Below are 58,073 nucleotides of genomic sequence, written 5' to 3'. Positions count from 1 at the left end.
GAAGGAAGCTTCCGATCAGGAAGGAAAATTTGGGCGTAGGGTAGAGGTGGAAACGAATGGAAGTGAGCTGGTCAAGAGCAGCGGGGCTGCAATAGGACCACCGGAAGGAGCAGAGCGGCTAAGAGAGATGGAGGAAGGAGCTCTGGGGGGGGGGGCACGCAGGGTGGGGGGCGTTGGAGCCCAGACGGAGGTTCTAGGCCAAGGGGTCGGTGGAGGTTAGACGTGGGAGAGCGGTGGGGCCAGCAGTGAGGTGGGGGCCCGGAGAAGAGGAGGGGCAGGCACTCGGGAAAAGGCGGCTCAGGCGAGGCGGATGCGACCTCTCCGCACGGACCCACCCTGGCCTCACCCTAGGTGGGAAACATCGGTCAGGAGACTAGCAGGTGTCCAGTGACTGTCACATGGCGGACAGTACGACACGGACGAGCAGCAGGCTGGGAAACCTTCTGGGTGGGTACGGCGCGGAGGGAGACACGCGGACTGAGAGGTGAGAGCGGACACGAGGAGCGCGGGGCGCTTCGGGGACCCCAGGGAGGAAGGCGCGCGAGGCGGCCGAGCAGGGGACCGCGGGGCGCCCGTGAGCGGTGCGGCTGCCGGCAAGAAGCCTCCCTCGCTGGAGCAGCGGAGGGCCGTGGGTGGGCGGGCGCCGAAGGAAGGGCTCCAGCGCCCAGGGACACGGGGCCAAGTCACTGTCCGTCCCGCAGGTGGGCGAGCGACGGCGCGACCGAGCGGCCCCACATCGCCTGGGTGGGCGCGTGGAGGCCTATCGAGGGGCGGCAGGTGCGCGCCGGGAGCCGCGTGGCCCCACGCGGCCCCACGAGTCGGAGCCGGAGGGAGGTCACCACTGCCTGCAGGGCTGCGGAGACGCGGCTACCCCCACCCGCGCCACTCGGCCCCGTCGCCCCCGTCCCGGCGCCCTGTGCGCCAGCCAATCAGATGGCACCGCTGGTCGCCCGGCCCCGAGGCCCCGCCCCCGACCGGCGCGCCGCCAGCCAATGGGCGCCCGAGTGCGGGCTGCCAGTGCGCGCAGCCCGCGCGGAGCCGGCTCAGAGCGAGAAAAGCGAACCCAACCCGTCGGGGCCGCTGCTCCGGACCCGCAGCCGCCGCCGCCGCCGCCGCCGCCGCCTCCTCCCCCCGGATCGGGTGTACTGTCCCAACCCGAAAGTCCAGTTCTGCGGCCCGGCAGCGGCGAGCGAGCGCGATGACACAGGAGTACGACAAGTGAGTGAGTGCCGGCGCGCGAGTTCGGCCGGGCGGCCCCGGGAGGCCGCTGCCCACCGGGCCGGCCGCACCTGCCGCGAGGCCGGGCAGGCGCGGGCGGGCGGGGGGCGCGGGCGTGAGGCCGGGCGAGGCGAGGCGCGGGCGGGTCTGCCCCTCGGCACCCCCCGCCTTTGTTTCTCCCAAGCCCCCGTGGAGACCCTTGGCTTGGGGCTGCACTCCGTAGGGGAGCCCTCCGCCCGCCTCGGCGTCCCCGTCGGGAGGACCACGTCACGGGCGCGCTGCCTGCGGTGGGGTCCCGGGGGCCGCGGTGCGCGGGAGGAGATGCGGGGGCGCCTGGCGGCTCTAACGCGCGGCCGTGGCCCGCGGCCCCTGCCCGGGTCGCTTTCGCTCGGAGGAGCCCAGGGGGCTGTCGGGGACGCGCCCCGCGGCCGGGACGGGAGGGCTGTCCAGGTCCTCTGTCGTCGCTCAGCCGGGTCCTTGGGCCGGCCGGCCGGCCAGGGCTTCCGAAAGCAGAGATTCGGGGGAACGTGGGAGTGCCCCGGCGTCTGGCCGTTTCTCCCGCCGGCCGGCTGTGTGCGTGAGAAGATGGCTGTAGGCGTTGCTGTGCCGCTGGCCTCCTGGGTGGTGATGACGGATCCACCGTAACTTAAAGTGCTCGGGAAACGTCAAGGGGACGAACCTTGGGCGTTAGGACGGCCAGCTTGGAAGCGCTGCGCTTGTGGGATTCGTGCTTGGAGAAGTGTGTCGCCGGCTGCGAGGCGGTGACATGAGACGTGGACGTTGGAGGACCCCGCGCGAGGGATCGTTCTCTGTCTGCCGCGCAGCTTCTCCGTCAATGTAAAATTGTTCCCAAATAAACAAGAAGTTATTTCAAAAAAAAAAAAAAAAAGAGTGAATCGCACCGAGCCAGTCGGTACGTTTCAGGTCAGTCAACCCAAGGCGGAAGGTGTACCCCCCCGCTTTGTAATCGTTGCCTCAGGACGGTTTCTGCCAGTGCGCTCCTTCCCTGGGCGAGAGGGTTGCACGTTACGTATGGGCTGTCCTAAACAGATGAATCTTTGCACGGCGTGCGGGTCAGGACGGGGTTTGGGACGTCTGGGCGAGGCCACTGCCGAGGGGTGACGACCCCCAGGGCAGGGACGAGCCTTCGGGGCCGAGCACCAGCCCGCCAGGAGGAAGTAGTCTAAGAAGAGCAGCCGGTGGCCTGTTTATTTCTCTCGTTCAGTGTAGATAAGACAAGTTCCCAGAGCTCCCATTCTGGCTTCAGGCACGCTGTGGGAATGTGAGACACCTCCAGGGGCATCACAGGCAAAACCGTTTGCGAAAACTGCTTTCCTTTCTGTTGCTCCCGCACACCGGGGATAGGCGTGGGAGACGACGGGAAGCTGGAAACCTAGCGTTGTGGGACTTGAATACGCCACGGGCTGTCATGACCTCTTGGAAGTCGCTGTCCCACTATTAATAATACACCAGTAAGTCACCCCAAGGTAGCGCTGAGGCTCTGTTCCTGGTGACGGAGGGAATGCCCCTCTGTGTATTTATTTTTTTAAAACATTCGTGTAAACAGTCTTCATTTTTAAACAAACTGTCTGCTTTGGACAACCCATTGTGTCTGTTTTGTGTTAAAATAGTACACCACCTTGAGACTTTTTTCTCCCAGATATGAGCTCCTATGACTTTATGCCTAGACACGAGTAAAGACGTTGCCTTTGAAATAAGACTTAATTTTGACTGCGGTAAATTAAGTTGTTGGATTCTTCCCCACCCCCTTTTTCAAAGATGTTCTCCTTTTTCTAAATCTGTATCTGTTTTTAAAGGGCCTGGGTGACTGCCAAATCCTAACCTTTGTTGATTACTTGAAAAGATAATCGGTCTTTCTACATTCACTTTTAGAGTAGGTAGGTCACCTTTAGGCCATTTACATATTTCATTTGTGTGTTGCAATCAGAACTGATCCTTAAATTTGCTTGTTAGAGGAGTGATAATTCAGAGTGATTCTGAACATTAAAATTGTTTTTCCTTAAAAAAAACGAAACAAACCCATTTCATTTTGCCGTGGAGTTAGTGTTCCACTTTTTCTCTTGATTGACTTATCAAATAGTACCAACTGAACAGTTGTAGAGACTGTTCACATTTCAGGTTTTTGGAATCATAATGTTTGCTTTAATCTTTTAAATTAAATCTTCTATAAGAGTTTACTAAGATTTACATTGATTTTCTGGAGTTTTCCCACCAAACTACAGTGTTAAAATGAAACAGTTCTTGCCCAGTGTGGAAAACTGGTAAAGATTTTTAAAAACAGATTTCCCCACCTATTTTTTTAAAAATCTTTTTGTTCAGTGGCTTCATTTATTGTTGTAGATTCTTAAGTGTTTATCTCTAAGATAAACAGTTAACTCCCATGCCAGAAAATTATGCCTCCTTATTGATTTACAGTCCCCTTTGGCCACATTCCATGTTCAATCTGCTGGTAATCAGTAGAATATTCTAACTTTCTCATATACCCGGGAGGATTAAAGAAGTATCCCTTTTTCATTCCACCCCCTCGTCCTCTCCCCTTTGTTTGTAAGTAGGAAAGTTTTTAAGACATGGCATCAGCAGGAGAAAAAGAGAAATAACATGTAGCAGCATGATAATTGAACCATATATACTGTCTCGAAGAGGGTACAGTCCTGATTGCATATGTCTAAAAGAATAAATGTTCTGTTTTGTCTTAGTTTGTCCTTATGTTTATGTGCAGTGTTTGAATAGCCTGCATTTTTTTGGAGTGTTTGTTTTTGTTTTTTCCTCCCTAATAGTATATGCTGCATACCACGTGTAGGTTAACTGTAGGTTCCTTGGCTGCCTAAATCCCCTGTATCTTACTGGGTGACCCATTGGCTTGCATTTCAGTGGGTTGTCTTCTGGTTTTGTCTTAATTTGCTTTACTAGGATCATTGATGAAACAATGGACTATTTTATGGGAACATCAGTGAATTGGTTGTTTGCTTCTTTAAAAATTAGCTTATGATGCCTTGCAGTAGAAAAGTATGATATATATATATGTATATATATGTACATATATATACATATATATATATGTATTTTTTTAATTTTTTTTTTAATTTCTCCACAGCAAACGGCCAGTGTTGGTTCTTCAGAATGAAGCACTTTATCCACAACGGCGCTCCTATACTAGTGAGGATGAAGCCTGGAAATCCTTCCTGGAAAACCCTCTCACTGCAGCAACCAAAGCGATGATGAGCATCAATGGAGATGAAGATAGCGCAGCTGCACTGGGCTTGCTCTATGACTATTACAAGGTAGGTTGGCCTGCTCTTTAAAAACCCTTAACAACAGTCCACGATGCACTTGATTCAACGGCATATAAAACAGTAATTTGCTGGGAGAATAATGCAAGTTGCTTCTGTAGTGACTATAAATAGTTTAATGAGTACTTTGAATTACTATGGTTCAAAGCTGAAAGTCTGCGATCATAGAATCAAAGAGTTGTTTTTAAAACATGTGAAGTAGCCAGCTGTTCTGGCTCTGTCTGCCAGGTAAAGCTACCATAAAAGAAGATGGTAGATGTGTCTTACTGAGATTGAATATTTTCCCAAAGGTAGTTCTTAGTGCCATCAGAGTGGACAGTGGTTCATTCCTCTGTAGTCAAAGTGATTTCCTTTTCCCTTAATGATATTACAGAGCCTTTGATTTGAGTTGATTATAGGATTCATGAAAAACAAAACAAAACATTATTTTCTAGTCTTTGACTTTCTAGTTCTAAGATCAGAGCATATTTTGTTTCCTGTTTCTGGATGAGAATTAAATACAGTCTCTTCTCTGCCTGGAGATTTACGTGGTGTTCCTATCTGGACATGAAACCACTGATCTGTATCATCGTCATTGTCCTAATAATACTAGCTACCACCTACTGATTCCCTATGCTGTGCTAGCCATGGTAACAGTGTGGGTGTTATTTCTGATGCTTCCAGGATCCCTGCAAAATATGTGGTATTATCCCTGGTTTGCAGATGAGAACAATCAAGTTCTCAGGTCACACAACTAGTAAGTGTTGCAGCCGGATTTCAGACCTGGTCTGGTTTCTGCCAAAGCCATCCTCCAGTAATGCCATGCCGTCGCCTGTGGGATTAATGCCATGCCGTCGCCTGTGGGATTAATGCCATGCTGTCGCCTGTGGGATGTGCTTTGCTTGCTGGATTCTTTCAGACCAAGAGCAGAATGTGTGGAGGGCTACATATTATAGTTTCTTTTTGTCACCGTATGGTTTTTAAAACTTTCAAACCTATAGAAAACTTAAAATAACAGAATAATGAATAATTAAATCCCGAATATTTTCACCTAGCTTGACCAATTGTCCGCCTTTTGTGACATTCTGATACTATTCTTTTCTGAATATAAGAAATGCATGGGGGGAGGGGGTTCACAGTGTGAGGGATATAAATGATGAACGTCTAAGTATTACCTTGTCTTGTACACCTGAAACTAATAAATTTAAAAAATAAAATAAAAAAATAAAGAAGGAAAACAGGTCAATGGTAAAAGTTATACCTATGGAAAAGTTAAAAAAAAAAAAAAAGAAAAGAAAAAAAAAAGAAATGCAGAGGCCAAAAACAAAGAAGATAGTTTGATTACCAAAATTAAGGTGGGACCGAAACAAAAGATTTAATTGTTTTCTGGTATGAGTTCATGTGTCCAGCTTATTGTGTTTGAGAGACTGAGGTAAGGATATTTTTCTTTGAATCTGAATGGAAACTTGTATAGTAACTAATGATGCTGGAAGAAAGTCTTGCCTTTCCCGAGGATACACCTTAGGAAGTGTATCCACAAAGGGTTCCTTTATAGAATTTGTTATATATCTGTTCTTTTTATGGAATGTTTTATTGACTCAATCAGTGTAAAAACCGTACGTTCTTAAGTACTATGAAGTTTAAAATTACGTATTTTTAACTGAAACTTTGGGGAATGGGAGAAAACCACCAAGTTTAGTGTCAGAGAGACTGATATAATGACACGAATTGCAGTGGTCGTATGTGTGTGTTTTAAATAAAGGGTCCTTAGGGTATTATACATCTTAGGACGAGATAAATCCTCATGTTGGTCCATTAATGGTGACAATCTATGTCAAGCTTCTTTTGGTAGGTGTAGGGTTATTATTATTTTTCTTAATGAATTGTTTTATTTGTTTTAGTTCTTTGGATGTAACCATCAGTCAGTTTTACATAACTTTGTTAAAGCTTGAAGAGCACATTGTTAATACACGTTAGAATTTATTTTGTCTTTAAGGGTAAAACAATGTAGGAATAGAATTCCTACATTCACATTGAATACCACTTTCAGACATCTTAGAAATGTTGGAGTACGTGTTGGGAATAAGACTCAGTTGGGCTCATGTCAATAGTACACCCACTAATGTTTGCCTGCTTTCACCTTCAATGCAAGGAAGAGCAGACTCAAAAGAAATAGAGCAAACTGAATTCAGTTTGTCCTTTACATAATGGACAGTATGAATCCCAAAATAGCTAAAGAAATTTATCATTTGAAACCAGCATTTGGATCTTGGGAGTACACTGGTAACACGGCTGATGCTTTTCATTTTGCATTTGATCTACAAGAAAGGGTAGCAGAGAAGAGCAGCAAGAAAGTTTGAAGAGCCCACTTGTGTTCTCAGTAGTTTCTTCTCAGTAGTTTCTTCTCTATTATGTTATTTAGATAAATGGATAAAACCACTAGAGGTTTTTTTTTAAGAGATGAAACCCAAACTCAATGACAAAGTAAATTTGTGATGCCCTGAGTTTATTTGGTAGTTAAATACAGTAGTACCTCAGTTTTCGAATGTAATCCGGAAGACTGTTCGAGTTCTGAAACGTTTGAAAACAGCCCACAGCTAGGCCTCAGGATCTTCCACTCAGGGAAGCCACATGATATGTTCGACTTTTGAGGCGTGTTCGAAAACCGAAGCATTTACTTCCAGGTTTACGGTGTTCATAAACCGAAATGTTCGTCAGCGGAGATGTTCGAAAACCGAGGTACTACTGTAATTGCTTTTTACATATCAACCTGGTGACCAGATTGTAAGCTCCTTAGGCCAGACACTGTCGTAATCATTGTGTTCTCCCAGAGCCTGGTGTTTCGTAGGCATTCAGTAGACATATGAATGGTTGAACTTACTGAAAAATAAAAGGCTGTATCTGTACTTCACTAAGTAAGGACTAAATTGTCATCATGTGTGTTAATATCTAAGGTTCCAAGAGAGAGAAGGTCATCGACAGCAAAGGCAGATGTTGAGCATCCAGAGGCAGATCACAGCAAAAGGTAATGTCTAATACAGAGCATAAAACAGTGCTCTTAAAAAATGCCAGGTTTCTGTGAAAATAAGATGAGCGTTTATTTAAACGAACAAGCACTAGAGGAAGAGATAGATAAGTTGGAGTCTTAATTCACATTTCCTCTTACTAATTATGATTCTATTACTCTGAGAAGTTACCAGTTTTTTAGATGTAGTTGCCTTTTCTAGAAAACAAAGCATTAACTTTCTCCTCCTCCAAAGGGATGTTTTTAGTAACAACATAGTGTTTGCTGATTTGTCTTTGATGTTCTCTTAAGAAGGATGTAGCAGTGGTGGGTGTCTATTAAAAAACATTAAGTACCAATGATCTTGAATAACTGCCTAAGCAAAACTTAGTAAAGTACGTTTAACTATTCCAAACTCCTGTTGAAGTTATTTTTGAAATGCTTGACTTTAGAGCCATGAAAAAAATTAAATATACCTTTTAAATCACCCTGTGTTCTACTAGTAATAAAAGAATACAACATTTTAAAAGAAAGAATGTTTACTCACAATCCCACTATGCTGACGATGTAGTTCTTTACTCTTGGGGTGTGCAGGCACATTTTATGTGGTTGTGGTTGTGGTTGTATTCATGGATAGGATTTGGTAGTAAGGTTACTCCTGTTTAGTATGTTTGATGACTATTTTCCATGTTGCTGTTTTAATCTTCATAATTACCCTTTGGCAAAGCCTTATAGCCTTTATTTTCTATTTTTCATTATGGGCTTTTTCAAACATAACCAAAGTAGAGAAATAGTATAAGCCCACACCAGTCATTACTAGCTTCAACAGTTATCAACATGAATTCTTCCTGTTTGATTTACCCTTCTTCTTCTCTAACTTTTAAATTAATTAATTAAATTTTGAATTTATTTTTGCTGGAGTATTTTAAAGCAAAACGTAACTATCCTTAAGAGTAAGGCTGTGTCTAATTTTTTACTGTTATAAAGCCTTAATGAACAACTTTCTAGATAGTTTTTTACGTTTTTTCCTTACGACAAATTCCTGGGGGTGAATATATAGTTCAAGGTTTGGACACTTTATTGATCTTGAAATGTATAAAATTGTCAAGTTGCTTTTTTTCTTAAAGGTGTCAGCCTGTATGATTTGAAGGGGCTTTGGAAATTCATTAATTTTACCCTAGACTAGAAATCATCTTACACTGCCCAGGTATTCATTAAACCAAAAGTAATTTTATGCAAAGAGTATCTACTGGTACAATGTAATCATAGATTTTCTTTTGGTGAAAGAGAAAGCCACATAAGCTTAAGTACTAGGAAAAGTGGTGGCCAAATAATAATAGCTCATACTTCTTGAACTCTTGTGTGCCAGGCATTATTGCACACATTGCAGTGTATCATCTCATCTTATCTTCATCATAGCCTCGTGACAATAGATACCATTATTGTCCCCATTTTATGGATGAGCATGTAGTTACTAAGAGATGAAGTAACTTGCTCAAGATCACATAGAATTGGAGCTGAGAGTCTGACTTTAGAGTCTGTGCTTGAACTATCATCCTAGACTGCTCCAGCTAACCACGTTTGTAGCTTCTGGGTTCTAGTAAAATATGATAATTTTATTAGGATTATTGAAAATACAGTATAATAGAGGAGAGCTCTGAGTTCTCAGTATTCAAATGAAATTTTACTTACGGCTTTTGGACTTTACTTATCTATTAACTATGAAGTCTTTTCTTTCTCTAGTAATGGGTTGTGCCATTTTCTGTTTATTTGGTTTCTACCAAGTGTATTATTACTGCACAGGACCCAAGAGTCCAGTGCCATTAGGAAAATAAAAACTGTCAAAGAACTTTGTCAGCATTGAGTTTGAACACACAGTTTTGTTTTGTTTTTCTTAAAGAAACAGCATACCAAATGTGACTGAGCAGCCCCTCATTTCTGCTGGAGAGAACAGAGTGCAAGTTCTGAAAAATGTGCCATTTAACATCCTCCTGCCCCATGGCAACCAACTGGGCATTGATAAGAGAGGCCATCTAACAGTTCCTGATACAACAGTCACTGTCTCCATAGCAACGATGCCTACCCACTCCATCAAGACAGAAACCCAGCCCCACAGTTTTGCTGCAGGAATCCCCCCAGCAGTGTATCATCCTGAGCCCACTGAGCGGGTGGTGGTTTTCGACCGGAACCTTAATACTGACCAGTTCAGCTCTGGTGCTCAACCCCCAAATGCTCAAAGGCGAACTCCAGACTCTACCTTCTCAGAGACATTCAAGGAAGGCGTTCAGGAGGTACAGAAAACAAAAGCATCTTCCTAAGATTGCTGTGTGTTTGTATAAGTATTGGGTTCCACCTCTTCCTTGTTATGTAAGCCTGAAACTCAGCCTGAAATGAATGGATTAGGAACAAAAGTGATTTTTTTCCCCCCAGAGAAAAGGCCTATGGGTATAATTTGTAAACTAAACCTATAAAACCAGAAATTATTATCAAGAGCACATGGCTAATCTTACCAGCAGCTGAGTTAACAATTATGATTTCAGCTATGTGATTTGCTGGAGAAGGAGGAGAACCCCATACATAATTTTCCATCGACAACAGATATACCCTGTTTCTCCGAAAATAAGACCTAGCCAGACAATCAGCTCTAATGTGTCTTTTGGAGCAAAAATTAGTATAAGACCTAGTATTATAGTCTTATATAAGACACGATCTTATTTTATTATAAGGAGCAAAAATTTTTGTTCCAAAAGACAGATTAGAGCTGATTGTCTGGCTAGGTCTTATTTTCGGGGAAACACAGTATCCACAGTCTGTGTTTCAGCTTTTGTCCTACATAGACCAAAACAAGCTCCCTGCAACTGGTCTTATTATAAAATGATTATCATGTGTTTGCTTGGTATGTCTTAGTTGGTAGTTTGTTAGGGAAAAAGATGGGTCTTAACAAATGCATTGTGTGAAATTTACAAATGAACTGCAAATACTTCTGAGGGTTTTGTGGTGATGAGCACTTTAATCAGGTAATAGGTAGAGACTGAAGATGTTTGAAACTGTTTAATGATGGTTGGGGGCGGGGGAATCTCTGCTTAAGGAGTTAGGAACAGAGCAGTAACCTCTCTGGAGAAAGTGCACCAATCCATCCAGCTGAGTGCAAACTTGATACAGTGATAGCACCAACTCCTAAAATTCATGAGACTTTGGTTGCAGATTCTGGAATTTAAACAGAATTGGGATGTGTGGGAAAGATGGGAAAGGGAGTAATGAAGCACTTTGTGTTGAGTACCTATATAGATTGCTTTAATGCAACTGACAGACTTATAAAATGACTATGTTTCTTTTTAATTTTCTAAGTTTTCATAATTAAAATTTATATTTTCAAATGAATGTTGAAAAAGTAGGGATGGCTGTAAGCCACGAGCTTTCATGCTGTAATGGATGTCAGTCTTTAGTCAGCCTGATAACCAGTTAAATAGCTGTGGTTCATCACATTGATATTTCAGGTTTTCTTCTCCTCGGACCTCAGTCTGCGGATGCCTGGCATGAATTCAGAGGACTATGTTTTTGACAGTGTTTCTGGGTAACAGTTGTCTTTTAATTTGACTTTTAACTTTCAGCTTTTATGGCATTTCTTTTTAATTTGATACTGAAAAATCAGAGGTGGCTTTAGCGGGCTTTCACCTGTATCTTCCTACAGTTACTGTGGTAATAAAATCTTTCTCTGCTAGAGGCCATTTGCTTCAGTGCTGAATACTGAATAGTTTAAAACTGAATAGTTTTAAACTCTGAGCTGTGTTTCATGTTTGTTTCCTTAATTCTTGGTGTTGGTGCTTTTTCTTTTCTTTGGTTTCTCTATGTGATGGTAGTAGAATGGAATCTTAAAAAAAAGAGATGAGGGGATTAAATTGCTCTCTGAGATCTCTTGTGTTTCCAACAGTGTATAATAATTCTGTGTGAATTTAGGAATAACTTCAGGTACATAACCTTTTATTTTTTAATTAGCCTCACTAACGATAAAATAAATGAAGTCAACATTTTTCTGACCTGATAACCTCTTTTAAACTTCACAAAATGTTATCTCATTGTAGTAATATGAATATTTTCCAAGTTAATTATGAGCATATATAAACACCTTCAGATTTGTTTGAAAGAGTCTAGGATTTCATTTTATAATTTTGCTTTATGCATTTTTATGTGTCTACATTCTGAAATAAAAAATTTTTTATTTAAAAGTCTACGATTTTATGGGAATCAAGACTTCTCTTAAAGACCTGCCTCAGGGTGCACGAGTTACAAACTCAAATGCCTTTAGGATCTACGGTCTAGGGGTTGGCAAACTTTTTCTGTAAAGGATCAGATAGTAAATGTTTTAGGCTTTGTGGGCTGTACAGCCTCTGTTGCAACTACCCAGCTCTGCTGTTGTAGCACAAAAGCAGCTGTGGGTGATGCGTAAACAAAAGGCGTGGCTGGATTCCAATCAATTTTTTACAAAAATAAATGTACTTCATATACAAAAACAGGTGTGATTTGCCAACCCCTGGCCTAGGTACATTATTAAACAACTTCAGGGGGTATATGGATGGTACTATAAGATAATAGGAAATGTAGAGAATTGTGGAGTGCCCATCTAAAGACAGTTGAACAACAAGCAAAAACAACAAAAAAGTTCCGTGTAGACCAAATCGAATTTAATTAGAGAACTGCCAGCCACCTGTTTGCAACCTTTGCTAGGTAAATACCAGACTGGCAGCATGTTTCGTGAGATTTCCTTATAAAGTCCTTTTCACTTATTAGTATCTTTAGTATCCTTAGCCTTCAAACTTCTAATGGTTAACATTACTTCATGAAATTTCTAGTAGGCACTGTGTAGTCCATCTGACAGATTTGAGAATTTCTTAATTCTCAGGTTGCTTAAGATTATATTTATCATGGAAAAAGTAGCAAATGCTACTTCATATGACTTAGTCAGTTGGATGATTCCTGGTAGTCTGCTATTTCCACGCTGAAGCATTTCAAGATTGAGTTAAAACATATAGGGAGCTTCCGAGAGAGTGTATTAGAGATCTGTGACTTTTTTGTTCTTTAGGAACAACTTTGAATATACCCTAGAAGCCTCAAAATCGCTTCGACAGAAGCCGGGAGATAGCACTATGACATATCTGAACAAAGGCCAGTTCTATCCTGTCACCTTAAAGGAAGTGAGCAGCAATGAGGGAATCCACCACCCCATCAGCAAAGTGCGAGTAAGTTATGCTCTAAGTCCTGTTGTCTAGGAAAGCTACCAGAGCTTCATATTTCCAGGCCTGAAGCAGATTTAATAAATAAAATTCTAAAACTGCAGTTTTAAGTCTTAATTGTAAAATCTGACACTGAATGAGTTTTCCAAAGAAACTCACCCTTTAGTGTCCTTATGTTATAAGGCATTCTCTTTCCTAGAGTGTGATCATGGTGGTTTTTGCTGAAGACAAAAGCAGAGAAGATCAGTTAAGACATTGGAAATACTGGCACTCCCGGCAGCACACAGCCAAACAAAGGTGCATTGACATCGGTAAGTGGCTCCAGAACCTGCTTTTATTCCCAGAGGCGCAAGCATCCAGTTTTCTAAATCCAGTTATTTTTGGCAGTGGTCAACTTCCTGCCGAAAACATTTGCATTTTTATGCCAGCTACTGATCTGTTCCAAACACTGTCCTCAGCCTCCTGGAATCACTCTTAACATTACTTCCTTCGTAAGGACCTGTGCCCCATGCAGTGGCCTTCCATATGACACTGGGGCCAGAAGCTATGTAGCCAGCTCACATAAGAATGTCCTGCTTTGGGGCTGTCAGTTTTTTCAAGGGTAATGTCTTCTTTAAGAGATTTTGATTATTTGGAGATGACAGTTGGGGGAGGGGGGGACAGGCCAATTAACAAGTAAGGAAAGACAATTAACAAGTAAGGAAAGAAAGGAAATACTGCTGATGTGCAGTTACCTAACAATTTTCCCTAGTTACACGGTGAGTTGCAGTGCCAGGCTTTTGTATCTATCTCTAAATAGACCCAGAGATTCATCATCTGGGGGACAGCAGCAGACCTATGCAAATTTGTAGTGAAGTAGCTTTATGAAACACCCCTACTCTTGCTGTGTATATAATTTTTGCATAAAACTATTATCTGTGTCATAAGATGGCTCTTAATCTTAGTATTCTTTTCTTTGTCTCTTATAATATTCATGTTTTCTTTCCAAAAGAATTAAAAGAACTGAGTTCTAATTGTGGTTCTTGACCTTGGGACAATTATTTAAACTTTTCCAGACCTAATATCCTAATTTTGACATAATGGGATAAAATTATATCTAAGCTTGCCTCCGTTATAAAAATTATTTTTCTTCAATTTTTTGAATGTCTTTCAACCCAGCAGAATGTTAATTTAAGTTATCTAGTGGTGATAATATGAAAAACTGAATCTTACTGTGAACTGCTATAATCTCACGTTGGAACAAGAAATCATAAATTTCTTTTTCTTTTCATCACTCATATAGCTGACTATAAAGAAAGCTTCAATACCATCAGTAACATTGAGGAGATTGCTTATAATGCCATTTCTTTCACTTGGGATATTAATGATGAAGCAAAGGTAGGTAATGAAGTCCAGGGACTCCTAGACTTCCAGCTGTTTGAGGATGGTGGGAGGAGCTTAATGATTTGACAGCTGAAATTTTTTACAGTTCTGCATGTTTTCTTTGCTAAGGAATGGGGAGAATAAGCTCGGCTAAGAAGATAGGTTATAGTCATGAAGTGCATGAAAATGGGACAGAACTTTGGGAGGAAAAATAGCTATTATCTCATCAGTGCTATGCTTTCTTCCTGTATTTCAGAGCCGACTGGATTCTTTACGTTCTCTCTTTTCATTATTTCAGATTTTCTGAAAGTACAGCTTCTCCCCAGATATTAGGAAACTATCCTCCACTTTCTATCCTCTCCGTCCTCAAAAAAAGACAATTTTTGTCAACACACTTCAGCACATGTAGTGCAGTGTGTGAGCCATCAGAGTGGGGCCAGAAGCTATGGGTGGGAGCCTGCCACCACTCACTGTTTGGCCTCAAGTCTGATTCCTCATTTACTCTGCTTCCTTTCACGATTTGAAAAGTAAAGTTTAATACCTGTCTTCCCCTTCTTCAGGAATGTGGGAAGGATTGGAACAATATGCAGCTGTTGGAGTTTCTTCAGAAAGGCCCTTAAATACAAGTTATCATTAGCAATAGTCTGTTTCATATCGTTGCCTTTAAAGACAACTCACGTAAGATTCTTCTTAATCTTGGGCTTTTACAAGTGAAGAATTGCCTCCAATTCAGATGGTCATTTGGATAATTGGAATTTTTAGTATCTTTTAAGAAAAATTAGACATATTCTTAGGTCATTTCTGCTTTTCCCACAGCATTCTTCCCTTTTAGTAGAATTCCTCTCTTCACTAAATTGAGTTCTGGTATTTATTTCTTTTCATTAGTTTAAAAATCGGGAGCTCAGGCAGCACAATAGAAACATACATTATTTTTCAGACTGTTGTTAAAATAAGGTTGATCTTTAGTATTTGTTGTAATATTAGAAATACTTTTCTATATAAAGGACCAGGTACAAAGTTATGATCACTTTTCTGTCTTCTCTCAACCTTTTTTCTTTTATTTATTCAATAATGATTTTAGTAATCATGGAATGAGACACTGTATTAGGTGCTGAAATATTGCAGAATTTCATTTTTCACTACCTAGGATTGCTTTTAAAAAATCATATGACGGGATTCTTGAGAACCATGTTAAGCTTTGTTATAGTTGCTTTCCTTTTTTATTGTGGTCGTTGTGTCTAAAGCAAAAATGTGTCTTTAAGACTGCAGGATGTGGTAACGGGTCCTCCAGTCTGTAAGGAAACTTAAGTTATTGTAATTGCATTATTTTCCTGCTGACCACCTCGATCCTATAGACATATCCTCAGGTTGCTTTAGTCCATAGTTTGGTGCTTGATTAAACAATGAATTCATTACAGAGGCACTACTTTGAGGAAACGTAAACTTTTCATTCTATATAACTGTTGTTACAGTTATTTTGAAATTAAATATCATAATAAGACTCAGTGTACTGGCTGCTAACAGCCTTTAAGAAGAATTGGCCCTATGCCCTCCAGGTACTTCTGTTCTTAAAGCAAACTAGAGAAATACTTCCTGTTCGCCACTGAGGACTAATTGAGAAATTTTGGAGGAGCGGAGTAAGAACATGAAAACCCTGAATTCACTATTCTGACATATTTGTGACCTTGGGTTAGTCTCTTGGTTCACTAGTTCAATTTTCTCCCCTAGGAAAATAAAAAGGCTCTAGTGGCCAACTCTCTTCTTTGTTGGAGTGTCATCAGGATTAATAAACACTTGTCAGGGTACGTGGAGAGCTGGGCAGAAAGGCCCTGCAAATGGGCAGGGTGCTCTGTTTGTTTGATGTGTCACTCTTTGGGGTGGGAGTAATGAAAGCCAAGATGACGGGTAGGGATAACAGCTGGTTTTATTCTGAAAGCCTTCAACGTATTTGTTTTGAAGAGAAATATTGTTGGAGGCGTGTCCTAAGTAGCCTTAATAGCATCGTTAATTGATGTAGGTAAATTCATTTTCATTTCCCCTTCCAGACCCCCAGCGCTGACTTGATTTTTAAGCCTTTACCTGCTGCTGGAAGGGGGTTATGCCATTTCTTAATGAGGCTGCTACCTTTTGAAGCTGATATCAGGCATCAACGTTAAGTGTGTGTTGGAATTAAGGATCTGGATTTTTTGCTTTCCCCGGCCAAGTCGATGTTTTCTGTTTTCACACTTAAAGTAATTGATGCCTTAGGGCAACTGGAGTGAACACGTACATGCAGAATCCTGTAGAGACTGTTCTTTTACTTCTTTTTCCGAAAGTATCCACTTGCTTGTTCTAATTTAGGATACTTTTGTTGATTCTTCCAGTTCATTCTTCCCCACAAGCATAAGGGTTTATTGGAGATACATGACATTCCCTCCTCCCTTTCACACTCTTTTTTTTTGTTGTTGCTAAAAGATATCTAATATGCCTTTTGGCTGTTCCAGGATCAGTAAAACGAGATTTCTGGCCCATTGTTGACATCTGAATCTTCCCTGTAGCTTCTGCCCACTTGAGAGGTGACTGTATTTTGAGGACATACCAGGCTGAATCTTGAACACCTTGTCTGAGATTCCAGTTTTGGGGAAAACATTGTCAAAGCTGGACTCATCTTGTGCTGTCCCTGTACACACTCCATTCATCAGGGTAATCATATACCTACTATTACCATGGAAACTTGAAGTTACGGAACTTGTAAAAAAAAATCATTAGTTTTCAAAGTAGTGGTGGAGAAGGAAGTTGGTTTGCAAAGGAGAAAGATTTTAGAAACAGTCCTCTAGGCATCACTAATCTCGCCCCTGTGTAGACCTATTTCATTCATTTTTCTGTACTCCACACAAAGTTAGATTTGTTTGGGTAGTCGGGATCTTTTAAAGAGTTAGAAATCTCTGGACAAGTTAAAGTTCATCAGATATTGACATTTCATTGTGAAGTAACTTAATCAGATTTCTTCCCTCCTGATGTACAGGTGAGATTGGGCTGCTTAAGGTGATATTGGCAGGAAGAAGCAGCAGTTACCTGTGAGACATTAAAAGATGGTTCTCTGGTGAGGTGCTGAAGTTTAGAATCTGTAAGATAGGAGGGCACTAGTCACTTTGGGAAGAGAGTACTAGGAAATGAGGGGTTGCATAAAGATGGTGGGAGGAAGATAAACACACACTTGGACTGTGTAAAGACTACCTGGAGCCAGCTGGGCACCTGGCCCCTATTGCAGGAATTCGTAACTTGACCTAACAAATATCTGAGTGCCTGCTATGTCCAAGACATTCTGCTAGATCCAGGCTAAAACACTGAGATCTTAAATATAACATCGTGATTTCTAAGGAAAAGTGTGCTAATACCACTTTACAAATAACCTTTGGAGACACAATTTATAAATTGAGATGATCTGTTCTGCTCATTTCAATAGTTCCAAAACCTAGTGAGTCATTCTTGATAGGCTGCACATCTTGGCCGAGGGTTTAATTTCTTGCTTGGATTGTAAATCTGAGAGTTTACAACAGCATTGAGATTTGGTTAGTGATATGAAGTAAGGGCCTCTCGAGGCCTGAAGAGCTAAGATAAATAGAGGCAAAGCCACTTACGGAGAGAGAATTAACTTCTTTGAATGACTGTTTTATGCGAGGCGCTGTGGTAAGGAGCCTTACCTGTGTTCACACCTGCTTAGTACCCATAAAAAGTACTTGGTCCTCCAGATGAGAACGTGTTTGCTGCTTGGTTGTCAAAATGAGGCCACCCGAGGAGGCAAGAATCTAAACCTTGAAATGGACAGAAAGTGTTCTTGATGGGAGACTATTTAACAGTGTAAGAATTCTTACTAGCGGAGTAACATTGTGGATTCACTAGTATAAATTCCTACAGTAGAAAAGCAGTTTTGCTACCAGGAAATAATTTATCTTGATTTTTAGATGAGTGATGTTTAACTACAGAGGAGTAGAAATTATAAACCAAAAACAGCTGTATGGAAACAAGTGAAAATTGGGCAACCAACTCAGAATCCAGGTCAACAAACGGGAAAGGATGTCTCTTGATGGTATAGGGACATATTGGATTATGGTTAACTAGACGGTATGGCAAATAGGAAAACCAGCTACAGTTCAGAGCAGAACTCAAGATTTCTTTGATCATCTTTATGTAGCTGTGATCTCCATGAGTCGTAAGCAAACCTTTTAAAGATGTAATGAACCCCAGAAGTACAAAATAATCCCATGTTCTTTCCAGTAGTGACTTGCAAGTCTTTATGCTAGCACGGAGATTCTGCTGCAGCTGCCATTCACACTTTCATTTTTTAAACATTAGGAGCAGAGAACTTCACCATCAGACCTGTACCAGGCTCCTGCCAGAGTGAGCACTCAGAGAAGTTAGACAGACGTGGAGTCTCATTTTGTTTTATTGTACTGTGCATCCGGGGCTGAAAACAGAGTGTAGCCTGGGGCGGTGCCCCAGCATGCTGCTGTGGGGCCTGGTTGTTCTGTCACGTCCTCACGAGCGCTTCAGCAGGCAGCACTCGGTTTCAGTTTGTGACCAGATTTCTCACGGACAAATGCAACTGCATCTTTTCTTGGTGGTATGATCTTCTCTCTGGGGGTGATAGAGCCAATCTCAAGACACTTTTCGTCTCCGTGGTTCAGTTCCCTTTAGTTTTTTACCTCCAGTGTGGTGTCGTGGCCTGTGGAGAAGGGAACGGCAGTCAGGGGTAGGACAGAATCAGTGTCCCATTCCACAGAGAAAAACCCTGCCAGTGAGAGCACTTTGTGCTTCTACTTTGATTTCTATTCTATCAGCTCTAAGAAGGAATTGCCTAGCCAAATCTTTTATGTGCCATGTAAAGGCTTGTGTTAACAAAAGAAAGAGGATTAAAATAGAGTGCAAAGCCCAACTAGAGTGCCGAGAAGTTTTACCACGAGGGGCCTGTGTCTGGATGAAGTCTTGCTATCTTTTTCCCTTTTGTCCCCTTGTCTCAGCAAAAATGCATGGAGTTCCTGGTGAGGGATTATTGAGGCTGGCAGAGTTCATTCTGTCAGAGGGGTGTGACCATTCTGGTAACTTGAACTTAAGATTTTCTGTGTGTGCTTGTGGGATGCAGGTTTATGAGTTTAATAACAGTTTGTTGTTTTGTCTAAGCATAATATTTGGAATTCATTGTGAGAGTAATTTTTAATTTGTTTGCACTGAGCATATTGCCTGCATTTATAGGGATTCCATTCTAGTGAAGCATCAGTCAAGTGCTCCATTAAAATAAGGTGTTGCCATGTTTGGTTGCGTTAAGCTGAGACAGGTTTGGTTTGTTTCACAACTTGAAATTCCCAGTGTGACTAGGAGGGAGGAGGGAGAGAAGTGAGTCAAATGTCTTACTTGCAGTTGCAATTAAATGTAGGCAGGAGATTTAAAACAAAAGTGTCTACTCCCTGGCCTAAATGGAAAATGAAGTCAAGAAGCATTGTTACTTTTAAAACAAAGGATAAGAGACTTTTTTTGAAGTCTAGGCAGACAGACTGCAATGCTGACTTCATTGAACTAGATTATTCGTGTTCCATCCTCAGATCCCCAAGGAAACTCAACAGTGGCTCTGCAGGCTTCTGAAATGATATTTCTTCCGCTCCTGGGGTTTCCTTTTATGCAGTTTAAAAGTACACATTTATCAGAGTAAAAAGTAAAAAAATTTGGTGGCAGAAAGCCACATTCCTTTATAGAAATGAGTTTGATCAGTATTGGAAATGGCAACACATTTTTCTTCATTAGATATTTGTGGAAAATGCCTTTAATTAGCTGACATGAAATAATAAATTCTTTACTTGGCAATGGGAAAGTTTGCTTTGAAAAAACTGTTCCGGGTCTGATTATGAGGAAGGTTTCTCCTTGAAACTTCCTACGCATTTTTTTTTTAAAGTAAGGTTTGTTGGACTTCAGCTTGAAAGCGTATCACAGAGTGTACTCTAGTGTTTAAGCAAGAGGTTCCATCCTGATGTAAAAGAAAATGCACTGACTCCTGGGGGAACTTCAGAATCCGCAGGTAACAATAGTGCACATTTATTATAGCACACGCCTGAGGGTAGGTGAGGGCCAAGTGCATGATGTTTTTGATTGGACATGGGAGACACTTGGCAGCTGAAGAAAGCCTTAGTTTGATAGTGAAACCTGCATCTTGTGAAACAGGTTTGAAGTACCACGTCTGTTTAGCTACAATTTGTGCTGTCACTTGAATTAGTTTTTCTTTCTTTTTTTGGGGGGGAGAGTTCAAATTTTTCCCCTTCCTCCACCCTACCACTGTCAAGAAACAATAAGCTCCTCTGTAGAACTTTGCACTTTGACAGCTTGTCACTTTAACCCTCCTCCTAGGTCCTTCCTGGAAATTCCATCTAAAGCGGTTTTCTAAATCTGTCATTTCAACCAGTTTTGCTGCTTATAAGCTAAATCACAGAGCTTTGACTCTGACCTGACATTATAGTAGTAACTGAAGTTACCGGGACTAGAGATTTCAAGGCAGTATGGGGCCATGAGGTTCAGGTTTCTTTTATATGGTAGATCTTCTTCATGTAAGACTCCAAACTTTTAGTAAAAATATAAGTGAGGTCTACATTAATTACTCACTTAGGGACTTTTTCTTTAGCTTTTTTTTAAAGCGGAAAATGTAAGAAATTTTGAGTGGAAGTCATCTTGCCTGCCAAGTCTCCCCCATATGCTTCCCAGTTCTATGCTGTACCTAGAGATGCTGGAATGTGGTCTGTGTTTGCCTTGTGTAACACCTGCATCCAGTTCTGCATATTTCAGAACAGACATTCTACCTATTTGGGACAACAGGTGCCAAATCACTGTATCTGCCAAGTATCCTCAAGTTCAGCAGGTCTAGGATATGACAGAGGGAAGACAGTGTGCAGGTACCTCCAGAATCACTCAGTATCTATCTACATCTCTCTCTCTCCCTCCCTCCCTCCTCCTTCTCTTTCTCCTTCTCTTTCTCCTTCTCTCCTCTTCTCTCCTCTTCTCTCCTCCTCTCTCCTCTTCTCACCTCTTCTCTTCTCCTCCTGGCTCTCTGTGCAGAAACTAAAGGTGCTGTGTGGGTGGTGTGGGAAGGCCGCACTGTGGCAACAGTAAGGGTGATGACTACATCCTTGTTTTTTCTTCAGGGAAACGCCCCACATAGATGTGAGAAGATTTCAAATTAGTGCTTTGCTCTTCCCACATCCCTCTCCTCTCCACCCCCAGCCTTCCAGTTCTTTTTCTTTTCTCTTGATGGTCACTTGACAGTCTGAGAAATAATCCAAATACTAGTTGCACATTTGAAGGCTTTTAGTCCATGCTGATATTCTGTGGTGGGATTTTTTAATCACCTCACATCATCCAAGCACTGGGGAAGGAGGTATGACTTTCCTAGGATTAGCCAGTGAATTAGTAGTGGAACTGGGTTCTCCTTCTGAGTTTATGACTCGGTCTTTGCTACCTTCTTGGGCTTAATTAGACCTGCACACATGGAATAAGTAGGGGAACTACAAGGCTTATACAGAACTATGATAGTCGGTTTGGGGGTGGGGGAGTGAAAGGGGAAGCAATATTGATTAGGATTAAGTGTCTGCTTATAAAGCTGAATAAATGTTCATGTCTAAGTGGACTTCAGCCAAGAACTGGGTTTTGATTTTTCAGTTTAAATTGTTTCCCACTCCATTGGTTTCAGTTGACATTTTTAATTAATTAATTAATTAATTTTTAATTTATTGGGGTGACAATTGTTAGTGAAATTACATAGATTTCAGGTGTACAATTCTGTATTACATCATCTATAAATCCCATTGTGTGTTCACCACCCAGAGTCAGTTTCAGTTGACATTTATAACTTCATATAAACATGTTGGAAAATGATGATTTTTATTCTTTTTAATTAGTGATGTTGGATTTGGGAAGAGAATAAGCTACGTTATTGACATCACATTGTAATTTCATTTGTTGGGTTTTCTTTTTTTTTTTTTTTTTTTTTTTAATAAAGATTTTATTGGGGAAGAGGAACAGGACTTTATTGGGGAACAGTGTGTACTTCCAGGCTTTTTTTCCAAGTCAAGTTGTTGTCCTTTCAATCTTAATTGTGGAGGGTGCCGTTCAGCTTCAAGTTGTTGGTCCTTTCAGTCGGCAACCTTGTGGTTGAGAGGACGCGCTCCAACCAACTGAACCATCCGGGAGGCAACTCAGCTCAAGGTGCCGTGTTCAATCTTAGTTGCAGGGGGCAGAGCCCACCATTCCTTGCGGGACTCAAGGAGTTGAACTGGCAACCTTGTAGTTGAGAGCCCACTGGCCCATGTGGGAATCGAACCAGCAGCCTTTGGAGTTAGGAGCACGGAGCTCTAACCGCCTGAGCCACTGGGCCGGCCCCCATTTGTTGGGTTTTCTAACTAAGAAGAACTACTTAGAAATAGTTTAGAGCAATCTTTTTGACTGATATGGAAGACAGTTAAATTAAAATTTGTTTTAGAGTTTCTACTTTCAATTTAGTAGATCATTTACATTCTAGGAATGAAATTATGGGTATTAATTATATCAACCTTCTGCTCACAGCTCTTTGGGGGGCCACTTTTTTCCCTGTTTTTGTACCTCACCAAGCAGTTTTTCCATTAGATGCTTCTTCAGCTTTCTGTGCTTCATTGTGGCAGGGTGGTTTTGAGAGCATTCAATGTGGACCATGAGCGACATAGGGGCTTTGTCTTTGCCATCTGTTTACTGTGTCTTTTACCGCCTGTGTCTTCAGAGCCTGAGCCTCAACCACAGCTCGACACTGCCTCTCTTGAGTTAAAAGGTATTGAGTAGCCAAACTCTGAAGCATATGATGCTCCTGTTAAATAAAGTTAAATGTTTTTAGGGTACACAGCAAGGATAAGTGCATTTTTTTAATGTAAAACATTTTTCATTTACCAACTTTCTGAAGCATCTTGCATAGATAAATCAACCCACTTTTCTTTCTTCTTCCAACAGACCTCTTTTTCCTTTTCTTATATTTACCAGGCAGAACTCACTTGGATTATCTAATTGTGCATCATAATACACAAACAGCAGTATATTACTACTGACACTGCTAGTCAGACATGCTCTCAGCTCTGGAAAAGTCTGCTGCATATAATCTGATTTAGCCATTCTCCCTGGAAGTTTGTTTGTTTGGGTTTTTTTGTTTTTGTGTTTTGTCTTTATATAGCAATTTAAGTCATTTCTAACATCCTTACAGGAAATTCTATGCGAGGTAATTCATCTGTTACTACTGTGTGGAAGAACTGGCTGAAGTCATGTTGCAAAGAGTTGACTTTCTTAACCACATGTATCCATCCAGCAAATTGTTCACTGGTGTACTTCTCTGTGCAAGAACTGTGAGAGAATTAAAAAAAAAAAGATTCAAGCATAACACCTGTCCTCAGAAGAGATTACAGTTTCTATGTAATGATAGAGGTCATAAGTGAGGTTATAAAAAATACTCTTAAGATTTCTAAGGAAAAAGAGTACTTTCAGCTAAGGGAGCCAGAGAAGACTTTATGAGCAGCCAGGTAGCATTTGACATGATTCTTTGAAAGATGCACCTGCAGAATATTTTTGCAAAGTCTGTCTGATTGGACCGTTATTCTTTTTCCTTTTCTCTTCCTCCACAGAGTAGCTGTTGTAAATTTAAGTGGAAAAGAGGCAGCTGGAATAGCTTAGTCTACTGAGGTGCCTTGGCATATTGAGGCCCAGACATTGTGTAGGGCAGGAAACAATTGGGACTTGTCTGCTGCTACACCTGAGTCTAAGAAAGTTGTAGACATCACCACACCTGTCAACACGACACGACCCTCCAAGTGAAGGGATAACGTGCTTAATTATCAAATACAAAATTGTTAGGTGCCTGCAGTTTCTATAATGTAAAAACGCTCATTGTAGATAACGTTTTAAAGTATAAAAGGGAATAGATGCATTAGAAAATTACATCATAGCTCATTATGTGGATTTATCTCTGCCCTAGAACTTACTTCCTCTCTCTCTCTATACATGTCAGTGAGCTTCTAAGTATGATAATCTTTTCCAAATGTATTGAGAGAGTATGTATAGTTAATTATTCATTTAACAAGTAATTATTTAATATCCAGTATGTGTAAAAAGCTGCTTGGCTTTCTGGGTTCTATTAAGATGACTTAGGTGTTGAAGTTTGCTTGGAGGGAAGATGTGTACATAAATAACCTGTGAACTTGGGCAATAAGTTATCTAACTTCTACGCCCTGGCTTCCTCATCTGTGAAGTGGGGTCAGGATAGTACCAATTTCATAGGTTGTTATGAGGGCCAAAGAGTCAGGTACGTTGTAAGAATGCAGTAAATGTAGCTCAAATATAGTAACAGTACAGGGTGTTATTTGGCTGGAGTTGAGGAATTTGGGGATATTCCTTTAGTGAACATGTGTTTCTTATTGGACAGGCACTGCCAGGAATCTGGGAATGTAAAGACAAGTAAGACATGCCCCATTTCTCAGAAAACTCAAAATTTAGTGTGAGAAATTGCCACTCTAGTAAGTACAGTCATAGAAGTATACAAAAAGAAATAGAAGTTCCCCATAATAAAAGATCAGAGAAGTTTCCTTGAGGTGACACTTGAGTGAGTCTTCAAGTATAAGAAGAACTGGCTAAGTGTTCAGAGCCCAGCATGAGCTTGTAACCTGGATGAGTATGAGTGCAGAATTGAAACTCTTGGAGCTTGACATCTGAGGCAAGCAGTGGTGTGGGGACGCGAGGCGGGAGCTCTAGGGACCTGATCCTGGGGGCCTTGGAGTGCCCTCGGAAGGACGTTGGCTTCACCCTTTAAACAAGTTGTCTCAAACTGTTGGGTCTGTGGACCAAGTATGTGAATATTGGGATTGGAGTTCCTCTGAGATTTTTAATATTGTCTTTTCAATTCAGTGATAAGACTTATTAAAGTCAGAAGTATATTCTGGATGTCAGTTGCTGCTGAGAGATTTCAGTGCTAGTGTTTGTCTTAGGTAGTAGATTTGAGCCAGGCAAAGGCCAAATGAGTCCTTGGGATGCTGTGCGATCAAATGTTGTGTAGCAGTTTGAATAGAGGAGTATTTCTCAAACTCGGATCTGTACATATCGTTAGGGGTTAAGCACTTTTTTCTCTTTTAAAAGGGATACACATACTACTGGTATTTGAGAAATACTGCTGTAGGTGGTAGAAAATATGGCTGGAAGTGTAGATTGGAGTCACGTATAGCATCTTAAATGTTAAGGAATTTAGTAATAAAACGCGGACAGTGGTGAGCTATTGAAAAAGTTTGAGTAAGAATAAATTACTAAGATTCTGTAGTGATGTTAGTATTTGGCGATTGCCTAATGTCAGTGAAGCACTCTCTTTTTTTCATCTCATTACCTGCTTTGTAGCCATTTTATTGTTGAGACGGCTCTCTACTGGAGGTTGGAAGAAAGAAGGGTTAATTTGTGTAAATTGTATTAGCTTTTTTTCAGTCTAGTTTTTTGTTGTTGTTTCTTTTAGGGGACACTATTGTGTGTATGTCAAGTTTTGTGAAGATTTGAAACTTATTAAATTAAGAGTGGGAGATACGATGTTGATTTTTGTATACCCCTGGTTTTTCTCTCATTACCAGCATTTAATTCAGTACCATTTAGTAATAGGTATTGAAAGAAAAAAATGTGCCAAACACTGGAAGAAATTTAAAAAATGAATCACACATGATCCCTGCCTTCAAGGGACTTAGAGCCCTTACAATTGCAGTGTGACAAAGTGACAGAAGTGTTAAATAGAGGTGGCATGTTCAGGGTGTTCATGAATTCCATTCTCTGACCTAGATGACCAGGGCACAGAAACGTGGCTCTTCACCTGAAATAGAAGCTCATAGTCTGGCCACTTTTATGAGCGTAACACTTTGTTACTCTATTTTAGTTTAAAAGTCAGAGCCTTAGAAAATTATCCAAACTGTGATAAGGTGGTTCATATAGTTCTTAGCAAATCTAAACATTCACATTTTGAAATATTCTATTCTACTTTTTAAGAAAACCATTTATGAAAGTCAAAGGAAATTATTTTTGCTATTGTAGCAGCAATGTTATAAAAACATGCAAAATTCGGGGAAAGCAGCAGCACCAGATCCAAGATGGCGGCCAGCAGGAGGCTGATGAAGGAGCTTGAAGAAATCAGCAAATGTGGAATGAAAAACTTCGTAACATCCAGGTTGATGAAGCTAATTTATTGACTTGGAAAGGGCTTATTGTTCCTGATAACCCTCCATATGATAAGGGGGCCTTCAGAATCGAAATCAACTTGCCAGCAGAGTACCCATTCAAACCACCGAAGATCACATTTAAAACAAAGATCTATCCTCCCAACATTGATGAAAAGGGGCAGGTCTGTCTGCCAGTAATTAGTGCTGAAAACAAAGCCAGCAACCAAAACCGACCAAGTAATCCAGTCCCTCATAGCACTTGTGAACGACCCCCAGCCCGAGCACACCCTTCTGGCTGACCTAGCTAAAGAATACCCTAAGGACCGTAAAAAGTGCTGTAAGAATGCTGAAGAGTTTACAAAGAAATAGGGGGAAAAGCGACCTGGGGACTAAAATCTGCCGCAATTGATTACAGCAAGTGTGAGCAGAGGAGACCCAGAGCAGTGCAGACACCCCGCAAAGCAGGACTCTGTGGAAAATTGACACTTGCCACCGCCTGCCATTTGCTTGTGGAAGTTACTAACTTTCTATAGTTTTCTTAATCAAAAGTGGTATAGGTAACCTATAAAAGGATTAAAAACTTAAAAAAAAACACATGCAAAATTCTACCTGAATCTCTCAGTGGGAAAAAAAAAGTTAAGACTATATTATTTGGATGTTGGGATCATGAAGAATAATATAGAATGAGCATTACTGTTAAGGGGTAAATTTTTTAAAAGGAACAGCTTTTCCTTGGTTCATTAAAAAAATCCTAATATCATGTAGTTAAGTTAATCACTTTCATCATTTAGCTTCTGACTCAACTACTTACAGTTTTTGTAACTTTTGACTCATGAATTCCAAGAGCTTTATTAACACTTTCCCTCTGTGAATTAGGTCGGTAAAAAATATTTCTATGATTTCTCCCCACAAAGGAAATTCATTTGTGAAAGCTCACATATCTGACTGCTCTCTTTAGACAGCACATTTTATCGGAATTGTGGCTGGGTGTGTGGTGTTGATGATAAAGCCCCCAAAGAGTAGGTCAGTTGGGCGGGGGGCGGGGGGAGGTTTATCAAATTTGTTCTCAGTTGCCTTCACTTTATTGGCTGGGAAATGAACCTCTAATGGTGAACTGTGTTTTGGGCATACTGTTTTCTTATGTCTTTCTCGCCCCTTTTTTTCCCCACCTTGAGGAGTAAGAGTAGAGGAAGGAGCTTGCTGTGTGAACAGTATTGTGTGGCTGCCATAATGTTTCCTGGAAAAAGCATTATAAATTAGTCCAAGATCTGATTTCTTGTTGGTTCTGTGCTTGTAAGCATTGGGAATAAAAAAACCCATATAATGTAAATCTTTATTTTGTTGTTTTCCTCTGATTTTCAAGCTGAGGTTTGCAGGAAAAATTAAATCTTTTGAAAAGTTCTAAGTACGTGAATTCTCGGCCAAGAATGAGGAACTATCTCGGGAAAGTGGGCTGGACGTTGGAAAAGGAATCTTGCAGAGCATCTCTGACCTGTTTAGCAGTTTATTTTTGTGGTTAGTTTTTTTTTTCTCTTCTAGTGATTTTGGTTGGGAACATTAATTGCTCATCTTTTGAGATTTATGTTCCAATTATTTGAATAAAATCAAACTTTTCCTCCAAATCAATGGCAAGGAAGGATGAAAACAGAAAAGGTCATCATTTAAGGTCTTAAAGATCTTTGTACCATTCTAGAGAAGGAAGGTTGTGTATCATTCAGCCTACTCTCAGACTTCAGGAATAGGATGTTTTTAAGAGTATTTTCTAGAGGAGGAGTTGCATGTGTGATAATCCATCTTTTTACCTGTTTCCCACCCTCTGTAGGAGATACTGGGATTTTTCTGTAATCACATTATAGAAAGAATTTTTCTACACAGTGAGAGTGGTTTGAACATTTGTTTTATCCACACTGGGGTGACTTGGCCTATTGTCCTGCTCGTTCAGGGCGTTAGGTGGAACTTCCATAAATCTTAGTGCTGTGAGGAACAGAACACGCCTGTCTGTCGCTGCCCCAGGACCTGTAGGAGAGGTCTGTCTCATGTTCCTATATTTGCACTCTTGTCTGTTTTGGGTGCTCCTGATTAAAGATTGTCACCTTCCTAAATAAAAATTCCTAGATGCTGAGCTTCTCCCTCAAAACTTACTCTAGTTCCCTGCATGAAGCAGGTCCTACTGATAAAGAGTGTGGTTTCATGGGTCAGTGACACGTTAGCAAGAAGTAGGTAGGTCCACACTGGATGTCTTCTCAGGAAGTCACTTCTGTGGAAAGTGGAAATATTGAATTACAAACAGGGAAATAACACTTCCTCCCTGTTTACCACATTGTGATGATGTAAGGATAAATTACTGTCTGAGCAACTTAGAGAATGCTTTAGATCAGGGGTCAACAAACCGCAGTTCTTGTCCCTGGCCAGCCAGCTGCCTGTTTGTGTAAATAAAGTTTTATTGAAACGCCACCACACCCATTTGTTCACATATTGTCTGTGGCTGCTTTTGCACTGTTACTGGAGAGTTAAGTACTTGCCTGTGGCTCACAGAAACAAAAATACTTTTGGGCCCTTTCACAGAAAAAGTTAGACGACTCCTGGTTTAGATAAGTACATACATGAAAGCTGTTTTATGTGTCTCCATTGTATTTCCTTTTCGCCATATTTGTTCACTACTCCCTCTGCATTTTCCTTTTTTTATTAAAACACCTGTGTTGTGTGGCGCGCTGTACCAGGACCGGTTGAGTGTTATCTCCGTCATCAGGAGCTTGCAGCTCAGTGGGGACGACATAACAAGTCAGCCTCGCACTGTAGTTCAGAGAGACGCCTTACACCCTCACCTAAATACACAGTTCATCCATACGTCAGCCCGGGGAACATCAAATGTCACCTGAGAAATAAACATAAGAAATGAGTTTGATAGGTTTTTAATAGTTTTCAGTCTGGCCGCTATTTTATGAACTATGAGGTATTGAAGATGTGCCTGGCCTTATTAAACAGCAAGGTTGAGCATTTCCTTTACTATTAATAGATACGTGTCCATTGATTAAATGAATGGTTTTCTTATGTGATAGGGCTATGCCTCTGTAAAAATGTTTTATTATAGAAGTTAATGGGATACATACAAATACATATAAGAGTATCTGAACTTTTTGAAGAAAGGAAACCATGTACTGGGACTTGTTTTAATAATCTCTGGGTTTTGAAGCCAAAGGAGACCTTTTGTGGGTCAAAGTGTGTAAGTAGAGAAGATAATCACTCAACAGGCGTGGTTTTTACCCTGGCTGATCACTAGAATTCCCTGGGGATCAGCTGCAACCACCCTAGTGTCCGGAACCCGCCCCGGGCCAGTGAGAGCAGAGCCTCTGGCTGTGGCCGGGGTGGCAATGCGGGCTGACGGGTCCCCAGGTGGTTCTAATGGAGTTGCGTGCAGAGCATCAAGTTCCCAGGCGGTGCTGAGGCGCCTCGCACCACCCTTTGAGAACCACTGCTTTTAGACGATGCTTACTTTCACACGAGCAGTTATGATTACTTTAAATGGCAACCTTATGTATACTTTTTAAATACTATGATTTATAAGGAGCTGACAGATAAATATATGACACAAAGTGATTGTCACTAGTAAATACAGAGTAGGGATGAAGGATTCGTCATCTTTCAGTATAAATGCAGTCGCAGAACTCTAGCGTTGGTGGTCATCTACCGGTCACCTCATTCAACCTTGCATTTGACAGATGAGGACCCTTTCCCAAGGTCACAGCGCTAATTAGTGATGGAGCTGGGATCAAAACTCACATGTTTTTTCTGACCAAAGCCTTTCCTGTTGAGCACGTTACCTCTTGCTAGAACATACGTAAGGTATCTTGCCCCCTTGCCAGCCTTTGGTTGAGGCTTAAACATGGCATATATGTCCCCTTCAGTGCCAGTGTGTCCCCTGACTGTCCTGTGTGTTCTTGCCGTGGACACCACGGCAGGAGGCTCCATGAGCACTGCTCCCATTTTTCTCGTGCGGGTCTTCTGTGCTGGTATCTCATGGCCCTGGCCTAGCTTGCTTATATTGCACGTCTTGTTCACTGTTTACTAGTATGTGTGAGTAGTTATCTAGCAAGGCGGTGTTTTTAATGCTGACTTAGGAATGCTTGATACATTTAGGAAACAGCTGAGTTTGGAGAGAATTGACTTAAGAAATAGGAGGAAAAAAATACCTAAGCAAGAGATTGTGAGTGATGGTGGGGTGAAGCTCTCCGAGGGCTCCACGCTTGTACTTCTCATGAGACTTGGCTCCCGCTTCTTTCTGCATGGAATAGAAACTTGACAGTGGGAAGCAAGGGGAGGGGAGGTTTTAGGCTGGATCACCACGAGATCCTCCTGTGAAGGAAGTATCACTTTGGGTCAGAGACTTCCTGGAATTGTTGAGGGTAAAGTGTAACTTTCCCAGGTGGCTGTTTTTGCGTTAGGAATTGAGCCATGTGGCTGGCCTGGGATGATGGAGAAAAGTTTGGATTGTCCACTGGCTGTGAAATTAAATATACATAATGATTTGGTTACTTTATGTGCTCAGTTGTTTGCCTGGACTACTGCCTTTCTGTTTTTCTCTCTGCTTCTGTCTTTCATCCGTTCTATAGACTTATCTCCTTGACTTGGATTTATGGATTGTGTACAAAGTGTTCTTTAAAAATACGTAGGATACAGTCAAATCACTAAGTTTCTCTAATGCATTTGAAATTCATGTGTGCGCTTTTGCCTATATGTCTGATTTAAGTATCTAGAAATTAAATTAATTTGCTTATTTACTGAAAATGAGCTAAATGGAAAGGCAAATCAGAGCAGATAAGACAAGGCCATTCAGATCAGGCACTGTTCTGAGTACTGAGAAAGGAACAAAGCAGAAACTATGGACCTAGCCTGCAGTCTAGTCAGGGAAATATAAACACTCACACACAAAAATGGCAGACCATTTCAAGTGGTAAAAAAGCAAGGTGCTTAGGATAAAAAGATTTGAGAAAGAGAGGTAGCATGGTGTGAGGGGGGTGTCCTGGATACGAATTCCAGTCCTTTGCTTTGGAGTCCTTTGCTTTACCTTGGAGACAGTTTTAAAACTCCGTCTGCGCTTCCCCTGTAGAAGAAGGGTAGTCCTGGCTCTCAGGGGTGTGGGATGATGAAATGAGGTCTGTGGATGAAATGCCAGCCCAGGTCCCAAAACGTCAGGTGCTCTGTGGATGGTGTCAATGCTGCTGGCCCCATGACACAAGTTGGGGTGAACGCGAATGTTCTGTGCGGTGGGACTTAGAGAGGAACTGCGGAGGTGACCCAGACTGGGACGCCCAGGGGACAGGAGGAGGAAGAGTGACAAGGACAGAAGGCAGGCAGGAACAAACATTCGAGGGGCGTTCTAGGCATGGTGAGTAGACTAGTCTGAGTGGAGAGTTTGTGAAGGGCCAGGATGAGAGATGACTTTCAATCTGTTAGTTTGGACAGATGCTCAATCTTTTAGCATGTTTTGGGCTTTTCCTATATAGACTAGAGCAAGAATAAAAACTCTATTTCAGCATTTTGCATCCTTCTAGAGAGCATTCTTTGCCATTGTAGCTATACTTTTACTCCCTCCTCTTTTATCTTACATTCTTACAGGTTTGGGTTTTTCCCCCTTCCTAACTTAACTAAACTTACCCTGTGGGTAAGTTTACCCATGTGGGTCTTGGTTCAGCCAGTGGCGCTCGCACTTCTCTGGTGGACTTGTTCTTGGTTGTTAGGGCTGAGGCTTTGTGACCTATGTGACCTGGTTTCACTCAATCCAAATCAGAATTCGATTTTTAGAAGCCCAAAAATAAAGAGCCACATTGTCTCATAGTGGCAGTTTTTCTGAATATGACATCAGTGTGGCTTCTTTTAAGAAACTCAGGAGAAGTGTGAGTGGGGGCCGAGCGGGCTGTGTGTGTAGGTGCCTGTAACAGTGTCCTGTGTTCCCAGGGCCACCGGGGTGGACTGGAAGGAATCTAGCCTAAGGGTCTTAAGTCTTTGAAATGTGCCAACCTGCCTTTAAAAACTGTAATTTCAGTATCTTCCACTGTGTGGTGCTCACGCGTCAGAAATAAATTCCAAAACTAAATAGTTGAAAGGGAACTCCAAAAACGTTGTATGGTTAAACGTTGTAGAGGTTAAAATCTAGAATCACAAAATTTGGGGGGAGGGGAGGGATGGTGAACTGGAGCTGTACAAAGATTCACCTGGTTCTCTCTAGCACCTTCAGTACCACTTTAATAATGTGACTCACTGATTTCATAAATTCCAGAATATTCGGATGTCAGGTACTACAAGTCATTCTAAGTGGTGGTACAGACATGAGTCCAAGCAGATTCCCAGAGAGTTTGTACTAGGCTGTAAAACAGCTGCAAAGAGAACCTGTGCTATTGGTAACATTTAAAAATGAGGCAAGAAAGACAGCTAGACTGGTCCACTGTGTGATGCTAGATAACTCTTCTGGTCTTCTGGTTCAAAGCTGCTGGATGTTTTTTCCCTTTAAAGTCTGCCATTCCTATGAACAAGCGTAGTTTTAAAATAAATACTTTATTACTTTTTTAAAAATTTCTTTTAAATGGGAAGCTGAGCTCTCATTTAGAACACATTTGAGTGATTTCAATGATACTAGTATTTTCACAGGCTCTGTTAAGGTTGACCACCCGTGCCTATTGTTTATGGCACCTTTTCTTTCCTTTGCAGGTTTTCATCTCTGTGAACTGCCTAAGCACAGATTTCTCTTCTCAGAAGGGTGTGAAGGGGTTGCCTCTTAACATTCAAATCGACACCTATAGTTACAACAACCGCAGCAACAAGCCTGTGCATCGGGCGTACTGCCAGATAAAAGTCTTCTGTGACAAGGTAAGACCATCGGACTGGGTGGGGGATAAGGACTGAGCATGGAATAAAGCCTGTGAGGTAACTCTTCCTTGCAGAGAGAGAACAGGGGCTTTTTAATATTTAAGTTCAATATGAATGTACTGTTGCTAGTATAAAATAGATATTTAAAATAGCAATTATTGTTTTAGCTGTGCAAAGACACATTGTATAGGGAAGGAAAAAAATCTCATTTTCATGGGAAAATGACAGGGGTTGATAACTACAGTTTGTCGGGCGTGTCTGATAGAGTCAGGGCGGCGCACATGGGACGCAGGCCGGGCTGCGCTGCCCTTGGTGTCCCCTGGGCTTACTGGGGTTGTAGGCAGTGGCCGCAGTGGCTTTTCCTGAGCTCTGTGTCTGAGGGCTCCTTGTGGAAGATCGCAGAGGGCTGCTCTCCTCCCTCCTCCCTGCTCTCCCCCTCCCTGCAGGTGTCAGCCGGCTGCTAAGGCAGGAGAAGAGCAGATGCAGGTTAGAGTCTTCTCTAAGCCGCATGTAGGCCAGAAGAAAAAGTGCAGGCCCCAAGGATTTCAGTGTCCTTTCTTTTCTCTGGTGTGGCTCCTTTTTCCTGGAGAAGCAGTGCTCACTTTTGCCCGGTGCAGAGCTAGGGGTTCAGCTGGATTAAATCCAGAGAGCAGGTAGTAGGCCCTCTGGCCTTGATGTCTGGAGACAGCGGTTGCCTGGAGAGCCGGGCAGCCTCCTTACACGAGTGAGTGGCCATTTAAACTGAGATGAAAAACACTTTCACTTTTCCCACTCAAAAACATTGAACTGTATACTTTTGCCAGTTCTCTTTTCATCCTGTTAAAAAACCTCTCTGTTACTAAGATTTTTGGAAGGCACTAAATAACTGGAAGTGTTTCTGCCATCAGGCCTGGTGTCCTGACTTTTGTGTTGGGCACACAGGGTAGGCCTCTGGCCCCAGTGGATGGCCTGAGCCCTTGCAAGCTCAGACAGCTTTCTCAAACACCCAGATTCGGTAATATTTATGAGTACCTACTATGTGCCTGAGAACGTGCCAGGTTGTAGTAGTTCTCTGTTGTTGCTGTTAACAAATTACCACAAACTTAGTGGCTCAGAACAACACATATTTGTTGTGTTATGGTTCTGTAGGTCAGAAGTCTGACCCAGGTCTCATGGGGCTAATTTTGGAAAGCCACATTCCTTTCTGGAGGCTCTCAGGGCCAGCCTTTCTTCTTGCTACTGTGCCTTCCAGTGACTGCCCGTACTCCTTGGCTCATGGAGCCTTCCGTCTTCAAAGCCAGCAGTGGCTAGCTGAGTGTCATGTCTGCTTCCGCGGTCACCTATCCTCCTCTGACTCTTCTGCTTTTCAGTACCCTTGTGTGATGATGTAGGATACTGTCCCGTGTTAAGTCAGTGATTAGCAGCCCTGACTCTCCTTAGCCATGTACGCTGACATGTTTACAGTCTCTGGAGGTTAGGACATGTCATCTGCGAGGGCCCATTAGTTTGCTCACCACGATGCTGTCACATCATGTACAGATGACAAGTCACATCAGCATGGAGCAGAGATTTTTAAGTCAGATTTCTGTCCTTCAGGCCACATTCCTCTTTTTAGCCAAATGAAAACTTTTTTTTTTTTTTTTTTTTTTAGAAAAGCTATCTGGATGTCTATGTTCTTTTCTAAAAGTCTAGGGAGAAATTAGTTTTATTGGTTGAATTCAAAAATTTTTTCACATCTGTTGTTTCTTAAAAGATTTCATGTCTATTTAATAATTTTCCTCAACATTATTTAGAATTCATAAAAAGCTTCATTTTTTTTAATGCTATGAGGATGTTTATTTTTCTCAAGACCTCAAGTGACACACAGTGGGGGCTTGCTCTGATGCCATCCTTGAGGCCAGCTGTGAGACTGCAGCCGAGGCAGTCTGACCGCTGAGGCAGCGCTGTCCAAAGGCCAGCAGGAGGTGATTCCTGCATCGAGGACCTTCCTCGGTGTTCAGAATCATCTTGTAGAGCAGTGGCTCAGATTATCTACAGTGAAGGACCATTTCTTTATTTCTTATGACAGCATGAACTTCTGTAAAATATGATCAAAAGTCAAATGACTTGCTGGGAAAATGAAATGAAACAAAACAAAGTCATACAAACTACAAGCCTCAGTTTTAATTATTTGAACAGACATCAAATTATGTTATCTAATTGCTTTCTCAATTTCTGATACATTTTTCATCAGATCGGACCATAAGAGTTCATGGGCTGGTACTGGCCCATGGATCACACTTTGAATATCGCTGTATTTGGATGTCAGCACGAGTTAGTGCGAACTGGAGTTTTCCATATCAGATGGTGAAAACTGTACGGGCAGTTTTGAAGAGAATGAACAGGATTGATTCATGCTCTTAAACAAATTTAGTTTTAACATCAAGACTTTTTGAGGGAAGCTCCTTTATTGGTGGCTGTCTTAGAAAATGAAACACAGGAAAGTTTTCACGAATTGTCCAAAGTTATTTTATTGATCAGTGGTCGTACAAAATTTAGAAACCAGTTGTCTTTGCTCTGTGAATGCCTGCTAATGTATTCTGTGAAGAAGAACGCCTTCTCTTCAAGATTGCAAAATTGAGTGTGGTTTGGAACAACACACGGTTCCATCTTCTGGTGCTCCTGCCTGCCCATGTGCTCATTCCGATCACATGTAAGGAAACGTGTTGTCCAAGGTCTTGGAGAGCATGTCAGGTGTGCAGGCCAGAGTCAGAGGCTGTTTTCATGACTTGGGTGTAAGCTCTATCCCGTGGTAAAAGGAAATCACAGAGGCGTGGTGAGAAACAAAGCGTCTGTGTCTAGCAGTGCTTTTGGGCCTGTTAGCAGATGCCCAGACACACTCAGCCTTCATGGGTATGGCTTTCTTTGTAAGGCCCCTAAAAGTATTAGAGATCCTCATGGAGACGGAAGTTGATCTCCTCCCTTTTGGGGTTTTCAGCCCTAAGGCATATAGGAGTGGTAATAAGTGTTGTATAACAACAGCAAGGTACCCAAGGGACATAGAAGGTGAAATTATACACTGTTTTCACCCCCCGTTTTTAATCTCAGAGTTGTTACGGGTTGACAGAAAATCTTGCATGAGAAGAAAATAGTATGTATGTGCTGGGTATAATTAATTTTCAAAGTCCTTAACCTTTCAACCACACGCATCCCCCTCTGACCTCTCACCCACTCCTGATTCTTGTGCATCTGGTTAAAACTGTCATCCATATATATGGTTGTGGTTGCTTCTTCTATTGTAGGTTTGTCTTCTGCTGCCTCTCTCTCTGGAATAGCCCACCTGCCTTCTTGATGCTCTTTTTACTGATTCATGTGTTATTTGGTGCCTGTCAATTACTTTCCCTCTGTTGTCTCTTAAAACTCGCACATTTTACGAATCTAATCGATATTCACAGTAAGAAACTAGAATGAGACATCTCTTGGTGTCCTTCAGAGATATTTATGTCAATTTGTTTCTCCCAAGAAGACATTTTACCAGTACTTTATTGTGAGTTGCTTAACAACTGTAACAAGTTGAATTTTCTGTTATTTCAGAAGCAGCAGCAATTTAGCACTTTTTCAGAGAAAACAGGAACAGAAATTGGATCACTAACCAGTGCAGATTTGAGCTTGTATATATATATATATATGTGTGTGTGTGTGTGTATGTGGTCCATCCTAACACTTAGCTTCCACAGATAGTTTTCTTCTTCATCAAAGCAATACTCTCTGTGGATGTAACTGGGAACAAATGTGAGTTCCCAAGATCAGTCTCTAGTTGTTGACTGAGAGAAAGTGTCGAATCAGCCTGAATTTAGATGGGTCTCCAATGTCATGGGATGTCCTTCAACATTTCTTTCAGTGTGTGTCTACTGATGAAGAAATCTTTTAGCTTTTGTATGTCTGAGAAGTCTATTTCACCGTCAGTTTTGGAAGGTCGTTCTGCTTGGGTATAACATTCTGGTTGACTGGTTTTTTTCCCTTTAATGCTTCAAAGATGTAGCTGTGTCCTCTGGCTACGTAGTTCCTGATGAGACATGTGTTGTCATCATTACCTTTGTTCCCCGGTGCTTAACATGTCTTCTTTTCTGACTGTCTTTAAGATTTTCTCTTTTTACTGGTTTTGAGCACTTTGCTGTGTCTTTTTATGTTTCTTGCGCTTAGAGTTCCCTGAGCTTCTTGGATCTGTGGGTTTAACTTATAGTTTTCGTCAAATTTGGAAATTCTTCAGCCATTGTTTCTTCAAATATGTCTTCTCCTTCGTCCTCCTTTGGGAAAGCCAGTTCCACATGGATACAGCTGCTTGAGGTTATCCCACAGCTCACTGCAGCTCTTATTTTTTTGGATTACTTGTTCTCTCTGTGTTTAATTTTGGAGTGTTTCTATCGTTATGTCCTCAAGTTCACGGTCTCTTATTTTTGTTTCTTTTTGTCTTGTCTGAACTGCGGTTAATCCCATCTTGTGTATTTTTCATCTCAGACATTATAGTTTTCACCTCTAGAAGACCAACTTGACTCTATTTTATATCTTTCAAGTCTCTGCTTTAACATGTTCAGTTTTTTCAGTAGCTTTTGGAACATGTGGACTGCAGTTGTAGGAGCCACACAAATGTCCTCGAGTAACCTGTGTGTCAGTGCTGGGTTGGTTTCATGATTTGAGTGTCCCCCTCACAGTTTTCCTGCTTCTCTGCATGCCTGGTGATCTTTCTGGATAGCAGACATTGTGAGTTTTACCTTGTAGGGTGCTGATAATTTTGTAATCGATGAATCTTCTCGAACTTTGTCCTGAGAGCGAATGAAGTTCTTGGAAATAGTTTGGTCCTTTCAGGTCTTACTTTTACGATTTGATGGGTGGGTCTGGAGAAGTGTTCAGTGTCAGGCTAGTTATTCTCCACTGCTGAGGCGATGTTTTCCTGATTCTTCTACCCACTGCCCAGTGAACTGGAAGTTTTTCCAGTCGGGCTGGTGGCAACAGGCACTGTTTGGGGCCCTATGTGAGTTTCAGGGCTATTCTCTTCTTTGCAGAGCTTTCCCCCCAGCTGCTGGTCACTTCCTCACACGCATGTGCTGTCAGTGCTCTTCGGAGTACTTGGGGGCTCCTCTGAAGAGCTCTGGGCTTCTTTTCTCTGGTAACTCCTTCCCCATTGCTACTTTGGCCTGCTGCCTTGACCTCTGAATCTGGCTCGAGGAGACTACTAGGTATCACCCCCTGTACCGCAGCCTGAGAAGTGTGACAGTGTCAGCAGGCACACCTGAAGGCCTACCTCATTGCTCCTGTTTCTCAGGGGTCATTATTGTTTGTTGCTTGGTGGCCAGAGCCTTCAAAATCCTTTTCATGCATTTTGTGGGGTCTTTTTAGTTGTTTTGGGTGGAGGGTAAATCTGGTCTGTGTTACTCCATCTTGACTGGAAGCAGAAGTCCCTTATTGTTTAGGGATTTAACTGATAAATAAGGAGAGAAATGACTTATTTTATAAAAGTACCTTTTGGGGGGTGTAATTAATCATCAAAATGAAGTTAATAGACTGTTAGGAAGGACTGAGAAGGACAGAGGCCTGTTCTATTTAGTGGTAGCTGGGAGATTGGGCATATTTACCTGTTTCTACACGTCAGGCAGGTAATGTTTGTGTCAATATTAATAGCAATTTTTATAAGCAGGTTGTATGTTTACCATTATGTTAGTATATTAACACCTAGAAGAGGCAGAGTGGTTTTGTATTCTGTTTTTTTTTAATGTGGTTTTATTATAAAATAGTGCCAGAATCAGTGGGATGGTTTTTATTGCCTCTCTGCTATCAGAGAATTACAGAAAAATAAGCCACCAATTCATACTTAACTGGATAATATAGTAAAGAAATCTGTGCCATCCAAAAATAAATGCCAATAGGTCAAGTGAAATAATTAATTAATGGTTATGTTTTTAATTGCTCTCGTTTAATTTCAGGTCATGTTTAATTTTTGTGGGCTCAGTAGTGTGACGCTGCCACTGTTTGTAGAGGTGGCACATCTCGTGTGTAATATGTCCTCTCTGGAGGACTGGGAGTACATTTGGTCTCCTTTAAGTGATCGTGTTGTTTTCTGGTTAAATCTTTGCTCTTGTGAGTTACAGTTAGTCATATTTTTCACTTGTTTGATGCCAAGTCCTTGAAGAGAATCACAGCTTTCAGTGATAACATTGCCCATACAGGAGAGAACACTTAATAGAGGGTCAACTTCTATCTTTCCTTTTCATTTTCTTGTGATTGGGCAACAGGAAAAGCCACTCATGCCTTTGAAGGCAGTGCGGTATTCTAGCAGATCTCAGCTTGTCGTTTAGCCTGGCCAGATCCATTCTGGGGGGAGTTTTGTGCTGTTTTTCTGTTTTTAAAATAAATGTTTCCCTGTGATTTCATAGAGTTAAAAATCATTTTAAGAATAGGTGTTTTAGAAGAAAGTATTATAATAAGCTCACTGAAAATAATAGGTACTGGAGTTCATCTCCAAAGAGGAGGTATTTCCACCCTACCCCCACTGGTCAGGATAAGGGTTAAATATTTTAAAGAGAATCAGATAAACAGAATCATGTCTTGTCTTGTCTTGTCTTGACCTATAGGGAGCTGAACGGAAAATCAGGGATGAAGAACGAAAACAAAGCAAAAGAAAAGGCAAGTGTACTGACCCCAGCTCCCAGTTGAATGCCTGTAAGTAGAAATGTTCCCTCCAAGCATTTCAGACCTTTTCCATGGGGAATCATGACTTGCTTTTTCAAGCAGATGATATAAGAGAGGATATTTTTTACTACCGTGCAGTGGTAGCATTGCTCCCCTACCAGATGCAAACACCGAGGAATGACTAAGTCATTTTCTTGAGGAACTGCAAGAAGATTCTTGAGTTTTTCCGGAGTGTAGGCTATTGTGGCTGTTAGTTCTAGCTCAGGTTGCTGGTTCCGTTCCTAAAAATAATACACATTCCAAACACCTGAATAGCCGATGATAAAACAGGGACGTGTCTAGATTTAAAAGAATAATTAACATGCTTGAGAATTTAGGAGGTTTTTTTTTTCTTTCCCCTTCTGCCCCCAACCCCCACTCCGGTTCAAGCCGTTGTTTCTCAGTCTAGTTGTGTAGGACCCAGCTCCCTGGGCCGTGCTGGTATTATGAGCCTTGCGCTCCCCCAGCTGAGGTAGTCGGTCACCGGTCGTCAGTTGGGCACTCACAGCAGCTCACAGCAGCTCTTACCAGCTGCTTACACTGGCTGCTGGCTGCTCACGCTGGCCACCGGCAGCTCATGACAGCACACAGCAGCCCACGGCCGCTCACAATGGCTGCCGGCCACTCACGCTGGCCACCAGCCCACTCATGGCAGCCCACAGCAGCCTATGGCAGCCTGTGGCAGTACTCAGCAGGCTGCGGTAGCTCACAGCAGCCCATGGCAGCTCATGCTGACCTCCGGCTGCTCACGGCAGCCCAGCTCCAGGGAGAGCTATTGTTCACAATCTTAGCTGTAGAGGGCGCAGCTCATTGGCCCATGTGGGAATTGACCCGGCAACCTCAGTGTTAGGAGCTCAGGGCTCCAACCACCTGAGCCGCGGGACCAGCCTTGGAGAATTCAGGAGGTCTTAATTCCAAATGAGTGTGGTTTTTCTTCTGTATTGTATTCTAACATTTGTAGAATCTGTAAGGCCTCTGGACATTTCACCAGGAAATCTTTTTCCTTTTTCTTTTCTTTTTTTAAAGATTAATTTAACTTGTAGTTTCTTTTATTTTCAAGATCCAGTTTTTTTCTCATTTAAATTGACTGCATGCTCAAATACCATTCAAACTCTGTACTTACATTCAAATGTGATAAAGCTGCAGTCTCGACGTGGCTTCTTCTTTATATCCTTAGTTATAAAACCTCTGTGCAGCTGGACTTCAGATGGTTCTCCAGGTTGATTGGTCTATAATTTAGTTGTAATTTTGATGTGTTCACAGGATGAGGCAAGCACAGCATGTGTCTACTCCGCCATCTTGGATCTCTTCTTTTTAATGTGACCAATATTCAGTCACAATATTGGCCTCTCTGCTAAAATGAAAAAACCTGCTGCTCCATGCCAGCAGTGTTTCATCTGCAGTATGTGGGCTGCTGGCATCTGTTCTTTGAACTATCTGTCTGGCTCAGCAGACATTTGCCCTGAAGCATGTTAGTCAGGGTTCTCCTAGTGGCATCAAAGTGCAAACTCCCGGTGTCACTTCAGAGAACAGCTAACTAACCAGGAAAGTTCGTCACTTAGTACTTCAGGGCCAGATGAGGAGGGAAGACGGAGTCTGTAATTTCATAAATTAAAAATTAGACAGTCATTCTTACTCTTAACCTCCTTGAGGTTCAGTTCTGAAGTTGAAGGTATGGTGTATATTCCAAGGTAGAAAGAGTATGTTGTTATTAGAGTGTAAATTATTTCATGAGGCTAGCTAAGGTGAAATCACTTCTAAGTTATGTCTATGCAATCATAAGTGTTAGCCCTTCAGACAAAAACTAAATATGCTTAGCCTCTGTTTCCAATTTTCTGTGTATATGTGTGTGTTTAAAGATACCTTTTTCTCCTCTGTTTTTCAGTTGATTTTAATGTAGTAAATACAGACAACACATTCCTTCACATAAACTGATTTTCCTCTTAGTTCAAAGGACAGGACCTGTGTGTTACAGCGCTACGATTTAAGTTTCTTAACCACTAAGGAAAATACTCTGTGGCCTGCATCCAGTCTGTATATATAAACTATTGACTGTGGCGTTCTCATTTTTTTCCTTTTTTTTTTTTAGTTTCTGATGTTAAAGTGCCACTGCTCCCCTCTCACAAACGAATGGATATCACAGTTTTCAAGCCCTTTATTGATCTTGATACCCAGCCTGTCCTCTTCATTCCTGACGTGCACTTCTCCAACCTTCAGCGGGGCGCTCACGTATGTAACCAGGATCCCAGGGGGGCTGCAGGAAGTGAGATTCGACAGAAGGAAAGTCTTTGGTAAACAGCAGGCAGAACTGAGTGAGGTCTGAGCACGTTAGGGGTCAGCTCTTTGGGATATTCAGTGGGGGCGCCAAGACGTCCTTGCAGTGGGGTGTTTAAGCACTGTTAACTTGGAAACACAGTACCGAAGCGTTCCATCAAATCCTGTTTGTATTTGTGTATTTATCTTTTAGCTCATTTCAGTGATGCTAGAGTAGTAACACAAGTTGGAGTTGGAGTCTTTGACCTCTTGAATGTAACTCGTATGGGTCTGGACAGGAGGGAAAAGCTGGAAGAGTCCGTCGGGTAGGCAGCCTCATGGCATAAAGAACGTCTGAAGGCTCTGTTCATGGTTTCAGTTATTGAGTCATTGCTGGCACACGGACAGCTGTGTCTTGGCAACTAATGTGAAATTTAACAAATAGTCCTGCCCTGCTCTGAGCAGAAGCTTAGTAGAGGTTGGAACCTGAGTAGCTTGGAGCATGCCTTTTATGCTGAGTCCAAATAAACGTCGAAAAGATGATCTGCCATGCTCTTCGTAGACAGATTTTTGTGGACGGATAACTTTTACGGTTCTTGGGGGGAAGCCATTGCCAGTATATTTAGTTCCTAATGAGAAGCTTTGGGGTGAGCAGGGGTCGGCAAACTTCTTCTATAGAGTCAAATAATAAATATTTTTGGTTTTTTAGGTCACATGGTCTCTGTTGTGACTACTTAACTCTGCCACTGTAGTGCCAAAACAGCCATAACAACACGCCAATGAATGAGTATGGCTCTGTGCCAATAAATGCTTTATTTACTCAAACAGGCATTGGGCCAAACTTGGCCCCTGGGGTATAGTTTGCCAACCCCTGAGTTGGAGTTCAAAATATCTCTAAGAATCTGGTTATTGAAAAAGAAAGCTAAAGGATTTTGTGTTAGATTAGTCAAATTCAAAATTATTTTCATTTTAGGAATAATTTATTTGCGGCCTGAAATATTTTGAGCATATAATTGAAAAGCAATCTGTTTTTTTGGTCTTAGGTCCTATCTATTGCCTCAGAAGAATTGGAGGGTGAAGGGTAAGATTTATATTTTGTTTTATTAAATTATTTTTATTTTGAAACAATCTCAAACTTATAGAAGAGTTGCAAGTACGATACAAAGAACTCATTCTTTCCCGAGCCATTTGAGAGTACGTTGCTGATCCAATGATCCCATCATTCCTCCATACTTTAGTGTATATTTCCCACAAACAAGGATGTTCCCCTGCATAACAAAGTCGGGGTATTGACACTGAGGCATTAATACCAGTCAGAGCTCATACCCTAGTCAAGTTTTGCCAGTTGTTCCAATAATGTCTTTTATAGCAAAAAAGGATCCAGTTCAGACTCACACAGTGAATTTACTTGTCAAGTCTATTTTAGCGCGATCAATCTAGAACAGTCCATCTCTCCTTGACTTTCCTAACACCTTTGAAGATTACAAAGCAGTCGTTTTGTAGAATGCGGTCCGCTTGGGTCTGTCCACTGTTTCCTCAGGATTAGATTCGATGATGCATCTTGGTAGGAAGGGCATACGTAGAATGCTGCCTTCTGGGTGTGTCCTGTTGGGGCGGCACACAGCCGGCTTAGCAGTCGTTAGCAATGTCCACGCTGATGACTCGATGAAGGTGGTGTCTGCCGGGCTTCTCTAGTGTGAAGCTGCTCTTTCTCCTTTGGTAATAAGTGTTGGAGGCGGTGCTTTGTAGCTTTGTAACTGTCTCATTCCTCATCAAACATTCCCTTTATTTATTATTATATGTATGGACTCATAGTTTCCAATTTTATTCAGTAAGTTATAATCCACAATTGTCATGTACTTTGCTCAACTCATCCCGAAGGGTCAGCAGAGTCCTTCAGGGTTGCCCCTGGATCCCTTTGACATGACCTTCCCACTCCCCCACTTTCTTGAGCATTTTCTCACTCTCAGGCACAGTGCGTTCCAAGCACTTGTATTTTCCTTTCTTCAGCTCTGGAATCAGCCTGTTTTCCAAGAAAAACAGTGTGGTGGAGAATGAGTTCTAGAATCCCAGATGGGGCCCTGGGTGTGTCACTACTGTTCAGGTGTGGCTCCTCCGCCCACGTGGGCATCCTGCCTGCCCGGGTGGCAGCCTTCCAACTCGGTGCTCTCTCTCCAGTCCCCTCCTCGGACCTGATCAGAGCTCCTTGTTCCCACCATGTTGCCTATGGTGTCTCATCACTGAAGGTCAGCTCTCCCCTGCCTCTCTAAGTCTTCCTGTGCTCAGACGTACATTTTACATGGCTTTCGCTGGACGCTGACGTGTCCTAGAAGCTGGGACAGACAGTTTTAAAGCCCAAACCTTATTCTGGAAATGATCATTCTGCTCAAAACCAATACTCACTGTCTTCGTTTTCAGTTACTTTCCTAAAGTTCTTGCTCATCCACACTAAACCTCATAATGCTGAACACCGCATAACTTGTGTCTTTGACAGCCAGTTACTCTGATTTTTCTCTTCTTTATTCAAATGCACTTATTTCCATCTTCCTCTTTTCAGTTCCACTGACACTGCTGTATTTTAACCCTTCCGCGTCACACGCTGTGATTGTCCCCAAAGTCCTCTCACTAGTTCCTCTGCCTGGAGGCCTTGGAGGCCCCTCCCATCTTTACCACACACTTTGGTTATAGCATTCTCGTCTCTCAGAACTTTCAGATTTCCCTAATACAAGCAACATAAAATCTAAAGTTCCTTAGAGCTCAATGGTCAAGATGGTCCACAGCATAGCCAGCCTGCCCTTTGGGATTTGTCTTCCTATGGAGAATTCTGTATTAGCCAGCCTGGCTTTGCATTTTTCTGCTCATACTTTTTCCCTTTTTTGACATGCCCTCTCCTGTGTTAGCATCTTTACATATACCACAAATCCTACCTCCTCCACAAATTTTTCCTGAAAAGACACTCTTAATTCCTGAGAAGGTAGCTTGATCTAGTGTAAGAGCAGGGGAGGGTGTTTGGCAGATGACCTGAGTGTAGTCTCAGCTCTGCCATTTAATAGCGGGAGCCCTGGTTCATTCGGCATTTCTCTTGGGGCCTCAGATTTTCATCCGCAAAATAAGGAAGCTGGACCAGATAAGGAATGATAGTCATTTTAAATCTAAAGTTCAGTGATATACCCTGAAACTTTTTTTTTCTGCAAGTGCTTTAAGTTGAAGTCACTAATTGCATACTTTGGATCGCCTGCAGATCTAACTTGAAAAGGGGGCCATATGGGTCGGAAGATGATTTTGTGATTCCACCTCCTGCGAAGCTGACCCGGATAGAAGAACCAAAGAGAGGTGCGTTGGCTTAATTTCTTACTAGGAGTTTTAAATTAGAAGTGAGTTCTGAATCTGTCAGAAGCATCAGTCACTCAAACAATTCTTGTCCAGTTTGACTTCCTTGAGTATTTTTCCATCAGACGAACTCCCAGCTTGAGCTTGAACGTCCAGCAGAGTTAAAAGAAGCTGAAAGCTATGTTCCTCGAGACATTTCATACTGGTTCACGTTTGCTGTCCTTGGTGTGGATATCTCTGTTTATTTTAACCAGGACCCAAGATCTGTTTTCTTATTTTTCTCGTATGAATGAACTGCATCCTTTTTTTTTCTTTTTTCACCTCCTTATTCCCGATTGGGGATTAGTGCTGCTCTATGTGCGAAAGGAATCAGAAGAAGTCTTTGATGCCCTGATGCTCAAGACTCCATCTTTGAAAGGCTTGATGGAAGCTGTAAGTAGTATAAACTTTGTAATTCTCTTTAAAAAGTGAAAGCAAACCTACACAGAATTGCGCTGGAACAGATCTTACAGACCGTGCAGATTTCTTTGCTGTTCTGAAACCTTGGAGGCTTTTGCTGAGTGGCAGTGCCTCGTCTGTGCCTGTGGCACAGTTCACGTTTCACCCACCCCATGGTGGGTGGGTCCTCAGTCTTTGCGGGGCTGTCACCATCCGGTCTCAGACCACTGCACCCAGCACGCTAGTTGGTAGATAGTAATCGCTCAGTAATGTCTAGTCCACTGAATTGAGTGAATTTGTGATGACCTATGAAATAGTTCGATTTTTATTGTTCTTAGTTAAAGAGAGATTGCCATTTAACAAACCTTTTAGAAGCCAACAACAAAAATTATTTTTTAGAGGGTGTGGTTTGTTTTTTATTATTATTTTATATTTTATTTTTTACTTTATTTAATTTAATTTAATTTTAATTTTAATTATTTTTTTAATGAGGACTCAGCTCACAGTGGCCCATGCGGGGATCGAACTGGCAACCTTGGTGTTATCAGTACCATGCTCTAACCAACTGAACTGACTGGCTGCCCCTCAACAAATTTTTTAATCAACTAAAACCTTACAAACTTCATGCATAGAAACAGTGGCTCCTTGGTCTGCCTTTGAAATTCCTGATTTTAGGGAACAACTGAACTTGCTCTAGGACCTTACCCAAAGTATATTTAAGAAAATTGAGAGGTATAACCAGTGATGACCATAATGCCTTCTGATAGGATCCCAGCAAAGGGTCGACAAGCAAATGGATCCCATCCTGCCCTTTGGGACAGCAGAGAGAGATGGCATGAGAAGGATGCCATGCTGATTCCCCATTTTGGCTTTATCCCAGGATGGAATTCAAGGAATCAGCATTGTCTCCTGATACTTACTAGAAATGTGTTTCCTCAGGCTCCCCCTGACAACTGCAGTGTGTTGAATTCATTTAACAAGTATTTGTGAAGGGCCTGCTTTGTGCCAGGTACTGTTCTTGGCACTAGAGTTACAAGAGTAAGAGACACAGTGCACGACAGACTTTAGGTTCTAGTTAGGAAGATAGAGACAATAAGGCAAAGAAACTAACCTGTAATTCGCCAGGTGCTGATAAATGGGTGAAGAACAGTACAGCAGTGTGAGGGGACGGTGGATTGGGGGAGCTGTTGCCTGGCTCCGAGCAGCACATCCCCTTCCTCCTGTACCACAGCCAACACCACCATGCACACTGCTTTGCTGTGTCACTTTCCTGCTTCCTGCCATTTCTCCTGGGTTCCTCTTACCTTGTCTTCTGACAACCCTTCCTCATTTCCTTTTTTTTCTTTTCCCTTCTCCCCTCCGTCCTCTCTCTCCCCTCCCCGCACTCCAAGTCAAGCCATTGTTCTTAGTCTAGTTGTGGAGGGCGCAGCTCACTGGCCTATGTTGGTGTTATGAACCTTGCACACCACCCAGCTGAGCCAGTCAGTCACCGGCAGCTCACGGTGCTTGTGCTGGGGGCTTGTGCTGGCCGCACACGGCAGCTCACTGCATCTCGCCAGCTGCCGGCCGCTCATGCTGGCCGCCGGCTGCTCACAGCAGCCCAGCTCCAGGTTGAGCTGGGAGCACAGCGCTCCAACCGCCTGAGCCACCCGACCGCCCCACCTCATTTCTTAAGAATCATTCAAACCCTTGATTATGGAGAGAGAAGAGAGTATGAAAGAGATTGAGACTTACTGTGTCAAATATAATTGTTCACGGCTCAAAAGATTGCATTATTATGTCTTATGTCTCTTGGGGCTGGGATTTCATAAATATACAAAGTTATTACCCAGCGATACAGAAAAGAAATGGACTTGTGTGTGTGATCGGAGCTTGGATTTGGTTTGAAATGTGTATTTTTATAAGATTGAAAGTGATCTGCTAGTTGATCTTCTGAGGCCCCATTTCTCAGTGCTGCCTCTAGCTTTGCTCTTCAGACTGAGTAAGTGGTGACCCCATTGTGGGAGTGGCCTGCACAACGATGTCCAAATAAAGCATTTGATCTAGATTGAGCCTGCTGCTCGTCCTTGGAGTAATTCATTCTCCCTCTGTAAAGATAGCTTCTGTGCCCTGAAAGAAAAACATCCAAAGATTACACCATACTCATTTCACTGCACGGTGTGGATCCACTCATTGGTCCTAAAAAGGGGGGTGCTCGGGCTGAGCATAGGCTGAGGCCATACCCCAGTGGCTGCAGCCACATTAGCCGAACCTTGGTGATTTTGTGCGTCTACAAGCTGTCGAGAGGCTCTGGGTAGAACGGGCAGAGACACACTCTTAGTCTGTGGCTGAGACTTGGAGGTTTCTTTGGGGCTATGGGATATTTAAATGTGTTTTCCTTCCCATAATCCTGTATCTGAAATTAACAACAAGTGCCTTGCACTGGACTCGCTTTGATCCTCACAACAGCCCTGTGGTGTGTGAGGTGAGTCTCGCTTTACTGAGGAGGAGAGGCTAAGGGTCAGAAAGGTCATCTGCTAGCTGAACGTGAATCAGAATTGATTCGAATCGTCTGACTCCAAAGCAAGGCCTTTGTGCACTTGACCAGCCTCCCCATGACTGTATGGACACGGGTCATAGTGCATCTGTCAGAACCTATAGAATGTACGGCTCAGAGCGAGTCCTCATGGAAGTGCTAGACTTTAATTCATAATATTATAGCAGTGTTGGCCCATCACATATGACAAATGCACCACTCTAACGGGGGGGAGGAACTCTACTTTTCTATAAACTTAAAGCTGTATAAAATTATTAATTCTTAAAAAAAAGAACTATGACTATATAATGCATTTGTGGACACGCATGAACTAGGGAGAAATAACAAAGCACCTGATTCCAGCTCCCTCCAAAGGTAGGTAACAGCGCTCCACGACATGGCTGGCTTTGCATATGTATTTTTGAAAAACAGGAACTTAAGTGACTATGCCACTATATACATATATACATACATATATACACACACACGTAGTTTTTTTGTTAGAACCATGAAAATGGCATTTTGTAATTATTTTTCATTGCTCTTTTAGATCTCAGACAAATATGATGTTCCCCATGACAAGATTGGGAAAATATTCAAGAAATGTAAAAAAGGGTGAGCATTGACTGGCATTCCTAGTACCTAAATAAGATTAACATCATATAACATTAACGTTATGCACTTGCGTTGTACCCAGTCCAGAAACAGTTACAGAAACATTAATGCAAGAATGTATTTTTTCTTAAATTATCCATGTAAAATTGATCTACTTTCTGAGACATCCTTGTGGATTTTTTTTCAAGCAGAATTTTTATTTGCGCTTCTCATGCTTGGCAGCAGTGACGTGGCTCCAAGATCTAGAGCACGTTATAAAATTCACTAAAGATGACAGCAATTGCTACCCCATATTGAGCTCCCATCGTGAGTCAGGCACGGGGTCAGGCACTTCATGTATTATTGAATTTTCACGTTGCCCTCTGAGGGTACTGTTGAGAGTGTTCAGAGTGTTACTGTTCAGAGTTTATAGAGGAGGCAACTGAGGTACAGAGAGCCAAAGAGACTTGTCCGAGATCAGATTAGTGCCAAGCCCATGAGCTGACTGCAAAGCTTTGCTCATTCCACTCCACTCTCCTGCCCTGGATTGTGTTTTCAATCATAGAACATTGCTTCCTTGTGCAGAAATTAACATTTTTAGTTCTGTTTTACCTAAGTGTCTATGCTGTTTGGCATGGGTAGGGGATGGCCCTATCCAGCAGCGGTATGGCAGGGAATGGCATAAAACTATTTTGGCTTAATTCTAAAGCAAATCCTAATTAGAATTTTGTAGATGGGCCTATGGGAAGGGTTGGGCTTAGCGTAGTTCAATTAAACTTTGAAGATAACTTGCTATTTGTTAAGGAACTGTGGCTTCAGATTCCATAGATTAATTTTATTTATATGCTTTTTAAAGCTGAACCAATGAAGTGTTCCGTCTGTGGATTTCTTGCATTCATTATAATAGCCATTGTTTATTGAGTGATTGCTACATGCTGGAATAGTAACAACCAATAAACTAGTATGTTTTGCTTATCGCATGCCCAGTACTGTTATACACGTAAACGTGTAAGTGCTTTACTTGAGTCCTCATTCAATCCTCACAAAAATCTTACAAGATAGCACTATTATCCCATTTCAGAGTTGAGGACATTGAGGCTTAGGGAGTTTAAATATCTGCCTCATGGTCACAGCTGGTAAGTAGCAGAGCTAACTGAAATCTAGGTCCGACTCCGAAGTGAGCGGGCTGAGCGCGTCTCTCTGGCCTTTCCTTTCCAGGATCCTGGTGAACATGGATGACAACATTGTGAAGCATTACTCCAATGAAGATACCTTCCAGCTGCAGATCGAAGAAGTGGGGGGGTCGTACAAACTCACCCTCACTGAGATCTAAGGGCATCCTGGCCCGCAATTCCCAGTGAGTTCCGTGAAGGTGTTCTGTAGTTCTTACTGTTCGGCAGGCCACAGTACACCCGTCAGCCGCCTTCCCAACGGGCGGATGTCAATGGAAGGGACTCCTTTGGAGTTGGAGATGGTGCTGCATTTGGTTTGGAGACAGCATTGAATATGTCACATGGCGTTTTTCAGATGACAAAGAAATCCATAGATTATTATGTTTGAATATAAATGCTTAGGATTAAAAATGAAAACTTTATTCCAAGTTTTAATACTCTCTGGGAAACTTTTTAGGATATCTGCTACATGACTGATAAAAATATTGGGCTGTCTCCCTTGTCTCTCAGTGTCCGTGGGTCTGCTCACTAGTGTTAGTCAGAAAAGGCTGTGGTGTGGCGTTAAGGCTCTTGTGCCCTGGCTGACACTCGGTGTGACTCTGCCTCCCTCAGGGTAGTGGGAGTGGCGTCCGGAGAGCAGAGGCTGCACCTCTCATCCCCCAGGAAATGTTTACTCAGATAGAGCATGTTACTGAAATCTGCCTTTGCAACTTTCTTGAACGTATCAACTGCCTTTCTTATGAAGAACTTCAGTGGGTTACAGTATGAATCAGTTAAGCTAAAGCTGCATTGTATATAAGTGCAATACATTTTTGAAGGCCTGTGTCTGTAAATGTGTACATACATGTCTTATATAAATAGATAATATATAATATGGTATCTGTGTACATACAGTGAAGACATACAGTAAGGTCGACCTTAAAGACTTTCCTTAGACAAAGGTTAAGTTATTTTTGATAATGTGTACCAAGCAGATAGAATACTATACTTAGTGGAACCCACTAAAATGCTCTCTGTTTTCCCAACACAGCAGTCATTCCATAGCATAGCAAACAACCCTTCTCAAACAGCAGAGATTCTGTTTGCTTTTGAGAGTGTTATTATTTGGATTTCTGCACTGTTTAGCAAATGAAGTAAAGAGAAAAGTACGGTAATTCATGTCTGTTTTGTATGATAATACCAGTCATATGTACCAAATAGAGTGAACAAACACAGTAACCACAAAACATACCGTGACTATTGTATACCAGGTTATACAACTCAAAATGGAGTTCTTCATAATCTTCCTGTTAGAAGAAATGATTTCTAGTTTATCATGTTTCAGAGCCTCCATGTTTTGATTATCTTGTATGCTGACAACTGTAGAAAGCATTCATGAATTTATGAGACTGTATTATTATGGCAGGGGACTATTTTGTATACATGTTTAAATACATAAAAATACTAAAAAGCGTAATTTTTAACAGAAACGAAATCACGGGTATCTTTAGGTTCAGGGAGCTAGAATAGTTCATTTGTATAAGTAGGATTGATAGTTAAATCTTTACATTAAAATATTCTAATGAAGTATGTGAACCAAATTGCTGGTTTTCTAAGATAAGATATGGGACACGGGTCATATGCCTATTTCATATTTTGTTTTATGAAATTGATTTTGTCTTGTTTGTTGTTTTTAATTGTATCATTGAAGATGTATTTTAAACCAAAGGGATTAAATTTTATATGTCTATTTCGTAATATGTCATTTCCTGTTATTCAGTTTGACTTTATCCTTTCATTAGTCATTACAGCAGAATGTGAGATCTTAGAATGGTAGAGCTAAAAAGGATCTCCTTAGCATTTTACCGTGACTTCCCAACGTGTATCCTCAGGATTCTTTCCTTCATCTTAATTTTTCCTTACAGGTGTCTGAAATGATCCAAGTAATTATGAAGTTAGGGAGCCCTAAATAAGTTTTCAGCTATCAACCAAAATTGAACTACTAAAGCTGCAGGTCAATGCTTTCAGACCTAAAATCTTTATGTTTTTAGTTAAAAGCTTAACAGAAAATGTTTGGTTTAAAAATCTACCAGTGATGTTCCAGTTCATCAGAATTTGAATCCAGCAGCTATTGTGAGCATATTCAGGTAATCCAGGGCCTAACTGGGATAGACACGAACATAGATTTCTAATGCTCACACGATTAAATTAATGAAGTAAACGCCATAGATTTCCTGCAGCGTCTGTGCAGTTTTCACTCTAATCCTTGGGCCATAAGAATCCTTGAGGGCAGACTCCATTCCTGGTCACTCAGAGTTCCTGAGCCACAGCAAGGCTGTGGGGTGGGGCTCACATGTTCCCTCCACCAGGGCTTTTCCTGGACCCCACCTTTCCCAATGCTCCAGGGATCTCCTCGGGTTCCCTCACGCTCCCTGCCTTCCCACATTCTGCTTTACTTCTTTCTCTGTCACTTAGCTCTTCAGCCTCAAAACTTGGCTTTCCCCTGGAGGTGGGGGCCTCCCCCTGGTCTCCCCAGTGGATCACCCGCTTCCCTCTCCTGGCACTCACTGCTCCATGTTGTAATCAAAAACCTGCCAGGCCTCTGCACGGCCTCGTCTCCTTGGGTCTCTGGTACGCAGCCCAATGCTCCTCATGGAGCAGATGCTCACTAAATGATTTTGTAACTATTAAGTGGCTAGTTGGTGCCTTTGAGTAGCCTAGTCACTTGGAAACAGCAGGGAGGTTGTTTAGAAGTTAGAAGCTCAGAAATTAGCCCAGGCTGGAGCTAGACCAGGAGGCCACAAAATAGGAATCGTCTGTTTCACGAGGCAGCAGTCAATAAAGCGCAAGTTCCTGAGACACTGCTCAGGAAAAGGTGGTTTCAAGGTACCGCCGACTTCGTGGGGCAGGAGACAGGAGAAGGCGATTGGGGACCTGCAAGTGAGAGGCAAGCTGGCCCGTACCTTGGTAGGACTGCAAAGTGCACTCATGTTCGTGATTTCCTTTGCTCCTTTTACCGTATGGGGAGGGAGCATTAGATTAGTGTCGTCCAGTATTAGCAATATTTGCTTCTCAACCTGCAAAATACTGTCACCAATATACAGCAAATGGAGGCCAGCCAGCCAGTCGGTGTGCTCGGGTCTTGAACCCAAGCCCACAGGCTGTCACCGCAGGTGTGGAGTAACGACGAGAGGCACACACACGGTTTCTTTGTCAAGTCATCTATCTTACGTGTACACACCCTTGGTCCCCAATTCCTGTAGCCACCTTCAAATCTAGTCAAATTTTGTTTTATTATGAATGTAGCGCATGCTAAGAGAAAAGCATCAGTCATTAGGGTGAATGTTAGAGCTCCGTGAAAAGATTTCGCTGAGGGATCAGTTACTACCTCCCCAACCCCACTCCGCAGAGATCACCTCTGATACGTTCTCCAAGGCTGCGCGAGTCCTCTATGCAAACTCAAGTCTACTATTTGCGCTGTTTTGCAAACAGGGTCATACTGTTGTTTGCAGCTGTTTTGATTATCACTATCCTTTAGACGTGTTCTTTTGAGTGACTGTTTTGTGTCCCATTCTGTGGATAGCATCGTCCAGTCAGCTGGCTCTGCACATACGCCTCCCCAGGGAGGCCGTGTCTGAAGCTCACCGTACCTGTCAGGTGGTCTCACAACTCTTTCCCTCAGGTACTGGAACTACTTCCTTGTCCCTTCATGGGTGACCTGCCACCTGCTGGTGGTCACAATTCTATCCCTTAGGTCCCCCTACATTCCCTCTTGGTAAATCATCCCTTTATAAATAATCTCTTCGCATTAGGCTGTTATGAGTGCACCAGCTGATTTCTGTTGAGATTCTTGGTTGACACAATGATCAGTAAATTTTCACTGAATGACTGAATCAATCGATCCAGTGTTTGTAAGATGAGGGAATAGTTGGCAGCCCTTGGAAGATCACTGGACTTTCCGAATCCCCACTGTTCTTTCTAGAATATTCTCCCGTATGTTGCTGTTGAAGAGGAACTCTGTCACACTCTCAAGTTGCAGAATGCTGAGGCAGGATATTTAGCAGGCTTTCCAAGGATAATGCGTCTGGTGCATGGCTTTTCTTGCAGTGATTAAGAAAGACAATTTGGTTTTCTTTCCCTGAAATATTCCCAACCAGTGTACACTGGTGTTCAGGTTTAACTGACCTGTGCATGCTTGAAAGGTTGTTTCAGTGACCTGAACGGATTTTTCCTTCTGATCTCTACTCCTTTCAGTGCATGATTTTCCTGTTACTCATTATAGAAAATTAAGTCCAAAGCCCAGGGAAACCACCTCACACATAAATGCACACCGGCCGTGTTCAGAAATCCTGCGGTCACACAGCATCTTACACAGTTACACCAGGATCATCTGTCAATTCGTCACATGACCTACTTAAAAAAAAGCACACACTTAATTTTCAGGAAAATCTTAAATGATAATTAAAATAGTGCAAGTAGTTGGTTTTTCACTCCCCTCTCCCTTTGAGGATTTCCTTCCTCCCTCCTTCATATCTCCCTTTCCCGCCCCCGCCCCTAATCACTTTCTTTTTCTTCCTTCTTCTTTCTTGTCTGACCATGTTAAGACCTCCACCACTGACCAGGGAAATTATTAGATGTGAAAATGTTTAAGGGTTCCAGCTGGCCTGTTGCCTAGGCCAAGAGGAGACTCGCCTGTCCCTGTAAAGACTGAGGCCTGATTCCTTCTGGTCCCCAAGGCTTAAAACTCCCCAGGGAGTTTATCCCACACACACACACACACACACACACACACACACACACACACACACACACGGCTGTGCCTGGGCCACCATGAAGGAGGGCGGGAAAGGAATGTGTGGAGTGTAGTTCATGTTTTACCCATTGTAATGGATACAGAGCTTTCCCCCCAAATGAACCTAGACCTTAACGCCTTCACAAAAATTAACTCAAAATTGATAGCAGACCTAAATGTAAAACGCAAAACTATAAAACTCTTAGAAGATAACACAGGAGAAAACCTAGATGACCTTGGGTATGACAATAACGGAAATAATTCATAAGCTGTACTTCATTAAAATGAAATAATTTTGCCCTACGAATGACAACGTCAAGAGAAAGAGAAGACAAGCTACAGACTGGGACAAAATAATTGCAAAAGATAAGTGTCTGATAAAGGACTGCTACCCAAAATATACAAAGAGCTCAGTAAGAAAACAAACTACCTGATTAAAAACTAAGCCTTAGGGGTGACCAGTTAGCTCAGTTGGTTAGAGTGTGGTGCTGATAGCACCAAGGTTGCCAGTTCGATCCCCACATGGGCCACTATGAGCTGTGCCCTCCTCAAAAAAAATAAAAAGCCTTAAACAGCTCCCCAAAGATGATACACAGACGGCAGGTGGGCATGAAAAGATGCTCCACATCATATGTCATTAGGGAGATGCCAACTAAAACCACAATGAGATGCCACTCAATACCAAGCTATCAGAATGGCTAAAACCCGGAACACTGGCAACACCAAACGCTGGTGAGGGTGTAGAGCAGCAGGAACTCTTCCTTCATTGCTGGTGGGAATGAGACCGGGTGCAGCCACTTGGGAAGACAGCTTGGCCGCTTCTTAACAAACCGAACATATCTTACCATGGGATCCTGCCCTCATGCTCCCTGGTGTTTACCCAAAGGCGTTGAAAACTTAACGTCCACTCAAAAGCCTGCGCACAAACGTTTATAGCAGCTTTATTCACAATCAGACTGGGAAGCAGCCAGTATTGGGGGGCCCAAGATGCCCCCCAGCAGGTGATGGATAAATAATCTGTGGTCCATCCAGACAACGGAATAGTATTCAGCGCTAAACAGAAATCAGCTCTCCAGCCACGAAAAGACATGGAGGGACCTTCAATACATATTCCTAAGGGAAAGAAGCCCTTCCGAAAAGGCTGCATACAGCGTGGTTCCAGCTATGGGACGTTCTGGGAAAGGCAAAACTATGGAGACTAAAAAGGTCAGTGTTTGCCAGGGCTTATGTGGGAGGGATGGACATTTGGAGCACAGGGCCGTGTGCTGTCAATATGTCATTTTACATTTGTCCAAACCATAGAATGTGCAGCACCAAGAGGGAACCCTAATGTACACTATGGACTTGGGGTGATAATGTATCGCGTAGGTTCATCCGTCGTGACAAATGGCTCATTCTGGTAAGGGATGTTTATATAATCGGGGAGGCTGTGCATGAGTGGGCCAACGGGGTATATGGAAACTCTTTGTTCCTTCTCAATTTTTCTGGGAACCTAAAACTACCCTGAAAAAGTAAAGTCCTAATTAAAAAAACAAAAACCAACTTGTTCCCGCACGAAAACATAGACTTGCTTCTTTCAGGTCTGAGGCACCTGAGGCAGGGCTGAGGGCCTGTGAGAACCGGCCTGCCCTCCACTCTGACGTGGGTGTCTAAACCCAAGATCAAAGAGTGCTCCGTTGGAGGGGTGTGTGGGGGTGTGCAGGCCACTGTCCCTCTCCCCGCCCTGGGCAGTTTCTGGGGTGACCCTATTGCCGGGGTTGGCACTGTAGGTGGCCTGTTTGCCCAGAACTTGGGCTCAGCTGTGCAGGAAGGATGGTCCAGGTGGATGGTCCCAGGACCTACGGCCAGCAGGTCTCTCTGCTTCAGTCCCCCAACCCCGAGACTGGTTTACCCTGGCCTCACCTTCCCACATCCATGTCCCAAGGGACCAGACCGAGGCAGTGGACATCTTGTCCCTCGGCTGCAGAGAGAACACGAGGTGAGCCTGGCAGCCACGTGGAGGCCCCGTTACCAGGCGCCCGCATGGAGCACTTTACATCTGTTTGCATGCGGGTTGTGATAAGAGTAAGCAAACATCCCGCAGGCCCCGCAGGCTGGAGGGCTGTGGCTCCAGAGGGCAAAGGTGCCCCAGGGACAGTAGCCCCTCTCCAGGAGGGGCCTGGGGGAGAAACCAAGGGAGAGGTCCACCCTCCCCCACCCAAATGGATTGTGAGGTTGGTGGGCAGGGGCCATTATCTCCACTTCACAAAGAAGCCGACAGGCTCAGCGGTCTGTTCACGCCACACAGCAGTGAACAGCCAGCCATCTCCTGGCTCTCCCAGAGTCGCATGACGTTGGCTGTCTGACGGGAGTGTGTCCCTTCCAACTTCCACCACACTCCCAAAAGCTGACTCCCCTTTTCCATTTTTAGTCTTGTGGAGTCTGTCCCCTAAGCAGTGTGCCCATCTCAACAGGAGCAGGCAGGGGTCTCCTCAGTCACAGGCCCGGCTGGCCTACTGCTTTCCTTCCCGCTCCCTCCAGGTTGGGGGTGGGGTTGCAGTTAAGGGGCATCTAGTGCCTCCCAGCCCTGATTTCCAATGGCAGCTGTCAGAGGGTGAGAGAAGGAGGAGGATGGTGGAGGGGTCCCGAGCACACCAATGAGTGCGTCTGGTGAGATCAGCCTCATGCTTTTCGTTCTTCAGACATGTTTTCCTTTACATCTGCGAACTGACCTAGTAACTGATTGAAATGAACTGATTTAAAGTCCTGTCTAATAAGTCCAGTGTCTGGGATACCTCACAGAGTTCCTACTTTTTTTTTCTGCCTTGTTTTCTGTTTCTTTGCATGTCTTGTAATTTTTGTTGAAACTGAACATCTTGGACAACGTAATACGGCTATTCTGGAAGTCAGACTCTTCTCCATCACTAGGGTTTGTTGTTTGCTCAGTGTCTTTTCTGAACAAACTCTGTGGAGTCTGTATTGCACGTTGGGCATGAAACCTGAAGTCCCTGCTCATCTAGCTTCATGGTTGGCCAGTGGATGGACAGAGACTTCCTGAAACACCTGGAGCCAGTGAGCCTCCCAGTCTTGGGGGGGGGGGTTGTAAGGGTGTGGGGCACAGCTTCCAACTCAGCGGGGCGGCCCACAACTCTGCCT

General features: G+C 42.6%; 1 protein-coding gene and 1 pseudogene across 3 annotated transcripts; both read left to right on the top strand.

Annotated features, from left to right (window-relative positions):
• The first annotated feature begins 1,025 nt into the window (after window positions 1-1,025).
• GRHL1 (grainyhead like transcription factor 1) lies at window positions 1,026-51,910 on the top strand. 2 transcript variants are annotated; one of them, XM_081068871.1, is made up of 16 exons: window positions 1,026-1,218; window positions 4,334-4,520; window positions 7,463-7,533; window positions 9,413-9,803; window positions 11,010-11,086; window positions 12,593-12,749; window positions 12,943-13,054; window positions 14,026-14,120; window positions 33,023-33,181; window positions 39,769-39,820; window positions 41,955-42,094; window positions 43,162-43,199; window positions 45,360-45,451; window positions 45,795-45,880; window positions 48,952-49,016; window positions 50,214-51,910. In XM_081068871.1, exons 1-16 carry the CDS (start codon window positions 1,199-1,201, stop codon window positions 50,326-50,328), a joined length of 1,857 nt encoding a protein of 618 aa, XP_080924997.1. In that variant the 5' UTR covers window positions 1,026-1,198; the 3' UTR covers window positions 50,329-51,910. The 2 variants fall into 2 exon arrangements, with proteins under 2 accessions (XP_080924997.1, XP_080924996.1); XM_081068870.1 differs by having other exon boundaries at window positions 39,769-39,856; window positions 50,214-51,896.
• Window positions 26,249-26,710, top strand: LOC308505676 (ubiquitin-conjugating enzyme E2 L3-like; annotated as a pseudogene). The gene has a single exon. The product of its transcript is annotated as a ubiquitin-conjugating enzyme E2 L3-like (transcript).
• Window positions 51,911-58,073: the final 6,163 nt, after the last annotated feature.

This window comes from Rhinolophus hipposideros (genome assembly GCF_964194185.1).
Source record: "Rhinolophus hipposideros genome assembly, chromosome: 12".
Lineage (NCBI taxonomy): Eukaryota > Metazoa > Chordata > Mammalia > Chiroptera > Rhinolophidae > Rhinolophus > Rhinolophus hipposideros.
The sequence above is the reverse complement of the archived record's forward strand: the minus strand, read 5'-3'. Positions and strand labels throughout refer to the sequence as shown.

Bases quoted from the DNA above. Each gene is read 5' to 3' on its own strand.
- GRHL1 (XM_081068870.1), top strand. From the start codon at position 1,199: ATGACACAGGAGTACGACAA. The intron at 39,857-41,954 runs GTAAGTAGAAAT...TTTTTTTTTTAG, and splicing joins CAGCTCCCAGTTGAATGCCT to TTTCTGATGTTAAAGTGCCA. The intron at 42,095-43,161 runs GTATGTAACCAG...TTTTGGTCTTAG, and splicing joins ACCTTCAGCGGGGCGCTCAC to GTCCTATCTATTGCCTCAGA.